Source organism: Glycine max, chromosome 14 (genome assembly GCF_000004515.6).
Source record: "Glycine max cultivar Williams 82 chromosome 14, Glycine_max_v4.0, whole genome shotgun sequence".
Lineage (NCBI taxonomy): Eukaryota > Viridiplantae > Streptophyta > Magnoliopsida > Fabales > Fabaceae > Glycine > Glycine max.
The window spans coordinates 39,187-111,275 of NC_038250.2; the positions used below are offsets into that span (position 1 = coordinate 39,187).

Here is a 72,089-nt window from a genome sequence, read left to right on the forward strand (position 1 = left end):
TAACTGTTACCTTTAGGCAATGATTAAGAAATCAAAAATTATTTTTTATTTTTATTTTCATTTATATTTAGAAGTGTATCACTTGGAACCAAAAGGCTTCCAAGTTTGTTATCTTAAGGTAAGGAAACTTACCTTTCTTTTTCTTATGTATTGGCAAAATGCTTTTGAGTGTAAATTGTTAGAATGTGATTAAAATAACTATCGATTAATTTTGATGCAAAGAAAAAGAGCATAGTAAGGTTTGCAGACAATATAGTTATTCAGGCTGAGGGTGTTCGGAATGTGTTAGTCACAAGTCAAGATGGAAGACAAGCAGGGATCTCATATGTGCTTTATGTTCTTGGAATGAAGAGCAACTTAATCAGTATGGTCAGCTCTTGGAGAAGGGATTCCCAATGAATATGATTAATGTTTTTTTGGAGATCTATGACACAACAAAGAGAATGATCATGAAAGCCCCTTTGGCCAGAAACAAGACCTTCAAGGTAAACCTAAACACCATTGAATCTCAATGCTTTTCTATTGCTACATTATCATATGACTCATGGTTATGGCACCTAAGGTTAGGCCACTTAAATTTCAAGGATTTAAGTCTATTGAGTTCAAAAGATATGGTATCTAGTCACCCTCAATTGTGATTCCAAAGAAAATATGTGACAACTGCTTGATTAGCAAGCAACCCACAACCTCTTTCAGTTCAAACACTATGTCTAAAGCTAGTGATGTTCTACATGTTGTCTACTCATATGTTTGTGGGCCATTTGATGCTCCATTAGTAGGGGAAATAGATAATTTGTATCATTTGTGGATGATCTTAGTAGAAAAATTATGGCTACATTTGATTAAGGCTAAGAGTGAAGTGTTCAACATCTTTAAAGGATTCAAGGCTCTAGTAGAAAAGTAGTCCGGGAAGTTATTAAGATTCTGAGGACAAATGGAGGAGGAGAATTCACGTCTGGTGAGCTAGAAGGCTTCTGCAAGGAGCATGGAATAATACATGAAATAACTGCTCCCTACACTCCCCAACACAATGAGATTGCAGAAAGAAGAAACAGGACCATATTAAATATGTTAAGAAGCATGCTCAAGCAAAAAAAAGTCTTCCTCATAGCTTTTGGGGTGAAGCAGCCATGATTGCTGCTCATGTCCTGAATAGATGCCCTACCAAAAGGCTTGACTCAATAGTCCTAGAAGAAGCATGGTCTGGTAGCAAGCCTTCTGTCAAGCATTTTAAAATCTTAGGTTCATTATGCTATAGACATATTCCAGATCAAAGGAGAAAAAAGCTTGATGACAAAAGTGAACCAATGATCTTTATAGGTTACAACTCTACATGTTCCTACAAGTTGTATAATCCCAAGACAAAACAAGTTCTCTTCAGTAGAGATGTTTATTTTGATGAATCTAATTCATGGGGTGAGACACAAACTATAACTGAAATAGTTCCAAAATTGCAGTTTGATTGGAAGAAAACAACTCAGTAGGAGAAACCACTCAAGAGACAATGAATGTTGAGTCTTAGGTAGTGAATAACAGACCTACAAGAAATAAAAGTCTTCCATCAAGACTTTCTGATTATCAAGTTTATCCTAATAATGCTATCTTAGATGATGGTGATCTAGTTCAGCACCTATCACTTATGGATGATGTGGAACCCATTAGTCTTGATGAAGCCATCACAAGCAAAGTATGGAAATTAGCTATGGAAGAAGAATTGAGGAGCATTGAGAAGAATCATACCTGAGAAATGGTAGAATTACCTTGGAACAAGATTCCTATTGATGTCAAATGGGTTTTTAAAGCTAAACTTAAACCAGATGGCTTAGTTGCTAAGCATAAGGCTAGACTGGTAGCTAAAGGTTTCATACAGAGAAAGGGATAAATTACTTAGAGGTGTTTGCTCCTGTAGTTAGATTGGAAACTGTGAGGCTGATTGTTGCTTTGGCTAATTGGAGGAATTGGAAGTTATGACAGCTGGATGTTAAATCAGCTTTTCTCAATGGACCACTTGATGAGAAAGTGTTCACTATACAACGTCCTGGTTTCATAAGTAAAGGGAATGAATAGAAGGTTTTGAAGTTAAGGAAGGCTTTATATGGCCTGAAACAAGCACCTAGGGATTGGAACAAAAGCATTGATACTTTCCTTCATAGTGTTGGTTTTCAGAAATGTTCAGTAGATCATGGAGTCTAAGGCTGTAAGTTCCACTGATATTCTTCTTATTTGCTTATATGTGGATAACCTATCGATTACTGGTAGTAGTTCAGCTAGTATTGAGTCACTCAAGCAAAGCTTAAAGAAGGAATTTGAAATGATAGACTTGGGAATCCTATCGTATTTTTTGAGATTAAAGTTTGCTTATACTGAAAAGTGAATCTTTATGCACCAGAAGAAGTATATTTCAGAGGTACTAAAGAAGTTCAATAAGATGGAGTGTAATCCTGCAGAAACTCCAACTGAGTTAAATGTGAAGCTTGTAAGAAGTGAGAATGAGACTTTAGTTTATGGAACCTTGTTCAAGCAGATTGTTGGTAGCCTGAGGTTTATTTGTCACGACCCACCCTTGGGACATGACCGGCACACAGACTATAGCTTTCCTAGTCTGGCCAGCCTATCCTGTACACAACAATCTATAACAGAACACACACACATACACACACACACACACACTATATATATATATATATATATATATATATATATATATATATATATATATATAGACAAATCCATATACATATATCTCATTCCATCCACTTAATAACAAAGTTGATTATAATTACTAATCATCAAGTGTCTCCAAACATCACAAGCACATCTTCATCATGTCTATAAGAGAGAATCATTTAAATTTCAAAATACAATAATTCTCTCTAAATCTCTTACTACCCTGACCCCTATAGCTGCATTATACACTGGAGTTACAATCAACAATATCCATCAGACACAATGGGGACCTACCAAAAAGATAATCAAATTCCTAGGTGTGTCAGCAAATCCCAGGAAATCGGTTACTCCACTACTGAGTATCTGAGAAAAGAAATAAAAGAAGGAGTAAGTCACAAGGACTTAGTGAGAGCATAATATACAAAACGGACAAGAAGGAGAGTACCATTTAACATGAATCTTTCCATTCCAAAAGATATTAAAATGACATTTAAATAAATAATGAACAAAAATACACTTGCTTTTAGAAATCCATGTACGCAGAGAATATACATTTCAGAACTTCTCATAACCTGGTATCCAAAATGATTACTTTAAAATCGAGCATTTATTCTATTATGTGCACATAGACCGCATTATCTCTTCGTTGTGATGAACGGTAATTATATAACTACGACATTTAGCTCGTAGGCTGCATTATCTCTTCGTTGCAGCGAACAGAACATATAAATATACTATGAGTAATTGACCCATAGGCTACATTATCTCTTCGTTGTAGCAAACGACATATATAATTATACTATGAGAATTTAACTCATAGGCTACATTATCTCTTCGTTGTAGCAAATGGAAATATCATTATACTATGAGAATTCAACTCATAGGCTACATTATCTCTTCGTTATAGCAAATGACATATATAATTATACTATGAGAATTTAACTCATAGGTTACATTATCTCTTCGTTGTAGCAAAAGGAAATGTCATTCGTGAACTCATCATAAATAAAAATTAAACAAAGAGTTCAACATTCATCCTCATATATATATATATATATATATATATATATATATATATATATATATATATATATATATATATATTCTGACGTAAACTTGCTTCTCCAAGATGAACTTTAAAAACATCGTTAAGTACTAGGACCTAAACATTTCAATAATCTCTAAACATTTAAATAATAGAACAAGGGATCGGACAAAATCCTCAATTTTAGCAAACCTAGGGTTTTGAGAAAATCACAATAATATCTAATACTTAGTTTCTAACTCTTTTTCTCACAGTCCATGACTAATCAGTGCTATAACATACTCATCTAACATAATGGGTCATAAACATTTACCTTAAAGAGATCAAATAGAAAAACCAAGGAAATGCGTAGGGTTTTCCGTTTTCTCCAGCCACCTCCTTGTGTGCGGAAAGACACAAGGATAAAAAAAACTTGAAAATTTGGGAATAATGGAATGAGATGAGTGAAAGATTGAGAGATGAGATGTGGGGGGAAAAGAGATAGGGTTGAAAGGGGTGGTTGCTGCAAGAAGAAGAAGTTTCGGGAAAGGGGGAGAAAGGTCTTAGGAGTTTTAGTTGAGGGGGGGGGGGGTGGGGGGGTGGGTTTTGTTATTTAATATTATATTATTATCTAAGTGAAACGGTGCGTTTCATTATTTGTCATAGTAGACCAAAAATTGCCTTCCGTGTTGGACTTGTGAGTAGGTTCACGAGTGATCCTAGACAACAACATTTGTTAGCTACTAAGACAATCTTGAGATATCTAAAGGGAACTCTTGGATATGGAATCATTTTTTCCGATTAAATCACGGAGGATGAGAGTCTACATCTTGAAGCCTATTCTGATTCTGATTGGTCTGACGATTTGGTTGATAGGAGAAGCACTATAGGACAAATCTTCTTGTTGTCTGGATCTCCTATATCTTGGAGCTTAAAGAAGCAAACGGTAGTGACACTATCAACTGGCAAAGCAGAATACATTGCAATGTGTTCAACTGCTTGTCAGGCACTATGGTTAACTTCCTTGCTTAATGAATTGAAGGTGTCTGTTGGTAATGTTGTTGACTTGCTTGTGGACAATAAATCAACTATAGCCTTGGCCAAGAATCCAGTATCTCACGGTAGAAGCAAGCACATAGACACCAAGTTTCATTTCCTTAGGGATCAAGTGAACAAGGGCAAGGTCAAATTGAAGCATTGCAAGATAGAAGTGCAATTGGCGGATATAATGACTAAGTCATTGAAGATTGAAAGGTTTAAGAAGTTGAGAGGGTCCTTGAATATAGTTTGTTTCTAAGCTTTTGAATCAAAGGGGGTGTTAGAATGTGATTAAAATAGCTAGCGATTAGAAAGTGAATTATGGGTTGTTATTAGAAAGTGAATAAGCTAGTTTTAATAGATATACCGTATAAATAGCCTTTGACTCTTTCATCATTGAGTATTGATTTTGAATAATAGAATTTCAATTCTTTCATTTTTTTTTCATATCTCGTGTGTGAATATGTTATTGTTCTAACATAAACATGTATATTTGGTCTTTTTAATGATTTAAAAATTCTTGAACTCATATATTATTGATAATGACTTATATTTATGTGCATTATGACGATTTAAAATGTTTTCTTTTACGTTGGTGATTTAAAATGTTTAAGAATAAAAATCACTAAAATTTCTTACATTTAATGAATTTTATTTGCGTTAATACTTTGATGACTCTTATACTACTCATGAGTGATTAAGTTTATAACTTTTAAAATTTTAATAAAAAAATTGTGACATTTTTAAATTAATTATTTTAAAATAAGTCCTATCCTATCTTAATGATCAAAATATATTCATTCATGAACATAAAGGAGGAAAGCGTGATCGGATGCTTCATTCATGTTAGTCAAATTCTTTTTCCATTTTACAATTATAATTTGTGTAATTTTTTTTTATAGATCACAGATATTGAATTCTTTTTTCGATTTCAAAGTGTTAATTTTTTTTTCAATTATTATAATAATAGGTAATAACAAATATTTAAAATTATGTGAATAAAGAATTAAAATAGTAAAATACGTACCTATCAAACAACCGTAAGTATAAATAAAAAAAACTTCAAAGAGGAGGGGATCTAGCATTTAAATTCCATTATCACTTGTCAATATTTGAATGATATGATTTTTTATAAGAAAAAAAAATTGGTTAAATATCTTTATGTTTTGTTTTGAGAGGAGAGCAATATGTCTATGGTGAGAGAGAAAAATATGAACATTTCCTCATCCTGCAGTTTGGTTTGAGGAGTTGTATAATTTCTTGGTTGTCAGGCGCGGACTTCTTACTGTCACTCGACCTCGACGACTGTCAGTTGTTTTCTTTTCCATATCTCGTGGCTTTGCTTTCGTTTCGTTGTAGTGTATATCCTGAATCCTGATCGCAGAAATAGTATTAGTATTTGGGATATAAATAAATTAGTGATGGATAACGAGGTGGAGGTGCTAGAATTTGATATTGGGCTGGGAGGAGGAGAGGGAGAATATGACGATGACGACGGAGGAGGAATTGATGAGGAGGAATTGGGTGTAGCCACTGGAGGTGGGGAAATATATCTTCCTGAGGGGGACCTCTTAGATCTTGAACCTTGCGAGGGCATGGAATTCGAATCTGAAGAGGCTGCCAAGGCCTTCTACAATTCCTATGCCCGTCGTGTTGGTTTTAGTACTCGCGTCAGCTCATCCCGTCGTTCCAGGCGCGATGGAGCTATAATACAGAGGCAATTTGTTTGCGCAAAGGAGGGTTTCCGAAATTTGAATGAGAAACGCACAAAGGATAGAGAGATCAAGCGCCCTCGAACAATTACCCGAGTCGGTTGTAAAGCCTCTCTTTCTGTCAAAATGCAAGACTCTGGCAAGTGGATCGTCTCTGGCTTTGTTAGAGAACATAATCACGAACTCGTTCCACCAGACCAGGTGCATTGCCTTCGCTCTCACAGGCAAATTTCAGGAGCTGCCAAGACGCTCATCGATACTTTACAGGCTGCTGGGATGGGTCCTCGTAGAATTATGTCTGCACTAATTAAAGAGTATGGTGGGATTAGCAAAGTCGGCTTCACAGAGGTGGACTGTAGGAATTACATGAGGAATAATAGGCTAAGAAGTTTAGAAGGTGACATTCAACTTGTTCTTGATTATTTGAGACAGATGCATGCCGAAAACCCTAATTTCTTCTATGCTGTGCAAGGAGATGAGGATCAGTCCATAACCAATGTTTTCTGGGCTGATCCCAAGGCTAGGATGAATTATACATTTTTTGGTGATACTGTAACCTTTGACACCACATACCGATCTAATAGGTATCGGTTACCATTTGCTCCCTTTACTGGTGTAAACCATCATGGGCAACCTGTTCTCTTTGGTTGTGCTTTCCTAATTAACGAATCTGAAGCATCATTTGTGTGGCTTTTCAAGACATGGCTTATGGCCATGTCTGGACGTCCCCCAGTGTCAATAACAACTGATCATGATTCTGTAATTCGGTCAGCCATAATACAAGTTTTCCCTGAGACCCGCCACCGTTTCTGCAAGTGGCACATCTTTAAAAAATGTCAGGAAAAGTTATCTCATATTTTCCTCCAATATCCAAATTTTGAAGCAGAATTTCACAAATGTGTTAACTTGACTGAGTCGACTGAGGAATTTGAGTCTTGCTGGTCAACACTTGTAGATAAATATGATCTCAGGGACCATGAATGGCTTCAAGCAATATATTCTTCTTGTAGGCAGTGGGTACCTGTATATTTGCGAGACACATTCTTTGCAGAAATGTCCATCACTCAGCGAAGTGATAGCATGAACTCTTACTTCGATGGGTATATAAATGCTTCCACCAATTTAAGTCAGTTCTTTAAGCTCTATGAGAAAGCACTTGAAAGTCGCAATGAGAAAGAAGTGAGAGCTGATTATGACACAATGAATACTTTGCCGGTATTGAGAACCCCATCTCCAATGGAGAAGCAAGCATCTGAGCTTTACACGAGAAAAATTTTCATGAGGTTCCAGGAGGAGTTAGTTGGGACACTTACATTAATGGCATCCAAAGCTGATGATGATGGGGAGGTCATTACATATCATGTAGCTAAGTATGGAGAGGACCATAAAGGGTATTGTGTTAAATTCAATGTTCTGGAGATGAAAGCGACTTGCAGTTGCCAAATGTTTGAGTTTTCAGGCCTTCTTTGTAGGCACGTTTTGGCAGTCTTTAGAGTTACCAATGTGCTTACTCTCCCATCTCATTATATTCTGAAACGTTGGACAAGAAATGCCAAAAGCAATGTAATATTAGAAGAACATGCTTGTGATGTATATACTTACTATTTGGAATCTCATATAGTTAGATATAACACCCTCCGGCATGAGGCTTTTAAATTTGTTGATGAAGGTGCGCGGTCTGCTGAAACTTATGATGTTGCAATGGATGCTTTACAAGAAGCTGCAAAAAGAGTTTCTCAGGGAATGCAAAATGAGGGAAAAATTCCTATCAATAATGGAAAGGTAAGGAGTCACGTGCTGAATGATGAAAGTCATGCTAATTACACAAGTGGGTGCCAGGAAGAAAGCTTGAGCCAGCATATGTCTAAGGTCTGATTTCCGTTTGAAAAATGTTTTTAACCTCATTTATGATATCTGTTTGAGTGCATTTTACTCTTTCATCCACCGTTATATGAAACCAATCCTGAACCTTCACCTAATAGCTTAAGGCATTATGATATTTTTTTTTTTATCAGCAAAGATAAAATATATATATTAATGAGTACCAGAGGTACTGGATAAAATACACTTTACAGATCAGATTGGTTTCTTGATAGACCTAATTCTGACCATAGATAGAGTGTGAATACAGAAATAAGACACATATCATGGTATATTTAAAAATCCTGCACTAAGATTGGTAGACCAATGATTATAGTGTGTGTTGAAGTCCTTCTCCAAATTTGTTAGCCATGACCCTAGTAAGAAGACTGCATCGTCCATCAATTTGTTTGCATTAAATGTACCATTTGCAAAGATGATGTCATTTCTGTGCTTCCAAGTGGTCCATGTCAATGCTAGCCACCACCATTTCCATCTATTAGCTCTCATTCCCCGTGTCACCCCATGAATGTGTTGGAGAAAATGTTGTCTAGGATGGAGTGGGAAAACTCCCACCAAGTTCACCCAAGACAACGATTCCCACCAAAGCTGGATTATCTTGCTGCAATGAAAAAATAGGTGACCTGCACTCTCCTCCACCAAACTACAAATGGACAGCTGGATTCTGCCACCTCTATTTGTCGCTTTCGCAGATTTATTCTGGTTGGTAGCCTGTCTTTGAGTAGCCTCCATGCAAATGCAGCAATTTTTTATGGAACCTTGAGTTTCCGTAGCTCCTCGAAAGCCCCATCCTGATTCTCCTGTGAGATGTCCTCCCTAAGCATTTGGTATGCAGTTTTAGCCGAATATTGACCACTTGGAGCTGCCTTCCACACCCATTGATCGCTAATCTGCGGCTGGATTCTGTGAAACTCAACATCTTTTAGGAATGCTACCGCCATATCTATTTCACTATCGAACAATGATCTCCTCCACCTGAAATCCCACTCCCAGCTTGTGTCTTTGAAAGCCCCCATATGCTGTATATTTTTGTCTTGTTGAACGGAGATACTGTACATCCTAGAGTATTTTGCTAATAGCGAATCCTCTTCCCCTATCCACTTATCCTTCCTAAATCTAAATTTATCCCCACACCCTACCTTCCATAATGTTGTGTTCTTCATTACGGCCTCATGTTGCGGATGTTGAGCTACCTTCTTTAGGTCCCTCCACCATATAGATCTGGTATTGTCTCTAGTTGCTTCATTTAACGCCCTCCAGCCACCATACTTTGATTCAAGTACACTAGCCCACAATTCCCCCTGCTGCTGGAATAAGTCCCACTTCCATTTGCCCAACAATGATAAATTAAATGAGTTGCTATCTTTGACTCCCAAGCCGCCATCATCTTTTGGAAGGCATACTGTCTCCCATTTAATCCAGACTATTTTGTTTTGTTCATAATCTCCACCCCATAGAAACCTTCTCTGTAAACTCACAAGTTTGTCCTCCACCTTCTTAGGAACCCTGAAAAAAGAGAAAAAATAGATAGGAATGGATGTTAGCACTGTCTTAATGAGAGTCACTCGCCCCCCTAATGATAAGTGTCTTTGCTTCCATTTCTCTAATTTTCTCTCACACTTTCTAATAATAGGGTCCCATGTCTGATATCTTCTCGGATCTGCTCCGATAGGAACGTCGAGGTATACGAACGGGAAGGACAGTAAGCTACAATTGAGGTAATCTGCTGCTTCAGTTTTTCACCGTACCGACACCCGAAAAGCACCAAAACCACTTTTAGCAAAATTAATTTTGAGTCCCGATACCATCTCGAAGACTCTCAGGATTGTCTTGATTGCTCTTACATTCTCCATAGTTGCCTCACCAAAGAAGATTGTATCATCCGCATACTGGAGGATGCTAACTTCCACCTTGTCTGAACCAATTAAGAATCCCCGGAATAGCCCCTTCGTCGTAGCTTGCGACATAATTTCATTAAGTGCCTCAGCAACAATATTAAAAAGAAGGGGTGATAATGGATCCCTTTGCCAATTTGGACAATTTGGCAAAAGAGAAATAAGATCATCTTCACCAATGAATCCTTTGACAGCAACAAAATGATTGATGATGCTTCCTTTCTTTTGTGGACATGGTTATCAAATCTGGAGAAAGGCTTTGCAGTACACTTTAATCAGTGGTCTACTAATATCAGACAAGGCTTTTTGTATTAGCATTTTAATTCATGGCAGGGTGCCTTTTTGGTTCCTATCCAGACTCTATTTTAGTCTGATTTGGAACCAGATTATGGCCATCCAATTATATGTATCTCAAGTACCTCTGGTACTTTTCTCATATATATGAATATAATTATCTTTGTTGATCAAAAAATAAAAAATGGATCCCTTTGCCTCAGTCCCTTCTGAGGAATGAACTTATCTGTAGGACTACTGTTTACCATAACTGATACAGATGCTGATCTTAGACAACCCTTTATCCATTGAATCCATTTAAAACAGAAACCCATCCTTCTGAGCATATAGATAAGAAAATCCCAGGATACAGAATCATACGCCTTTTCATAGTCAACCTTGAAGACAACACATGGCTTTTGGCATCTTTTGGCTTCTTCAACTGCCTTATTTGCAACCACCACACTATGTAACATGTGTCTTCCTTCTATAAATGCGGATTGTGTTTCATGGATGATATGGGGCATGACCTTCTTCAGCCTGTTAGCCAGGATCTTCGCAACTATCTTGTACGTGCACCTTATCAATGAGATAGGTCTATAATCATTCAGCACCTTAGGGATTAAGGCTATGAAAGATGCATTAGAGCCTCGAGGAAAAATTCCATTCACATAGAATTCATCCAGGAATCTCAGGAAATCAGGTTTGATAGTTTGCCAGAATTGCTTGATGAATTTGAAATTAATGCCTTCTAGACCCGGACTTTTATCACTCCCACAATTCCACACAGCCCTTTTTACCTCGTCTTCCTGAAAGCGCCCCACAAGCATCTCATTTTGGTGACTTTCAATAGTCTGAAAGCACAGCCCATCCAATCTCTAATCCCAATAGTTTCCTGGAACCGTTGGGAGAAGAATGCCCTGACTGCCTCCTTAACTGTTGCCGGCTCTTCAATCCATGCTCCGTTAATCATCAGTCCTTTCAAACAATTATTTTTGCGAGTGGCATTAATCATCAGATGGAAATATCTGGAATTGCAGTCACCTTCTTTGATCCACCTAGACCTCGCCTTCTGTCTTAATAGTGACTCGTGTGATTGTTTTGCTACCCATAGATCCTCCTGAAGGCGCTTCCTGGTCATCACCTCATGCTGGTTTAGTTGTCTGTCAGCTGTATCCTCTTCTAACTTATTCAATTCTTCCTCGATCTTCTGATACTTCTTGAAGGTATCCCCAAATTGCTCTCTGTTCCACAACCTGAGCTTGCCTTTGAGTGCTTTAATTTTTTCTTTTAGCACATATCCAAGGCATTATGATATAAACCTTCCCGACTTCACCTAAAACCAATCTTGAAAACGTACTCGAGCTGCTATGACCATGTAGTTAGAAGTTTGATCCCTGCCACTTTCATTCTTATAAATAAAGTTCAATTCTGTCACGATAGAGAAAACCTGTGCAATGGCCTTGTCTCAAGCCCTAAGGAATTGGTGTGAGGGGGTTAGAGATATATAACAAGTCTTTAACCTTCATCTAACCGCATAAGATTTTAAGAAAGTTGGTTGTTGGCACACCCTTTTTAGCCCTCAAGGTAAGGCTAGTTACTTTTTACTCAGAATCCTTCAATCACCTTTAGTTATTATGAGTGCTTTTGTAGATTTACTCTATTTAAGTCCTGATATATAGTCATTTGTGGTATTTTAAACAAAGCTCTGTTTCCTTTCCTTGATTCAAATATCAATTACAAGCCAAAGTAATAATGAAGACTGTACACTAATTTAGGAGTCTAAATTGGAAACAGCTAAACCTAACAATGAAATAATCTGAACAGATTAGAATCAGGAGGGATTTTATATACAAATAATCCCTTTAAGGAAGGTAGTTAGACTCTATTTTAATCAGTGGTCCAGTAATATCAGACAAGGCTTTTTGTATTAGCATTTTAATTCATGGCAGGGTGCAGCCTTTTTGGTTCCTATCCAGACTCTATTTTAGTCTGACTTGGAACCTGATTATGGCCATCCAATTATATGTATTTCAAGTACCTCTGGTACTTATTTCTCATATATATAAATATATTTATCTTTGCTGATAAAGAAAAAAAAGAGAACCTGGGGAAAAATAGAATCAGTCAATTATTTTTTTCGCACAGCAAAAATCAGATAGTATTATATATAAATCAGTACTAGGTGTACTGGAAATAGGATAATAATATACAAGGCATATTTGCCTAACCCATCCAACAGTTTCATGATCACATTAGCCAATACAAAATTGAAATAGCCCCCTAAGACAACTCCTCCTTCAAGTTAGTAGACCATTGGTTGAAGTGCGTATGAAAATCTTTGTCCATGCATTTTAGCCATGACCAAGTGTGGAATAAAGCTTCGTCCATGACTTTTTCGGGGCTGAAAATCTGGTTATTGAAAACCACTGAATTTCTATGCTTCCAAATAGTCATGGATAGAGCTATCCAAAGCACTTCCCATCTCTTGTCTAGATATCTTTTGCTATTCCAATGAGAGAATTGTATAAAATGATTTTTAGGGTCAATGGGGAAAGGGCCCACTCTACTAACCCAACTCAAAACCTCCCACCAAAGGCTCCTAGTTGATGTGCAGGAAAACATGATACGACCAACTGTTTCCTCCTCTACATCACATAAAGGGCATCTATAAGATAATAGAGCCACCTGCCTCCTTCTCAGGTTAGCCTTAGTTGGCAATCTGTTTTTGAAGAGTCTCCAAGAGAATGCACTTGCTCTTGGAGGAATTTTCAGCTTCCACATACTCCTGGAAACAGTGTCTTCAGCAGCAGAGGTGCTATCAACCATCAAAAGATTGTATGCTGACTTTGTGGAATAAGACCCGGTATTATCAGCCCTCCAATTAAGACAGTCCATTGTAGATGGATGGATCTGAACATCAGCAATGTACTCCATGAAAGTTGTCATCATATCGATCTCATGGTCAAAGAAATTTCTCCTCCATTGGAATCTCCATTCCCACCTGTTATCAGCAACTTGGCCCATTAGATTGATAGTAGAGTCGTGGTGGAGACTAATTTGATACATAGCTGGATACTTGCCTTTGAGGTTGAAGTCATCCCCCCTCCACTTGTCCAACCAAAACTTAACCTTGGCCCCATTACCCACCTTCCACCTCAAGTTACTGGTTAAAATATTATGGTGTTGCTGCTGGGATACAGATTTTAAGTCCCTCCACCAAGGAGAGATGTGTGCACTGTTTCTACCATATAGTAAGGAGTGCCATCCTCCGTATTTGGACAATAAGATTCTTGCCCAAAGCTGATGCTGATTATTCGCCAAGTTCCAGCCCCATTTACCAAGCAAGGCTACATTAAACTTGTTCAAATCTTTAATTCCTAACCCCCCTCTGCTCTTAGGGAGGCAGACTATGTCCCATTTGACCCATGGTATCTTGGTTGTATCATTATCACCTCCCCAAAGAAAGTTTCTCTGAATAGAAACAATCTTATGAACTACATTTTTGGGGATTCTGTAAAAAGACAGCAAGTAGATAGGCAGTGCTGTCAAAACAGAATTGATTAGAGTTATTCTGCCCCCCATCGATAGACACTTGTGCTTCCAAGAGGCTAGTTTGGACTCAAACTTGTTGATGATTGGTTGTCAAACACTCCTGCTTTTAGGACTTGACCCCACTGGAATCCCCAGGTAGGAGAAAGGAATGCCCATCTGACTGCAGTTAAGAAAGTGAGCTGCATCTCTACACCATGCCTCTGATTTATCCAAGCAACCAAACTGACTTTTAGTGTAGTTGATCTTGAGACCTGAAGCCAGCTCATAGCATCTCAGAACAGACTTTAAGACTCTAACATTGGCTGAATTTGCAGCTCCAAAAAACAAAGTGTCATCTGCATACTGCAGAATATTGACATCCTCCTTCATGCTTCCCACTTGATAACTGGTGAATAAATTCTTAGATATAGCTGTCCTCATTAGTCCTGTGAGGCCTTCTGCTACCAAATTGAAGAGTAAAGGGGCAAGGGGATCCCCCTGCCTTAGTCCTCTCTCGGGGACAAACTCCCTAGTGGGACTGCCATTGATTAAAATGGATACTGATGCACTAGAGAGACAGCCATGGATCCACTTTCTCCACCTTTCACAGAAACCCATCCTCATCATCATATAATTAAGAAAACCCCAAGAGACCGAGTCATAAGCTTTTTCAAAGTCGACCTTGAAGAACATGCAGGGTTTATTTTTTGTTTTAGCTTCAGCTATGACCTCATTAGCTGTCATCACTCCATGCAGAATATGTCTTCCTTTGATGAAGGCTGTTTGTCTTTAATCAATGAGATGAGGTAGAACGAGGGTCAACCTATTAGCCAAAAGCTTGGATACAACTTTATAGACACAACCTATGAGAGAGATTGGTCTATAATCATTGAGAGATTGGGGATCATTTCGCTTGGGGATAAGAGCTATAAAGGAGGCATTGCTTCCTTTTGGGAAAGAACCATTGATATAAAACTCATCTAGGAACCGCATAAAATCAGGCTTCAAGATCTTCCAAAAGTGCTTGATAAAGTTGAAGTTAAGGCCATCCGGGCCAGGACTTTTGTCTCCACCACAATCCCACACAGCTGCTGTAATTTCTGCTTTTGTGAATCTGGCCACAAGGGTTTCTCTCTCTCCTTGAGCAAGAGAAGGTAGCTGGACACCATCCAAGGTTGGCCTGTTAAAATTCTGCTCAGCAAATCTTTCTTTAAAATGATTAAAAGCTTCATTTTTAACACTACTAGGCTCTTGGACCCACATCCCATCTATGGTCAGTCCTTGGATAGCATTGTGTCTCCTTCTGTGGTTGATCATTTTATGAAAATAAGCAGAATTTCTATCCCCTTCTTTTAACCATTTCACTCTAGCCTTTTGCCTCAACATGGATTTGTAGGCATTAGTTGCATACCACAGCTGCTCCTGAAGGGATTTCTTAAGTTCCACTTCAGCTGGAGACAGAATTCTATCATTAATAGCAGCCTCCAAGGCATTCAGCTCTTTCTTTAGATCCAGAATCTTCTTAGCAGTGATAACTCCATTGGAATAACTCCACTATCGAATGCAGTCTTTAATGAATTTCACCTTTTGCTTGAGTGCATATCCTCCCCAGCCATTAGGATGATAATTATTCCACTTGAGAGCCACCATATCCTGGAATCCCTTGTCCTGTATCCACCAGTCCATAATCTTGAAAGGCTTGGGCCCCCAATCAATGATTTTGGATCTCAAGAGGATAGGGCAATGATCTGAAAAATCTCTATCCAGCACAAACTGAGTGGTATCAGGCCATTGATCCAGCCAATTGTCAGATAAGAAAAACCTGTCCAGCTTGCTCATAGCACTCCCATTAGGTCTGTACCAGGTGAAGTTTCTGCCAATAGATCTGACCTCCTCTAAGGCCATGTCTGAAATCCAAGAGTTGAATTCAACCATGCTAGAAGAGTTGCCCTCTGTCTGAGATGAGCTCACTCTCTCATGATGGTATCTTATCGAATTGAAGTCACCTAGGATGCACCACAATTCATCATGATAAGAGGATTTCAACTGCAGAAGTTCTTCCCATTGATTTCTCTTCCTTTGTATATCACAGGGGGCATAGACATTGGTGATTATAACCTTCATATTTTCCTTTATCCACCTACCTTCCAACAAAATAAAACCATTTCCCACAACCCTTTTATCCACCTCATAGGATTCATTATTCCAAATACATAAAAGGTCACCAACTGCATTACTAGAGGGGAGACATTCCCAATTGGCATGACTATCCCCCCACAGGTATTGGCAAAGCTTTTTATCAACAGAGTACTTTTTAGTTTCTTGAATACAGAGAATATCAACTTTGTTGGCCAGAGTGAACTTCCGAATGGCTGACCTCTTGGCTCCACTACCTAAACCTCTCGAGTGAATGGACAAAATATTCATGGTTCATGGTGATGCTTTCCATCTCTGCTGCTACTGCAGATGTGTTACAACTGCTATCTACTTCCCTCTTCTTCTGGACCATATTTGTATTGTTCTCCGCAAAGGATAATCCCAAGTCTCTAGCTATCTCCCAGTGGGCATCATCCTCCACTCCATAATAATCATTGTTGAAGCTACTTGGTGAGATGGGGCTATGAGAAGGCCGCTCCTGAGTAGGGGTCAATGGGGCTGTATCTAAAACCCGAGAAATGCCTCCTTCGTTGTTAAGTTTGGTCTTACTAATTGTACCCAACTTCTCTGATTCACCCCCTTCTCCAGTCTTATTAAAAACTGGGTTCAGATTTAGTTGGGCCGTGGATTTTGCTGTTCCACACTCCTTTTTTCTTCTATACACTTTGAAGACAAAGCTTGTTTTACCACCATTTGTACCTGGGCCACTGTTTTCCAAGCCCAATAACTTCTTTACCCCCTCCCCCTGCAAGTCTTGGGAACTATTGTCCGTTTCAGTCAATCCCGGCAATTTTGAATCGTGGTTGACTGCTGGATATTCCTCGGAATTCATGACCACAGGATATTCCTCCAAAACCCGATGGATACTTCCCTCCTCTGAAACGTCTTTGACCTTTTCAGCAGCTACAATTTCCGCAAATGGCATCTGATTTTGGCTAGTGCAGGAAAGCCTAAGGTCTGGCATTCCTTTACCATGTAAATCCACAGGGAAATGGCCGTTGCAATGCTGTTGGTCCTCTCTCCTAGGTGTCAGCTTCACAGGACCATGAGCTGACTTGTACCATCTGCATGTCGACACATCATCACCAGTCTTGGGGTCACCGTGATTCCGCCACCGACGGGAACCATGGTCCCAGCATCTCCGACCCGTTTCCACCATACCAGGCGAGGGCCACTGGGTGGGGGAGTCTCCGAAGTAGTCACCGGAACTACGTTCGGGAGGAACTCCACAAGGGACCAGGTTGTTTGGCTCTGCATCCGAGGCATCCATTTCCGTAGAGAAAGGAGACGGCGGAAAGCCCTCCTCAGGTTTGAAACGTGCCGTCCGACTCCACCCAGAGGCCATGTCCTCACGAATCTCCAGACAGTGCCGACTTCTGTCCACTACAACGTTCACCGAAAGAGCTATCGATGGTTTCTCCTTCGTGCGTACCAGGACCCGCGCGATGTCCATCCTCACCTTATCCTCCGTTGCCGCATCTAGCTCCACAAGTTCCCCACATGTCTCCACTATGGTTGCGAAGTGTTCTGTTTCCCAAGCTTGCAGAGGAACGCCCCAAATGAGAAGCCAGGTTAGGCGATATGACGGCATCAACTCCGGCGTCCACTTCTGAATAGAAGAGAAAGGAGTCCCTCCTTTACCGAGTTCCTGTTGGTTGATTTTGTCAGCCGTGTCGTCATCCATTTCATGGAAGATGACCATATCTTCTCCCCAATATGCGGGTTTCACGTCCATTCCAAACATCCCCTGCATCTCCTCCTCCACCTTTTCGAACATTCCTTTGTTTTTTAAACGACCCACCCAAACATTGTCAAGCCATTTTGTTTTCTCCTTTTTCGTTTGGATAATAATGGACTCTGCAACGTTCCCCGTCGTGAGCCCCTGTAGCTCGTTTCCTTCCGGCGTGCCATGTAGCTCCTTTCCTTCCTGCGTGCGATTGTGTCTCACCACTTCCGCATATGATTTTAGCTTTGGCGGTAAAATGTTATGGTGTTTCGTCTGCTCATTTACTACATACTCCATGAGTTTAACTCCTGCTCTACCTTGAGTCCCCGGTTGAGTGTTGTCTACCCTGTGGCCTCCTCTCTGAAATTTTGGTTTATTGACGAACAGCTTCATCCCCTTTATATATAAATTGTATCGAGTATTCTCTCCAGTCGATCTCCGTCTTCTACCCCCTTGAACCTTACGAAACCATACCTATGGCCTTGTTTATTCCTCTTCGTAGGTATAAACACCTCCCATACTTTTCCCCACTCCTGAAAAATCTTCCAGAGATCTTTTTCGCGGACATAATCAGGAAAATGGGAGAAATAGAAAGAGGTGATGTCTGGTCTGTCCCTCCACGATGATGATGATCCCCTTCCACGTGTGGTTGTCTGGTAATAGTCGTGTTGACCAGCTATATCTTTTCCATGTGCCGATTGGGGTTTCGTTTGAGCCTTTCTCCTACCCTTCACTTGAGTCCATGAGCCCTGGTGTTGGTTGGTTTGAATCCCGCGCTGCTCTTCTTCTAATTTGTAGGTAGTATTTGCTTCGAAATCTTCTCTCCTTGTTCCATATTCGCGCCATCTTTGTGAGTGTGGACTGTTTACTTTCACTCTTTGGTTGTCTCTTTCCCTACTACGGCCTCTCTCCCTCGTTGTCTCCTTTCGTCTATCTCTTCCTCTCTCTCTCCCACTCTCTCTTCCTCTCTCTCTCCCTCTCGCTCGCTAGCTCTGACTGTCTCTCTTGTTCTCTTTCTCTCTCTCGCCCTCTCTCTCTCGCGTGTAGCTAGGTATCTAATCTTATAACCTTCAATTATGACTGATTACTATTTTCAAATCTGTCAACATTAAACATTCCCCCTTCAGCTGGGTGATAGATGCCAACCATACTCAGTTTGGATCTTAGGTTGTGTAGAAACTCTAAAGAAGAGAAAAGGGATTTGTATATTGCATTTAGAAAATATTACAAAGCCACTGAGATCTCTTACAAGAGCAGTATTTATACTGCTGAGATTCAGTTGTAACTGAAATCTAACTAGAGCTAACTGTCAACTGACTACAGTTATAAAACTAACCAGAGTTAGTTACTCATATACACTTACATTGTCATAGTTTGATCTTGGAAGAGCTTTAATAAAGGCATCTTCTGTTTGGTGGTATTAATGAACATGACAGGCCATATAGAGCCTGTTATGTTCTTTATTCAGCGTGGTCCTCATACATCATTTTGGATTAGTGATATTACAGTATACTTACTCAGTGTCTTTTCTTTTGCTTTTTAGATAGGGGACAGCTGTCACACTGAGAGTTAGTTAGGTTTTCTGTTTTGTATTGCACAGCTATAAATAGCTATCTTCTCCTTTGTTGTAAACCAACAATTCTCAGAATTTCAATAGTACAAATTACAGTTCTGTTCATAAATTCTAATATGGTATCCAGAGCACAGTTAGATTCTTAACCTAGATCTATGGCTTCTGATCAAAATCCTCCTCCACCTCTGACACTTCCGTTCAATGTGGAACCTATTTCTACCTTTCTGCTGCTGTCATTTGGTGGCTGCTGTTACTTTCTCACTCTATTTCAGAGAAATTATATACGAAAAACTATCTCTTCTGGTGTCAACATCCTGTGATTAAATGCCACCACCGATTGCAAATTTTTCTTGTCAATCCTCAAATTCCTCACTGTTGAAGATCATGACACTGGCTGAGTCTCTGCTTCTTATCTTGCTTGGGAGCAGCAAGACCAACTTCTCTTATCATGGCTTCAATCGTCTATTTCATGCTAAATGCTTGGCTGTGTTATTGGTTGCAAATCTTTGTGGCAACTTTGGGAGAAGATTCACATTTTCATTTGCACACTAATGCGATCGCACTGAGCTACGCAGCACTACACTTGAGAATAGCAACATATCTGAATTCTTGTTTCGTATTCGGGCCTTAGTTGGTACTCTAATGGCGATTGGAGACTTTGTTTCTTCTAAAGAACAAATTGATATTATTCTGGAAGGGGTGCTGGAGCGAATATAGTAGCAAGTTCTACTCTCTTATCAGTAGCAAATATGAACAAATTGATCTACTTCTAATGCCTCACCACAACTTCCTCTGCAGAATCTGACTGAGCAAGGTTTATCTCAGTTCTTTGACTCTAATGGTGGTAATCGCTGTGTTGCTTGTCCCACTGGCAGAGGTGGCTGCAGACCTGCAGTGGCCGTAATGGTGGTCATGGAGGCCATGGCAGATATTCAAGTGTTCAATGTCAAGTTTGTCGCAAATTTGGACATGATGCTTCTGTTTGCTATCATCATTTTGATGAAAACTGTGCCTACTATGTCTCTGAATCCTTCTTCAGTCAATCCTCCACTACATCAAGGTATCCTCCACCTAGGGTTCCCTCTCAATTTCCTTTTTCTGGTTCCTATTTATTCATGCCTCAAGGACATGTTTCTGTTGCGCTTCATGCTATACCACCGCAGGCTCCCTTCATAAACCCTAATTTCTCAAATAATTTTTTGCACCCCACTCCTCAAGCTATGCTTACCAGCACTAACCTCAAGGTTCAGCAAGTTGGTACCCTAACTCAGGTGCCTCCCATCATGTGACTAATGTTTCCCAGAATATTCAACAACTCCTATAGGGAAGTTAACTACTTATGGTAGATTTTCTGCACTAAACTGCCTATTTTCTCCCTGAATAAATGATTTTGGACAAATTTACTTTCCATAGAATATTTACATCACTTGGCTATAAGTACATCAATTATGACTTATTGAGTCAATTATGGACTTATCTTTTGAAGATCAAATTCTGGTAACTTATCTTTTAAAAAGCAAATTGGTAGTTTAATAATTAATATATTTAGAGAGGAAAAGGAATATCTTAATAACGAATCACGATTGAACAAAGTTGGCCCTTCAACAGATAAATCCCTTGAGTGTTTTCCTTATTTGGCCTCTTGTCTAACCAAGCTCTTTATGTTTTGTTTGGTGATTTCATCCTTGCAATTCTGAGTTCACATATGAATATAATGATCAGTTTTCCTTGTTCCTCTTGGATTGGTATTTTGCCAGTCTGATTAATGCACTCGGTTGTCTGATGTGCATTTTTCACCCTTATTTAAGAGAATTGTCTTAATTATGACTGGGTTAATCAAGTATGCATATTGTGCTGAACCTAGTTTTCCTCTGTAATGTTTTTTTTATCCTCAATGCTAATTTTAAAAATACTTGCACCACATATCATCTCATAATTAAAATCTTTAATTAAGATATGGTGTATGATCTTAGTTGTGGGTTTTAAGAAACTAATGTTAATGACATTGGCCTGTAGATGATGTACATTGTGAATGTTAGTATTATGAGGTTATGTTTGGTGGTATTATGATGATAGAGTATTCCTTCTTCAGGATGCATTTACTTAGATATCATAATTACCAACCTATTGACTGGATATTGTCTGATATCCACTTTAGCTTAAGATTTTGTTAACTTACCTGTCTAGCTTCTGCTATTTGATGGAACAGAAGCATGTGCATATTTGTGTCCTTGTGAAATTTGTCAAAAGTGCTTTCAGGTCCATAAATCCATTTTATTCTTGCATGCATGCATTTGGTTGGGGAAGGTTAAATATTAATGATGTGGAAAGATATATGAAAACTTCGTTACTGTTTTGCTTTGCGTGTCTTTTCATTTTCTTCTATTTAGGGGGATTTATATATTATTCTTCCCCTAGATGTACGTTCTCATTTCTTTCAAATATTATATTCTTTCTGAAGAAAGAAAACATTTATTGTGTAACAAATTTTTTAATATCATTGGTTTTAAATATATAATCATTCATGCTTAAGTATGCTTTTGTTTATTTTAGTTTCATTGCTTTATGTCCTGCAGGATGATTTGGATAAGAATATTAGAAAACTTATGAATGAGCTTGAGTGTGCAAATCGGAAGTGTGAAATTTATCGGTCCAACCTGCTTTCCGTTTTGAAAGCTGTTGAGGATCACAAGCTAGAGTTATCAGTTAAGGTGGAAAACATCAAGATAAGCATGAAAGATGGCATCTAAAGACTATGGAGAATTAACATTGAAACTGATAGGAAAACAAATTCTATTTTGGCAATCCAGTCGCGCATCAATAATGATCCCATGACAACCCGCCGCCCCACAATTGTCTTGTAGCCCTCTTGTGATGTATAAAGTTGGTTTGCACTGTATTATTTTTTTGTTCAGTACTAAATTTATTATATTGATGTCAACTTTTATAGTCCAAGTTTTCTTTAAGAAAATAATAATTTAGCACATATACGTCATCGTATTAATATTTTTCTGAGTTTAATAATTGCTTACATAGTTTTTTCTTTTTTAAGGAATTGCTTACATAGTTTTTAACTCACAAACTGAACTATTTGATTTGCCTAAAGTCCAAGTGTTTGAACAACTGTTTATGATTTTTTAATACCATATGAAGAAAATATTAAATGAAAAATAAACATATTTAATGTTTTGGAAATTAAAATGTATTCAATACTTTTTTTTTTACCTAGTAAGAAGATTAATAGAAATATTTTGCAAGAGAATATAGAATATTCTTTTCCATTAATCATCAAAGCTTGGGTGTATTTAGTCAATAAAAATCGATCTAGTTGGTATAGAATGAATTCATATATCACAAAGACTTAGATTTAATTTCTTTTGTTGATGCGAGAATTTTGTTGGTAGAAAATATGTAAGTATTTCTATCAACGTTAAGGTTTATTCTGACTTTGATTAATTTTTGAGATTCAAATTACAAAAATCAAGTTTAAATTTAAATTTATGATCACATAGCCAGTTAGATGGTGGTTGCCATGTCTAGTGAGAAAGTCACAGAAAAAAAAATCATTTTATATTGAAAATTGAAATTATATTGAAAATTGCAAAGTCATGGTGGTATTACTATTATATTGCAGTACCAAATTGATCACTGCAAATTAAATATCAGACAATACGTGCTATATCAAATTACAAGGGTTCTCTCTTGGGGAACTACATTTACTTTCATCGAACATAACTATACACATGAACTCCACTGAACCTTTTTTTACGTACACCCACGAAACCAACGTGACAGGATTTAACTTGACGTGTTAAAGGCAGATATTATAGTGCCAAGAAAGAGTCTTCAGCCTCCTAACGGTGATTAAGTCAGTGTGAAATATTAGCTGAGGGACTGTCTGGTGGCCAAAGCACTGCACTTGACAAAAACAAATAATTACGTAAAGGCATAACATACATACAAAAATGGAAGAGAATTAAGTAATATCCTTTTTTTTTTTGCACTGCAAAAATCTGATATTTGTATTAATAAAGCTTCAGTACTAGGTGTACTGAAAATAGTATATAATTACAAAGGCATAATCTGCCTACCCCAACTGCAAAAAATATCTCATAAGATGAGAACCCATACAACAAAGATCCCTAAGACATTTCTTCCTTAAGTCTAGTAGACCACTGATTAAAATGAAGATGGAAGTCTGTCTCCATTCCATTTAACCAAGACCAAGTGTGGAATAGAGCTTCATCCATGACTTTTTCGGAGCAGAAAATCTGGTTGTTGAATACCAAAGAGTTTCTATGCTTCCAAATAGTCATAGATAGAGCTACCCAAAGGACCTGCCATCTCTTGTCCACTGACCTTTTTAACCCCAAAATGATTGAAATGAAGAATGATTCCTATTCCTATTCCGTCCTTTAAGTTTCATCCCTGGCCATCCTAGATTTTCCTTTTAGATCCACTCATTTTAGTATATCTGGTTTTTTTATTAAGGAATTTGCATCTCTGCATTCCACATCTGAATTCGTGATTTTCCAGTCTGCATGCCACATTTTAGGACTATTCTGTCTGCCGTACATTTGCTTAGCATTCCATGTCAATGCCATGAAGCAAAGTTCAGCAAATGCAATGAAATTTACCCTTCAACCTCCCAAGATATTCAAAATTCAAATCACAAATTCCAAATGCACTCCTAATCATCAAACCTATGAGGAAAATTGATAGAATAGACCTAGAGAGGCCAAAATAGGTGACTTAAATACTAAATAATTTAAATATTATCTTTTTAATATTATTCGATTTTATTTTAAATTCTCTAAAATTAGATGAGGATACTTGTACGGTTGTTATTCACAACCATTTTAGGTTATAAATTGTATCCCTCATTTGGCTGAGTATCAATGAAGAAATATTTGAGTCTTTATTTTATTAGCTCTGTAACTTTTCTATAGTTTTAATGGTAGATTGATAGGAGTATAGTAGTAGCTCTTTCGAGCCTATCAAAAATCTAGTTGAATCTTCCTGTCTTGTGGCAACTGACATCTTTGTAAGAATCTGACTATTCTACATATTCCACTGACACTTCATGTTTAAACAAAACCCTGATATAACAAGGTGTATATGTCCATGTGTATTAGCATATTATCTTTCCTGTACTGTTTTAATTAATCCTTTCAAAATAAGAAATAAATATGAATTAAAATACACATTGTATATTTGAAAAAAGATTTGTGCTCCTGGAAGACAAAACAATTTATTAAAAAGGGATACAAATAAGTCATTGGAAAAAAAGGAATAGAACCTGCATGTTAGACTGATACTCTCTGGGTCTATAATGCCAACTGGATATGTTCTTTCATAGATATTCCTCACAACAGGAACATGATTGAATCTGCGCTCCTTCATAATCATTTGAGCATAATGAAGTTCCATATCAGGTGTAGCTGTCCATGGCACGCTGCATATTTCTCCATTTAAAAGGCAAAATTCAGAAACTAAAAGCTCCTGTAAGAGGAAGAACCAAATAATCAGATTTGTGAAGCAACAACGAAGTAGTTTAGTTCAGCAGTTGCTACCAAATATCTACAAATGAAACACAATAAATAGAAAAGGGGGGGGATATAATTATCTTCAAGAAAGTCATCTACAAGGCACTTTTTAAACTCGGACCTGTCAGGTTACATTCCAAATATATAGAACCTACATTTGTGTAATGACTGCTGGTTTTCAAACAATGTTTGGTTAAATGTGTTGTATCACCAATTATGTATAATGATAAGTGCCTACCAACTCCAATTGATGGTATAAAATTGCTAGCTCATAATTAAGATACAATTTCAATAGCATATCCATCACCTATTATCTTAGGATTTATAGATTCACATCCAATTAATACTAAACTTGGATTCTTGTACCTTATGTTTTGTGCTTCTTGCTTTTGCAAATTTACCATACTCTTGAATGTCTCTAAGCGTCAAAAAACCGATTAAAGTATCATCAGTATCAACAATTACTGCACAAGATTGTTTCTCTGCAAGCATGAGATCTATTACTTCTATAAGCGGTGTGCACATTGAAACCGCCACATATCTCGTCTTCATGGCTTCTGAAACAAATGTTCTCCTTACAAAATATGTTGTTTCAACATTATCATCCTCTACACAAAGTGAACTTTCCACTTGACACAAATCACTCAAATATGACACATCTTCAGCAAAGGTATTACCAGCAGATGACTCAATTGAACTACGAGAAGATGTTTCTGGAAGTAAAGGAGAATTTGAGTTTTCTAACTCAATTTTTTTTGCCCCTCCATCATCTCCTCTTTTTGTCTGTACAGATGAAATCCATGACGACAAGCCTACTGCTCCAAGAAGTGGTAGAACAATCCGATAGTCCTGTGTCAATTCAAACAGAAGCAAAACTGCAGTAAGTGGTACTTGACAAACTCCTGCAAGAGTCGCTGCCATTCCAACCTGCAAAAGGAACTTCAATATGGTCATCTATGCACTAAGCGTAGTTCGCAAATTTATGCATTATCAACATGAGACATTTGTAGGCAGTGAATAAATTCTTCAGTATCTGAAAGGAATCCCAAGAAGGCTGCTCTGGTCTGTTAAAGAAGAGAGAGACTCACTATGGAGTTATACACTAATGTAGATTATGCAAGGTCCATTATAGATAGAAGGTCCACTTCAGGATATTGTATGTTCTTGGGTGGAAACTTGCTACATGGAGAAGCAAGAAGCAAAGCGTAATTGCAAGGTCAAGCTCATTTTTGGGCTATAGCAGTTCTCATCCCTTCAATTATCCAAAAGCATATCTTCATTGTCTCATAAAAGGAATCATTTTCTTACACTATACGGTCCTTCAGAATTTCAAATTGATAGTTATTGCCTTCATTTTGTTTTAGAGTTTGAGATTAGGACAATAGGACCTAACTAAACCCCACAAAACCAACTTGTAAGGAGAAGACTGCCCATGGCTTATAAGGACTACATTGATTATATCTTTAGTCGATGTGGGATCTCATCACACCTTGTCAAGCCTAGGACTAGACATTTGGAGCATAGATAATGCAGGTGGCCCAATAACAACAACGCCTCATGCCTAGGAATAGACATCTAGAGCATACACAAATACAGGGAACCCAATAACAAATCTAGGATAGACTCTGATATCATCTTTAGAATTTGGGCTCAAGACTTCTAATCAACCCCACAAAACCAGCTTCTACAGGGAGGATTGTCCAAAGCTTATAAGGAATATATTGGTCATATCTCTAGTCAATGTGAGATCTCAACAATGTTAATAGATGACAGTTCTGAAACCAACAAACTGAAACCATATCATTATATACCATGACTATTGATAATTGGAAATGCAATGGATAATGCTATTTGTAAGAATTATGTAAATTCATTCCAGCTAATTGAACACAAAATAAGTTTTATGATTTCACCAGAGTAAAGTTTGAATAGACGGTACTGCTTTGTTTGGAAATCTAGAGGCTGTAAGGTTTGTTTTCCATTACACCATTTCCTTCACAAAATCTTGAAAATAGGAAACCAAATGAAAAGAAAGTAGCGTCTTTGAAATTGTTAGTGAAAACATATCAAGTGAAAATAAAACAGAGAATAAACCAAACACCCTTGAAATGTAAAAAATAAAATAAAATGCAATGAATATCAGCAAAAGAAAAAAAAAGAAATAAAAAGATACAAAAATTACTTTCCTTTCACTTGATTGGATGTTTACAAAGTAGCATTATTGAAACACAAGGAATGGACCTATCCTCCACTCTCAGGGAATTGAAAATTTGTTAGAGGTAGACTACTTATCTTTTATTTACTGAAAAAAACTCCCAAGCAAGAGAAGTACCTTTCATTTCTCTTCCTTCTTTCATTTTACTTAATACATTGATAAACTAAAATGCCAACCTATGCATTTGACATTTATTGTGCCCATGGCATCCTTCTTTTAATCAGATATTTAACAAAAGAATTTTACTTACAGAGAATGGAGAACTGGAGAATAGATTACAGGACAGATGTCTGAGAGATTCTCCTAAGATAACATGAAAAAACTGAAGAGACAGGGCTTTAACATCAAACTAGTTAGCAAACCTTATGGTCCCTATCTAGAATCAAAATTCTGAAATATTAAAAACTCATGATTAGGTACACACAGGAAAGAGAGTTCCTCTTGGAAATGGCTCTTTGTAGACCCATGATAGTCATCTTGGAAAGATATAATTGATCCCCCATCTCAGAGAAGAAAAACTGACCATGCCAATCATAAAATACAAAATGGTAAAAACCATATAGCCAAAATGGAAAGAATAGTACCAGGCCATAAGCTTGTGGTGATGCCACTTCCAACACAGAGAGGTTAATTGTGGGATTAGACTCAGCAACAGCCAAACTAATTAATTTTCCATAAGCCATCCCAGTTGCACCACCAATAAAGAGAGACGGGGCATAATACCCTCCCACTAATCCAGAAGCCCTGCATAGAGAAGTTGCAACTATCTTGACAGCTATTAGCTGAAGCAATAGGTCAGTGGAAAGGCCTTTAACAAATGGCCGAGATTCTAATAAAATGTCAACATTCTCAAAACCCCAGTAGAGGATTTCAGGATATATCAATGCTATCAACCCAACTGATAAGCCTCCCAATACAGGGAATGAAGATCGTGGAATGCCAGTGGCCTTGTGCAGATTGTCAACAATAGTAAACATATATGATGTACATCTAGATAGGGCCAATGACACCAGACCACATAAAATACCCAGCAATAGATACAGCGGGAGCTCTGAAATCAAGTTGAATACTCTCACTTTAAAACTTACCCATCAGATTGAGAATAGCAAGAAATGTTCAGAAAGAATTCAGCTTTTGTTTTCTTGAATTTCAAAATCAGCAGTTCAATATAATATATTACCCACCAGTTTCTGTTTCATAGAGACTAAAAAAACAATAGAGAATATACAATATCAAACCTGAATTTCTGAAAGCAGTATTTTACAAATGAAATCATATTAAACTACAGCAGAAGTTTTTTTTTTCATTTTGAAGTTTAAAATCTCGCAAAAGTATGATAATGCCATTAATTTATTGCTCTACTTCTGAAGTTCTGATGGTCAAACCAGGAGATTCATGAGGACTGATGCTGTGCACCTGTGACTCTTGTAGATTTAGAAGCACTCAAAGATTTTGAATGCCAGCAGTACAGACAATTCGCAAATCAATTAGAACAAAAATAGCAGCAGTTGCAGCAGCAATGTTGGTAATAAAGGAAAGTTTTCAGCAGTCAAAAAGGAGGAACTGTGAAAAAGCTTTAGTATTGGCTTGCCTAGCAGAAGAACTGTCAATAATGATGACCATAGTGACAAGATGAGCATAGTCAGAGACCACGTTGATGATGAACCGTTATGTATTGAAGCAGAAAGATAAAAGTAAAATGGCCATACAATGGAATTTATGCCCAAGTAGTTCAATATCCAATATGACACCCTAAAGGTATAATTTACTTGTATTTGGCTGCTTAAATCTTCATTGTAGGAGAAAAGGGACTAACTTACTAGAGGCTTCCATGTATTATTATACTTGACTAGATTTAACCAAGTTAGTAAGGAAATGTCCAGGTACAGCCATTCTGAGTTGTATGTTTGTAAGATAGGCACAGTCAGTTAGTCAAGTGCGTTGTTAAACCAATTCAGTACGCATATTAACACATATACATAAATGGCCACACTTCATGTATTGATATACTTTGCTGAAATTTGACAGGGAAGAAAGGAGCAAAGCAATGAACAAGAGCAAGAGAATGAAGTGGTGAAATCATAAATAATCTCAAAGAAAAATGTGTTGATGACTTACCACCGGGGGACCGGAAGTCATACTCAGGAACTTTAAAGGCAGGTTGAGAGCCAAGGCCAATCTCAGAAACTACAGATGCTATGACAGCACTAAGTATCACCATGGAAGTATTATTTGTAAGTGGTAAAGATGCATCTGCAGATGATGGCCACAAGACAGACTCGACAGCGAAAAAACAACCAGCAACGGCAGCATTGAAACCTGATAAGAAATGTAAATTAGAGAAAAAAATAATTGGATCCCAGGAAAGCGATAAAAGTAACGTGTAAGTGTAGATACCGGCAGAGAGGCCAGCAGCAGATCCAGCAGCGAGAAGGGAAAGCATTCTGCCGGAACTCTTTCCATTGTCAAAGAAAGGACGGAGGCCTTTGGCAATGGAAGTACCAATATCGACACTGGGACCCTCTGGACCCAAGGAATTGCCGGTGCCTAGAGTAACAGAAGCTGCCATGGCCTTTAAGAAAGGGCGGGAAGCAGACTTGAGGTTGGAAGATGGAGTTTGGAGGAAAGGATCTTCTAGGACAGCGGAATCAAAACGTTGACGAAGGAGGTTTAGCAGAGACACAATAACGCCTCCAAAAGCCGGAACTAGTACTACACGTGCCCATGTTGTCTGAATAGGCGCTTCTCTCAGCCATGAGGCGCCTCGATTGGGAATCCCATCCCAGAACAAATCACGAATTTCATGAACCTTAATACATGTCATGAAGTTAAATATTAGTATATTATGATAATAGAGAGTATCTATCTATCAATCTATGTATAGCATAATAATATTAATAACAACTTACAGCATAATTGAAGAGCACGACAGCGACGCCGGTGAGGAGACCGACCAAGCATGAAGATATTATTCCGGAATCGCCAATCCTTCTGGTGAGGAGCTTCCATTCTAACTCTAGTTGTTGTTCTTCTTCCGCTTCCTTTCCAGCCCCAGCTTCTCTATTATCAGGCACACAACGCGGACGCCTCGCCCTAATTCGACACAGATGAGTCTCGTGTGCAGAAGCAGAAGGAAACAACGACCACGACCACCACCTTTTTAGTGTTAGTTCTTCAGATTTAGAAGCAAGGATTCGAACTCGATCATGGTGCCAGCTGGGGTGAACTCCTACTCCTGCTATGCATCCTAAGCCAACCATTTCTCACGATATTCCAACTTCTTCCCACGCCACACTAACTTATTTTCCCCCCTCTAATTGAAAATAAATTTTAAAAGCTGGAATGGATAAACAATAGAGGAAAAAAATTTGAAGACTTATTAAATAATAATAATTTCTTATTTTTTTTCAAAATCCAAATTTTACACTTACCTTTTTTTATCATATTATTCATTATATCCATTACTTGTTTTTTCTCTATTATTTCTCTTTTTTTCACAAACAAAAAAAAAAATTATTCGATCCAATAAGTCCAAATTTAACTTATGCGTATATAAATAATTTTTTTATATTAATAATATTATTCATTTACATATTTATTCCTTTTATATTTATAAAATTATCTCATAACCTGTTCAAGAAATATATATTTACGTAAAGATAATTTTTGTAACTAATTAATTTATTTATAAGCTATCAAGTTGTTGTGTAAATTTATCTTTAATAGTACATATTTAAAGAGTTATACTACTATTAGTTATATATTGACTTATAAATAAGATATTATAATTTTTAATGTCTTTTATGTTTAATATTTATTTTATCATTTATTTAAGGCTTAATTACCAATTTATTTCCTAACTTATTTAAATGATTAAGTTTGATCCTTAAATTTTCAAATACTCCAATCAGATCCTCTAATTTTTTAAAATATCATTTCCATCAAATTAATACTAATACCATTAAGATGAGATTTTCAGATATTCCATTTACCAATAAAAAACGTCACTATCTTTAATTTTATTTTAAAAATAAAATATTTTTCCCTTTGATATCAAATCTAAAACCCACAAATTTGGAGTTGAATTTGAAACTCATAATTAACTAACCTAAGATCAAATATGAAACCTACAACAACTAAGAAGTGCATAAATCTGAAGTCAAATAAAAAAACCACAACAAGAAATGTAGGAAAATTATTGTAATTCATATCAACAGGATAAAAAATAAACCCAATACACAAGAACGATCACAAACTTATTGTATTCGGAGGTTAGAGAATTTATTGGCGGTGGCATGATAAGGGAGTCTATGATGGTGAGATGTGTCATACGGATGGATTTGATGCGGAGGGAACAACCAAAAGAGGTAGTGTTGCACAATTCGTCCTCCACAACATACATGTGTGCGTAGTTTTCAACGAACAACATTGATGTACGCAAAAAGAATAAGTGAGGCAAGCATGACGATAGAGAATGTGGTGAGGGCATTGAAGGACCACCTCACCATCCTCCATTTAGATTTGAACAAAAACAAAACACTTTTACTTCAAATATGTACAAAACCTCAACACTTCCTTCATATTTGAACAAAAACTGCACCATCCTCTGATATGAGCAGAGGAATAAAAGCTTCAAAATGCCTTGAATTTGAGGTCAAGGTAGCCTCCTAATAAAGATAAGTTTACTGAAATATTCATTGTCCATTATTATTGATATTCTCATGATTATATAGGCTGCGGAATTTTACAAGCACAACATCAATTTACTGATAATCAAATTTGTGCTCCATTACCGCACTACTAACCACTATTCCATTACTAACAAACTTTGCCCTGTAGCTAACAAACACACTAGCTATTCTGGAATTTGTTAAATGCCTATTACACGTAGTCTTTGAAATGTGCTGGTGTGTTTCTTGGGCCTGCTGCTAACTTAGGCCTCTGTGATGTCCTCTCTTGCAGGTATGTTGGTGTTGCTATCAATACCTCCCCCTGAAAAATTCACCTTGTCCTCAAGGTGTAGGCTGTAGGAAATGGACGACTGTGATTCCTAAGAAGTTTCCTTTGGTGGTAATCCCTGCCATTGCACCTGGACCATTGGGGTCGAAGGCGTGGTAGTCCTGTCGAGCCGGTGAGCTAGAATTGCCAAGGGCTCCAAAATTGGGTGATTGTTATAAGCAAGCAAAGGGAGGGATGATGCCTATGGAGGAGTTGGACCGTGGTAATTGCGTAGCATCAAACAATGAAACACTGGGTGGATTCGTGAAGTGGTTGACTAGCGAAGACGATAAGCAACGTGTCCCACACGCTCGATAATTTTGAAGGAGCCGAAGTAGTGTTTGGTGAACTTGTGATGAGTGGTACTCGAGACTGAAGATTGGCAATATGGCCGAAGTTTCACGTAGGCCCATTGTCCGACTTCGAAGTTGTCAAGCCGGCGCTTAACATCCGCAAACCTTTTCATGGTGGTCTAAGCTTTGGACAAGTTGGCTTTTAGCTTATCGTGAATTGTTGTCCTGGAGGTGAGAATGGAATCGACTGCTTCATTGGTGGAAGAGCCCATGATGTAGTGTGGAAGAGCTGGTGGGGGCTTGCCGTAAATCACTTCGAACGGCATGAGCCCGGTGCTTGAATGGAAGGAGGTGTTGTACGACCATTCTGCTAATGGCAAGAACTTGAACCAGTCCGTTGGGCGATGGTGCACAAACGAACGGAGGTACTGCTCAAGGACACGATTGATGACCTCTATCTGACCATCAGTTTGTGGATGGTAGGCGGTGCTCATTCACAATGAGGTGTCGCTCAGCCGGAATAATTCGCGTCAGAAATGGCTAAGAGAGATGGGGTCTCGGTCGGAGACCAAACTCCGAGGAAGGTCATGATGTTGCAAATTGTATCGAGAAATAGAGTGGCCACCTTGAATGCGGTAAACTAAGACCCCAGTGCGGCGAAATGGACACCCTTCAAAAATCGATCCACGACGACCATGATCACTGTGTAACCTTATGAGTTGGGTAGGCTTGTGATGAAATCGAGTGAGAGATCTTCCCAAATGCCTGATGGAAGTAGGAGAGGTTGGAGTAATCTTGCCAGCTTGCGAGTATCATACTTGACTTGTTGGCATGTTTGGCAGTTCTTGATGAAGGATTGGGCGTTTTGCCAGAGATGCTCCCAGGTGAAATTTTCTTGGAGGCGGTGTGTGGTTTTGGCAACGCTGAGGTGTCCGCCAAGGGGAGTCAAATGAAACTTCGTTAGGAGGGAATTGCGAAAAGGATTATCGTCATCAAGCCAAATGCTACCCTTGTGTAAAATCAACTGATCATGCAATTGGTAGTCAGGGTACACCTCTGGGTTAGAGGATATCGCTGACCATTTCTCCTAAAACATAGAGATAGCTTGCAGATGCTGGTGGAGTTGGTCCATGAATTCAAATTGAGGGACTGATAAAATAAACATTGAAGATTCTGGCGGATGTTTGATTCACGAAAGGGTGCCGGCGACAACATTCGAGGATCCACTTTTATACTTGATGGTATAATCGTACGCCAGAAGTTTTCCCAAGTAATATTGCTGCTCCGGCGTCTAAATTATTTGGTTCATCAATTCCTTCAAGCTTCGATGGTCTGTGAAAATAGTGAATTTATGGCCAAGAAGGTATAGTCGCCACTTGCGTGCCGCCGTAGTCACTGAGTGTAGTTCACGAATGTAAGTAGAGGCTCGTTGCAACTTTGGAGTGAACTGCTTACTGAAGAAAGCGATAGGTCTGTCCTGTTGCATCAACACTATGCCTATGGTTGTGCCGGATGCGTCAATCTCAATCTCAAAAGCTTGTGAGAAATCAGGTGGGATCAATACTGGTGCTTGTGTCATAGCGGACTTCAATGCGTCAAAGGCTAGCTGGGATTCAGGGGACAATTTGAATTGCTCATGGCACAGGAGAGCTGTGAAAGGGGTAGCCAAGGAGGCGTAGCTCTTTATGAAACGTTGGTAGAAGCTGGTGACCCCCAAGAAGGCCTGAATGTCCTTGGCGGATGTTGGTGTCGACCAAGTCACCATGGCTACTATTTTGGATTGCTCTGGTGCAGTACCGTCACCGAAAATGACGTGACCCAAGTATTCCAAGTGTCTCTCGGGAAAATAGCAATTGGAGCGCTTTAAATAAAATTTGCTCTACAACAAAGAATTGAGCACTGCGTTGAGGTGTTTAATGTGTCCTGGTAGGGAGTCACTGAAGATAAGGATATCATCAAAAAACACCGTGACGAATTGACGCAAAAATGGTTGAAGCACCGAGTTCATGGTAGCTTGAAAGATCGAGGGTGCGTTGCACAAGCTGAACAACCTGACACAATATTCATAAGTTGTGGCTAACTCAGATCATGTCAGACTTCAGAAGCTCTGCAATTTACTTTTCTATTTCGACCTTTTGAGAGTAGGGGTAGTGGTACGGTCTGACATTCACGAGGTTGGAGTTTGGTTGAAGTGAGATATGGTGGACGATTTGGCGAGGTGGTGGTAGGGAAGACGGGTTGAGGAAGATAGCGTCATATTTGGTAAGTAGGTGTTGGATTTCTGGGATGGGGTGTGGTGTTTTAGGGGTAAGGGTGAAGGAAGAAATGGGATGAATGGCGAGGTGGAACAAGGACGACGTGGATCCAGTGTGGATCAGGCGTCAAAGATGTTTAGGTGATGTAGGTAACGGCCCAACCGGGACATCCGTGCGAAGCTCGGCCGGTAAGCCCAAATGGTGGAACTTCATAGACAAGGTGGTGTAATCAATAACCACCGGGCCCAATTGTTTAAGCCAGACCACGCCCAAAACAACGTCAGCACCGCTAATTGGTAATAAGTGAAGAGTGAATGAGAACGCGTGGTTTTGGAGGGATAAGGAAATGGCGTCAGAACGTTGATGGCATTTCAGGATGGAGCTGTTGTCCACCATGATGCGTAACAGGGGGGTATCGTGTAGGGGTAGGGACAGGTATTTGGCCACCCATGGTTGGATGAAGTTGTGGGTGCTGCCACTGTCGATGAGGACGGTGAGGCGATTCGGGCCGATGAAGCCATATATACGAAAGGTGGCTGGTGCCGAGATACCCGAAGAGGCATGCAAGCTGATCGTAGGGGTGGGGTTGTCGGGGTCAGGAGGATCGGTAAGGTCAGGGTCCGTGAGGTGGGTTGTTGTTGTTTGGGTTTCCTTGGTGTCGGCGATGAGGAGGAGGATACAGCCGTGGCATCGGTGTGATGAATTCCATTTTTCATCACAATTATAGCAGAGCCCCTTTTCACGGCGAAGAGCCATTTCTTCGGGGGTGCGATGGACGAAGGGTTGTCGGGGATTAGGTAGGGGAAGGAGTGGGTGGGGTGGGTTTGGGTTTGGGTGGGGTGGTTTGAAAACTCGGCGTCTATCCTGGATTTTGTCCTCCTGGAGTTTGGCTAGGGCGGTGGCCTACGGGAGGGAGATGGGCTGCAGGGTGAGGACTTCGTGACGAATTTCCAGTGACAAGCCGAAGATGAAGCAGCTAAGGAGGACTTCGCGTTGCGTCAACTTAAATAGAGCACCTTTGGGGTCGTCATAGTACGTCGGCGCCAATTGTGTCTCCAGTGCCTGCAAGAATCCTGACCAGGTGGTGATGAAGCCATTTCAATAGGACCATTGGAACCAGCTGAGGGCAGGTCCGTCAAGGTAAAAGGACACTAGTGTGATGTGTTCCTCCTCTAATTTGATGTGAGGATGCGACAATGTTGGTACTGGTTGAGGAGGTGGTACCGAGGGTTCGTGATTAAAACGGTCGAGAAGCAGGGCAACTTTTGAGGAGAGGTCAAAGTGTTGATCCGCAAAGGACTCATGGTGGACGATCGTTGTTTTTCGAGTTCCATGCTCAGCCATAGTAGGTCGGACCAAAATGATATGAGTAGAGGAATAAAAGCTTCGAAAATGCCTTGAATTCGAGGTTAAGGTAGCCTCCTAACAAAGATAAGTTTACTAAAATATTTACTGATATTCTCATGATTATATAGGCTGCAAAATTTTACAAGCACAACATCAATTTACTGATAATCGAATTTGTGCTCCATTACCGCACTACTAACCACTATTCCATTACTAACAAACTTTGTCTTGTAGCTAACAAACACACTAGCTATTTTGGAATTTGCTAAATGCCTATTACATGTAGTCTTTGAAATGTGCTGGTGTGTCTCTTGGGCCTGCTGCTAACTTGGGCCTTTATGATGTCCTCTCTTGCAGGTATGTTGGTGTTGCTATCATCCTCCCTTTAGATTTGAACAAAAAAACACATAACACTCTCTTCATATTTGAACAAAAAATGTGCAACCTTTCCTTGGCCACTGTAAAACTACCACAACCCATGTTGTTACCATGGATGAGGACGACGTGAATGACAATGGTGTTGAAGGGGACTAGTTCACAAAGGTGGAGATCATAGGGTTTCTAAAGAGGCAATAGAGGAGAAGAATGATACAAAATTGTGGAGTTGAAAGAGGAGAAAAAGGAAAAAGAAAAAAAAATGTAGTGACAGTAGTTAACTACCACAATTTGTAAAGGAAAATTGTCCTTCCTCATTTCCTAACCTTAATTTAATTGGCCAAAAATTACCTAAGACATTTTTAAAATTAAAAGACTTGATTAGAGCATTTAAAAATTTAGAAACCAAATCAAGTTGTGTTAAATAATTTAGGAACCAAATTAGTAATTATTTAATATAATCTACTCCAGGAACACTACTAAATATAACATTGAGTATTAACACACTCTTTCTAAGATAAATAATTCTTAATTAAAATTTGTTAAAAATTACAAAATCATAAAAAATACTCGGTGAATAACAAATGACTCTTAAGAAAATTGATTTCCAAAAATTTAGTCAATAGTTGAGCGTGTATTCAAAAGAATATGTCAAAAAGGATATTACTAACATTTCTCTTATCCCTTGAAAAAAACATTTCTCTTATCCCTTGAAAAAAGCATTTCTCGTATAATATTTCTTACGCGGCAAAGTACTCACTTCATAAAAAGCATTGTCCTCGGCCCTCACTTTGAAATCAGTTCACATGCACAAGAACCTCTCAAATTTGCAAAGGTTCGATCAACAAAGTCACATCGCTTAAACTATAGGTTTTGCCCCCTTTTTAGAACTTAAAAAATTTAGGATGGGGCGTGGGAAGGTGATTCAATTGCTAGGTCAGGGCAACATCCTTAACTACAACAAGAGCTTCTAGTCGAATTTACATCTCACGCATCAAGAAGCATAATGTAGACAATCGAACCTAAGCCTGGTTCTATCCTTGTTGAATGTTGAGATACACACACTATTACAGTGAACTAATATGTATTCGTTTGCTCAAGGCTAAACAACAATGAATAAAAAAATCCAGTATAGGAAAAACAGAAGACAGAAGCCATAGTTATCTTTGTATCTTCCCAGCAGAGTGCAGATAAATTGCAACAGAGACAACACTGTAAACATAATTTAACAAACTTTTATTCAAGAAAAAAAATGGGTATAAAGCAATTTACGAGAGACTACAAAATGAAGCATTAAAAGCTATTGCCCCAAGGCATGCACATCAAAATGAAGCATTTCAAAATTTAACACAAGTTATCATTAAGAGCCAAAGCCATAAAAGTACTAAAAAAAATCAACATTTTAATTTCAGTTGCTGGTATAGTATGATGTATTCATGTATGTGCACTACTTGGGTCATGGAAAGAAAAATACAATATAGGACATGGCAAGCACATTCATGATATAATAAGCAGCAACTTACACTGTGCCCAGGAAGAAGGCAAGGGAGAGATGGAAGCCAAAAAGGAACACAGAAACAACTGCCGTAAGAAGCATTGCAACTGAAGTAGAATACACCTGCGTCAATTGGAAAGTTAATCACAAATTTGAAATCCACTTCAAAGGTTTTTGCTTGAGCTAGTAAGGCTGTAAGAGTGCTGTAACGTTTGAATAAACTAAGAAAAACAGAAGCACACATATAGATCACATTTGATGAAAGCATTCATCAATCATCATAATGCAGCTCTACTTCTAAACACTAGATACAGAATAAAACTTGTGTGCAGTTCATTAAGCGAGCTCAAATTCTACAATCAATATATGATAATGTGTTCAGATTTCCAACTCATCTAACCTCCGATTGTATCCCATTAATAATTAATATTAATTTTGTTTTATAAAATCTTTCTGAATAGAGAATGTGATCAAATAGTATAGAGATAGATAGGTCATAGGAGAAATGAGAGAGCCCAAAACTCCAATAAAGATGCTTTCAAAGCAAGCAAAAGTTAGAGAGAAAAGGAAAAGATGGCCACAGTTTATAGCTCCATGTTTTTCTCTCTTACACTAATCCAGCAAGTTTTTAAGATCCCTGATTAGATGTTTTATTTTCAACCGCAATACTCACGTGGATAAAGAAACAAATTGTTGAAGGCTTCTAATATAAGCATGTTATTTTTGTTACAAACAATTGTAGAATTAGAAGACGAACTTCTGACAGAAGATGCTGGGGCAGCAGAATTGAGTTAGGCTTAACTCAACCCAAAAGTTAGTTTATGAGATGAAGATTGTCCAAGTGAGGCCTGATTCTTATTTTTTTTATATTGCCATTGGAAAATGAAGCTAGGGAGATTGTACTAGGAAAGTCGCAGGCCAAGTATATTTTTGGACAAGTGAGGCCTGAGGGTTGCCCAATATCAGATCTATAAGAAGTTTTGATAACATCTTGAATTTCAATCAGGCCTAATTCAATCCCGAAAGTTAGCTCATGAGATGAGGATTGTCCAAACATTTATTATCTCTATTTTGGCCATATGTATAATCCATGTGAGATTTCAACACAGAAGATATAAAAATAATTGTTAGAGAGCATCTTGTATTCAGGATAAATATCTCTTATTTAGGGGGTGTATTTTGCTGTTAATAATTCGGATTTGATATGTATATTTTCTGATTTATTTTCCTAGTTCCCTGAAATCAGAGATTGTAAATCACATTATATATACTCAAACACAGGATTTCCTCATGCAATTCAGAAATCGTTTCTCCCTTCTCAAGTATGATGATAAGAAAAGAAATAAAATCATATCGGACAGAGTAAAGTGATGGTAGAAATTTTAATATATTCTTCATTTAACTGTAGAACCAGAGAGCAAACATCTAACGAGCATCACTAAAGTTTTGTCCGTAAAGAATAGTGGGGGTCTACAGCAAAGTAACAATATCATACACTCTACCCAACAAGAGATACCCGCAAGGGCACATAACTCTAACCCCACAATTTTTTGCATAATTTTATATTTATATTCAGTATGTGTGACCATAAAATCCAGATACATACAACAAAAAGTGTATCATATGAACAAACAAATACTAAAAAGTTATTGTAGATTTAGCATGTTTAATCATATGAACAATTCCAATTATAAAAACAAAACCCATAATCTTAATTAAACTCATGAAAGTTTCAAATTCTATTAATGCAACTAAATGGTAGAAGTATCATAACACAGTCATAAACCCAAGTCTTACTTTCACAATGTTGTCAGCATACTTCATTACCATTGATACAGCAATTCCACTGCAAAAAGAAACAACCACGTAAACACATTACATTAACAAGAAAATCAAAACTGTAAAACAATAAAATAATAAAAATTTCTGCTAGTATTCACTTGAAAAGAGATTCACATTTTTTGTGTAGTAAAAGAGATAGAAACAGAAACACAGAAAGAGAGAGGACTTGATGAGTTAAAGGAAAATAGCTTAAAAATGACAACAGTTGAAAATAGAAATCACCAAAGATAAAGTTGAAATAAAGCCTGTTTCATGCAATTGGCACATGAACCTTCCCGAGATTTGCTTATTCACAGTTTCATCAACCATCAAAAGTTGTTTCATCTTTTTGTCACTCATACTCCACAGTCCACATCTCAAGTAACCTTTCATTTCAGGAAGAAACAGAAGAAGCATCCAAGCAAAGGAGGGGAAATGGTTGAATAATAGAACACCAAGAACAGAAGCCAGTGTACGACTCTTGGCCAATTCAAAAGAACTGAGCCTAAGCTCATACAGGGATGCAACCAGAGAATGGACTGCTGGGAGAAAGCTATTTTCTGGCCAAAATAAAAAAATTACCCCAGCATGCCTCGCACCCACTCCTCCTCCTTATATTCCCACTCTACTCCCAACTGATTTGTCAACTCAGCATAACAAATTCCCCTGCTGTCTTGAATTTGCTCTAAAGCCTAATTCAACCTCAAAAGCTAGCTCATGTGGTGAGAATTGTCCGAGCCTGTATAAGCTCTACTTTTGCCATATCTATAGTCGATGTTGGATCTCAATAGACTGCATCCCAACAACTAGTGGTGGAGGGAGGGGGTGACCCACAAGGGCCATGGTCACCCCCAAGCTTTTAAAGTGTATTTATATTGTTAAACAAAAATCTTTGGCCCTCCTAGCTATCTACCATAAAATGAAAAAAAAAAATTATCTATACTGTTGTTCTATTTCTTCTCTGACACACTACTCTACTCTACCTCCACTTGGTTTTCTTCTTTGAGAATTTGAATTTTCATCAGTTCCTCCAGTTCTTCACTCTCGATCAAATCTCAATTCCTCTTTATTTCCCACAATTTAATCATTTGTTAGAATCATATTGAGTTTCTTTTCATTGAAGTGAATAAAATCCAAAATGAGCACCATACTTCTATCCTTTGAAGTTTTAAGGAAAGATTACAAGAAGACAAGTAAAACCCAAAATGAATAAAATCAAGAAACATATTCTGAACCCACATACAAATTGTACCAGTTGGGTTAAAAACCTTAACAAAGTAGAGAAAGAGGTAAACAATGTTAAGTAGGTAGTCCTCAATAAATTTAGGGAAAAACTTCCAGCCCTCAATAAATTTTATAAAGCTAGTCATTTACCTGAGTGCATGGTTGAAAATCATGAGAACTGTAATGAATGAATATCCATGGAAGAATCCCCTGAATAAAGACATAAGGCATATATTACTGACGTGACAATTTAGGCTTTATAACTACAATGGCAATAAACATGCTTGTTTATAATACTTGGCACTGACTTAAATGATCAAACAACATATATTATGTGTTATTGTTATGAACATTAGCGTAGGAACGAGTCACAGGCCTAGACACAAAAGACTTCTTTCGACCTATAGTGAAAGAAAGAAGCAGGCTCATCCTTGACTGAGCCCCTCCTAAACTAACACTTTTTAGTGAGAGAGAAGCTGACTCGTCCTTGACCAAGCCCCTCCTAAACTAACACAAGTTTTTCTGAATATTTCTCCTTGATTGAATTTCAATCAAGTCTGCCATTTAAATAGGCTACAAAAATATCCCTAACAATTAAATATGATAAAATAAAAATAAAGAGAATCCTAGTTGATAGGATCATAACTAACAATTATCCTAATTGATTAAATAAAAATAAAGAGAATCCTAACAAATAATTATCCTAAAGAATATAATAAAGATCTGATCTGAAATCAGGATTCTGATATCAAATCTTATTAAGATGGGAAAAGATAAATTAACAAGATAAAATAAATAATTCAAGATTTACATACAATAATCCTAATTTGTGGCCATATCAGTTATCCCATTTGATGAGAATATTTTCTTCACATATGAACACAAGAAAATAGAGAACAAAGATCAAAACAAACTGCAAAGTCAAAATCTGAAAGAAGAGATCGAATTACTTGTTCATCACCGCATCAAAATCTTGAACCAACATTGCAACAGCATTGAAACACATGCCGAAGACATATAACCAGAAGTTCTGAACATTTATGTTCCGTGAAGGACGCTTTTTTATAATAGCCTGCCAAAAATTAAGAAAACTACTAAGCCACAATTGATGGCTAACACATCTTACTCAATGCTATAGTAATAGAGTGCATAAACCTTATTTTAAGCAGACTGGCACATCTCCAATGATTAATCAAATTTAGCTCAAGCATTAATAAATTCAGATAGACTGATTAAATAATTTGAACTTAATACAAAAAGCGTTTGAATGTAAAACAATTTTTAAGCAGCATATTCCATCAGTCAATAGTAATCAACAGAACAGAGTATAATTTTGGCTGTAGATTGCAGTGGAGTGTCATTTCATGAAACCTCAAGGGGATTAATGTAACTGCTCCAAACTAAAATTACCTCAGTATATACTCCTGCAAAACCACTCAAGAGAGCCATGACCTAAAAAGGAAAAGTTCATCATGCTCAGTTTCAAGCCAAAAATTCAGCTTATATTACTTTATATTCCTAATGTGAAAGCACCACAAGCGTCAACAACTCACAATTGCCATCACCCAACCTTGAAAGGGAGTTTGAAGAACACGATCAGAACTGAAAACACAATACAAATTTTTCCAGAGAAATATTAAAAAAATTATCAATAAAATGTAAAACTTCTGCAATAGTTTTTGGGTGTAGATTGCAGGTATATCCCTACTATTTATGTATGATACAAGCAAGGAGAAGTTACTGTAATATCACACATTTTTCAGCAGTCACACTTGCTAAATTACTAACCTATCATTAATGGTTCATTTGTTTGTTACATCTATACATAAAAATTTCATTAACATGTTTATTACTAGAGAACATCTATACAACAGTCATGGGAACATACAAATACACAAGTGATGGCCACATGTCAGCCTTAAATTATTCTTACTTTGAATTCAACTGGGCTGTAGTGCACCCAGCAGCGAGTAGAACAAAAGCAGCCCACTGAATCTCACTTAACCTGAAATGTAACAAGAACACGATGCCAAGCAGCAAACCATGAATTTCAGTGATGTAATGAGTCCAACTAAATAACATTTCTCAGTCATTAAGCTTAAAATGATTAAATATCCAAAATAAAGAATAATAGCAGTTAATTATGTTCATACAACATTTCATAATAGAATGAGCTATAAAACAAGTGAAAGTAGGACGAAAGGAAGGAGCTTTTCCTGCTCGTTTTTGTCCACATAAAAGTTTTGCATACAGAGGACCCGACTTGCATTGATCCTTCACTACAGCTCTCATGACGAAAGGAGAATTGACAATTTTTTGTTTTTGCATTTAAGAAGAGAGAACAAAAGACTTACCTTTTCTTAAGTATAATTCTGTATAGGACACCCGTACTGATAATATTAAAGTTCTTTAATATTTGATAGCCTGGAGCATCTACATATGCAAAGATGTAATACTGCCATAAATTGAAAAGTAAATACAATCAGATTCAGAACGCATTAACATATTTGTTGCAATAAGTTGTAGAACAATCCCATTGCCACCATAACAAACAACCATCCATCACCAACCTGAAGCAAATTTTTGACAAGGTAAAGTGCTGCAGGAATAGGATACACTATAACTTCATCCAAGGTTGTAGTCAACCTATGTCCAAGGAACAATAGACATCAAGTTATCAAGTTATTTAAATTCATTCTATATAAAACACCAACAAGGGGGTCTAGCTCAATTGGTTGAGCAATGTGCGTGAGTTGTTGTAAACCCAGATTAAAAAACCACCAACAAGGGGAAAAAGTAAAGCTTCAATAAAAAAGATGAAGTTGCAAATACATAAACACCACCGGGAAAATTAAGTGAACCCATTGGCCTACTCAACACAATTAACAATATAGGTTCTAGCCTTGTGAACTCCTCTCCACCAAAAGAACACAGTTCAGACCCTCCCCCCAACACACATAAAATAAACACCATATAAAGGAATGTTTGTCGCCTTCCAAGAAAAAAAAAGGAATGTTTGTCTGTTTTTCAAAATTAAAATATCAAAATATAGTGGTGGAGTAGTCATGCGGAATACAGTTCAAAATCCCATTAAGACAGTTTTTGGTTTTATAAGTTACCTTGTAAGACCATATAACCAAATGTTTTGATTACCAAGTGCAACTGTGCTTAGTAGTATAGGATGAAGTATTAAATTTTCAATCAGATTCACAAAGTAAACAACTACTTTCTTCCTATGAATTAGCCATACACAGGTTATTTCTTCAGGGAATAAGGAAGCCCAAGAGTTTACAAATGCAATTAACAGTCAAATTAGTCCAGTTCCAAAACTGTCAAAAAGATCGGATTAAAGATGTTCACAACCATAAATAAAGGTAAAATGCACTGTTAAAATGTTAATATATTCCCTGACTTGCAGCTCCTCATTATTGCGGACATAGTAGTATTTAAGAAATCTAAACAAAACAAAAAATGGCATCACCTGTTGTCCTCATTGACACCGTCTTTTTTCCATATTCTTCCCAAGGCCACAAGGGATATAGCACATTTTAAAGTCTCCACCTATAACCAAAAGGGTAAGAAAGCAGGTTTAGGTTTGAAGTTATGAAAGATAATAAAAGTAGAAATAACAGAATGAGCGTATAGGATATGAGGATGTGATATATCTCACCATAAAGTTAGCAGTAGTGACACTATACTCATACTTGCCAGCTCTCTTGGACCAAACGATTAGAATGCCTTGCGAACTAGTAAGAACAGTCAATGCAAGTGTAACAACTGACCTATACCAACAGGCAACAGGGATAATAATTAAGAAATCAAACAAGTAAGTATTTCACTTATTATATGTGAATTGTTGTCATACTTGCGCTTCCACTTTACTTTCTCCCTGTGGCTGTCAATTTTGGTTTCTCCCTCGGAAGTCAAATCGTTATCTGGGACTGGAAGAGACACGAAACAGATGTTACATTAACACAACACAACTATCCATTATCCAGCCTGGAGGAGCGATAGCGATACCAGTACCTGACAGCAAAAATGATTTTCCAACGTCCTCAACGCCCGCATCCCTAACTTCATCCTACAACAACAATGCATCAAAATCGTACTATTAATTGAAGAAATATGCGAAAAAAGACTGACCTCGTCTTTGATTTTCCTGTATTCCATTATAACACAGAGATCTACGCTTTGTGCATTGGATAAACAGAGTTCAAACTCTAAACTCTTACTTTCCTTGATGCCACCGGCAACAGATCTCGGCTGCTCACCTATTATGATATGATAAAGCCACGCTTCCTTTCTGACCTCTCTTTGCTATGCATAAATAAAAGTTTACTATCCCTTTACCGACTTAACTATATTTTTCATTTCATTTTTTTAAATTTTATTCTTAATAAATTAATTTGACATATTTTATCAACTTTTTTTATTATAACTTTTGTTTTTAATTTTTTTTCCAAATTTTATCCCTAACTTTTAAGCTTAATAATAAATAAATGATTTAGATAAAATTTGTAATTTTCTTAAAAATTAGAGGTAGAAATAGCAACTAAGCCTTTGAATTATTTGTGTGATTAGATAAGTGTTGATTTTAAATAGAAGTGATTTTGTAAAATTAATTATGATTAAAATTAATTTTGAAATTATGTTTATGGTTGGATATTATTATTATAAAATTAAATGAGGAGTAAAATTTAGTATAAATCTTTTGATCTAATAAAAAATTATTTAAAATTGTTCAATTCATAATCAAATTTAAATTCAAAATTAATTTTAAATCTTTTTTCAACGTGAAACCAAAACTAAATTTGAACTCATAATTAATGCTGGAAGGTAAGATCAAATACAGACTAATGATTTTAGTATTATAAAATTACATAATTTTTTACTTTTTTTCTTTAAACATTTAAAATAACCCTCTTAGAGCACATAATGATGTAATGCATGAAGGGGTATCAATTTATATTTTTTAAACAATTAAAAGATCAGCGCTAGAGTAAAAGAAAAAAAGTAAGGAAAATTTATGTAGTTTTACAAAAGTATAAAAATATATGTATAATTTACTCTTATTTTAGTAATTATTGATCATTTTAGTTTTCCATGTTTTTCTACCACTATTCATCTATTTTATTTTATAGCACTTCACTTTATTCATTTAATAATTCATTGTCTATTTTATTTAATGTTTACGAACTAACTTTTTAACCACAACCAGAATTATGTTGTCTGGGCACGTTAAAGAATATACTTCATAATAGCATTTTTTTAATCCATTAAAAAATCACATTAATCTATCTTGTTAACCATTAACGTGCAAAGACGGTGGTGCCCGTTTCATTTCTTTCTAACTAGTTCTTACTATGAGCTATTTCTGCCTCTGAAAAATTCATTTTCCTTCTTCACATTTCTTCTCAATCTGGTGATTATCACTCAAATACTTTTTCTAAATAAATAACAACTAATTCATTTTTTTCTTGCAAATTTCTTCTTCTATGTATATTGTTGTGTGTATATATGCTTTGGCTTCATTTTCGTAGATTTTATTTGAGGTATAAAAAAAAACTCTTAGGAAGTATGTTTTATTGTAGATCCATTTTTCGTGGCTAATTGAGAGTAGGACATTTGCATGTATCTACTCCATTTTTTCGTGCTAATCATATTTTTTCTTAATATGTATATTATTTATCCATGTTTCTTGCATGTATTTTTTCCCACTAAAATCTTCGACCACATTTGATATTTAGTTAGGACATTTCTCTTGGTACACGGCCCTCCTTGCGTTTTTGTGGTAAAATTGTTAAAAGCTTGCTAATGGCTTATTTTTCTTTCTTGGAGACATTTACCAACTAATTAGTCTTTTCTTCTTTGTTCTTTTATATTTTATTAAAAAAATAGCAAGGGTAAAAATGAAAACATAGTCTTTACACGTACTCAACAACACTTAATATTATCTTTGCCATAATATATTAGATACATCATACACTTCAACACATATTTAATCTATTTTACATTGGCACGTATTAGATTTTTCCAACTTTTGCATGTTTTCCACAATGTTTGTACTATCATTTAAAACCACAAGAATTTATTACTATATAAAAGGACTTTAACATCAATTTTAGAGGAGTTTCAACATCAATTTTTTATAACGGCTAAATATGAGTTATTTTGATAATAAAAATATATTAAAAATATCTTTAAAAATATTTATTTAGTAGTTATCTTTGACTTAAATGATAAGAATTGATATTTTTGTTATTTATGACTTGCAGATATAAAAAGGATGAATTAAAAGAAAAAAAGATCGAGAAAATATCAAAAATATGGATAAGAAAGATTTTCAGCATCGACCCGTCCAAGAAGAAGCCAGAATAGACAACCCACACATTGGGTCTATCCCTTAGGGGAACATCATGGAAATCTCCTCTAATAGGGGTTTCATTTACTCATTTTCTTTCTTTCACCCCTCTTATCCCATAATTTCTTATACTCCATCCATTCTAAAGCCCTCAATGGCTATGAGTGGTTAAACCCCAAATTAGGGGTCTAAAAGCCAAAAGATATATTGTACACTTCATATTTATCAATGCAAACAGGTGTTTTTTATACCATTGTCTTTACTGCTTTTATCTTGCATTATTCATCTTTATATTCTTTTAGGGTTAGACGCTCGGGAGAGGGTAACTTCTAAATAAGATTTAAAGAAGGTATGCATGCATTGGTTTTAGGGGTTAGACTCTTGGAAGATGATAACTTCTAACAGAACAAAAAGAAAGGATTTCACAGGAAAGTCATTGCTAGACATAGAATGATTATTTTATGCCCATGCATTCTTGCAAACATCTAAAATTTATCCTGCATGCATTTTATTTGTTGAGTCTTTGCAAAAGAATTTGAAAGATAGATAAATAAAATAGGTTTGTCATCGTGAGGAATCAGGGACAAGTAATTGAACAGATGTATATAAAATGATAGCAATGGAATGCCAATCCTCGGGCTTTATTTGTAAAGTCTTGATTCCTTGGTAATCGAAACCCAATGATCTATGAATTCGTCCATGTTTGACTAGCCAAGAAGGCAAACGACCTTGCATTTTTTTGCTTCTCCTGAATTTTTTAATGAATTTGGTATTATTCTTTCCTATTTACATTACAATGAAATTAAAAAAAAGAAATCGTTATTTCTTATTGTACTTTAAAAAAAATGTGTCAGATGGTATCTCTAAAGTAGATGGCAGTTGATAGAATAATTATTGACCATAATTGCCAATATGAGTACTGTATCCAATATGAAACTTGTGGTTGATTGTAAAACATTTATTCTCTCGTTGAGAACTCATTTGATTTTCATATATTTCTTGGGATATTTTCTTACGAAGTTTCACCTAAATTGATAAAGAAAAATCATAAACTCATACATCTTAGGCAAACAAGGTAGGTCAGGTCCCAACATTATCACGTTCTGATTTTATTTCTTTTATCTTCTATTTTTATCTTTTATTTTTCTTATCTTGTCTTTTCTTATCTTTATCTTAATCTTTTATTTTCTCTTATCTTTTACTTTTCTTATCTTTAAATCTTTTAATTTAAATCTTTTATTTTTTTCCTTCTATTTTGATATTTAAATCTTTATCTTATCTACTATATTTTCTTATCTTTATTTTAAATTCTTTATCTATTGCTTTTAAATTGAGTTTGCATTAATCTAAATACAAACAAAGTCCACGTGGGTTCGACACTTACTACTTGTGACAATTTGGTACACTTGCCAACGAGTTAATAATTTTATAATCAATGTTGAAATTGTCGTCGTTGAAAGTAGACATTTTTCAACATTTGATTTTAAAATTGATATTGAAAATCATTATCTATATCAGTTCTAGCTGAAACCGATGTTGAAATATGGTCAAAATTGTGTATTCTAAAATGTTTTTACATCGATTCTAAAAAAAATCAATGTTAAAAATCGTATACAACATTTTTTAGCAAAATCGATGTTGAATGTGTTATATCACACTGATTTTGGCCAAAATCAATCTCGAATGTGTCTTTATAACATCAGTTTTAACCAAAACCAATATAGTATAACACACTTAACATTGGTTTTAGACCAACCGATGTGGTATACTTCAATGGTTAGCATCATGCATGATAGGATTGCCCTTGCACTTTCATTTATGTTCTGTTAACAACAAAGTTTTACATTGATTGAAAAGTACATTATATAAATAAATATCATAATAAAAAAAGTATCTTAAAAGAAAAAATTAAGTAAAATAATGTTGCACAAGAGATAATAAAACATTAAAACTCTTATAGAAAGCTAAGTAAATATAAATTACAACACAAATCTATTGAATTAGTATTGTCATTGCTTCTATAGGTTAATAACAATAAACATCAAGGTTGTAGAACCTCGAACAAAAAAAAATTGTTCTCAATTTAGAGACAAGACAACAACTTCCAAAAACCACTTAATGCGGGAAAGGAAGATGAAGAAAAAGCAAACATAAGATGAATAACCTACAACAAAAGGTGCATGTTGATGAACAATGTTAAGCCTAAAATAACATTGATTCAGTGGCAATGTCATGTTTGGTTAGAGTAGGTTGCACTACATATGAACAAGATGCACAACAAGTCAATTGTCAATGACAAACACAGGCAAAACATTTGACAATCCTTTAGTACTAAACTAGAGATTCACAACCAGTGTAGCAAGAAAATTACAAGGTAATAATCAGAGACTTCTTTCTTGATAGATTATGTCAATGGGAATAACCTAAAATAAATACCAAAATTTGAGCCACCGGTGTCACTGAGAGAAAGCTAAACCTTTACGTTTTCACATTGAATAACATGATAATAAATACCAATTTTTTTAATTAGAAATAAAAAAAATACCAAGAACAAAAATATGATTAATAAGGCAATGGTATAAGAATGATAGAGATACTAATATATCTGAGCTTTGCATATTAACATTCATAGCTTTAGGTAATATATAAGGCAAGTGCATATTTTTATCCAACTTATTTCACAAATATTTGCAGCATGCTAGAAAAAAAATACTATATAGCAATTAGCAAAGAGAAAATTTGGATGACCTTTTTCACACCTTAAATAAAACATTGACCTTGTTAAAACAATAAATGTGTGATTCATCAACATTTAAAGAGTTACAATAAAGGCTTTAACGAAAATTGTGTGGAAATTACGTAACAACTATTTTGCTTTTGATATGTACATACATGGATTTAATTGTAGGCATCCATTTGCCATGGCAATTTAACGAGCTTTGAATCCATTAGTGATCCTCAACCTTGTATAAGAAACGGGTAACTTTTACTGATCCATTATCAAGTTGATACTACTACCTAGGAAAATACATAAATGCATCTCTCAACAACTAGGCATAATAGCCCTTCGGTTTTAGATGAGACCTGCACATGCATATTATATTATGAATGCATGGCTTAACTCATTAGCGAACTGTTTCAAGGAGCAACTTCCTAATCTCTACACACCATGGTAAATTGTAGTTTACTTGGTAAAATTCAGCTTCAGTGTAATTAATTACTTAGCAATGACAAATATCATGAAGTCTTCATATTCAATTGATGGTCTATGCATAATATAAAGAACATGATCTGAAAGTTAGCTCCAATTACCATCTTAACTATTTAAGATATCTGGAGACCCTTATTGAAAGCTTCATTAAAGATAATCCTAGTTTGCATTGATTGAAATCCAGGTAACCATGATACAATTGCCATTAGAGGCATAACAATAACCCAAACAACAAATCATATATAACCCGACATCATTTTCTTGCATTTTTCAATTTAACATAGCAACCATAGGCTACTGTGGTTATTCTTTAACAAGAAAAGAAAAAAAAAACTCTCACTCCAAATTACATCTATGCAAAGGATAAGCTTATTACTTATCAAGTTATTATTATGATGTCACTTATAAGACAACATCCTAACTACATCAACAAAACTGCTTTGTACATGTTAGTTTCTATTCATGAGTTAGTTTGATGACGAATATTTGCAAGGAAATAACATTTTACCTCCAATTTATGGTTCTTTTTGTAGGAATTGTACATATTTTTTTGTTTAGTGTGATTTTATAGAGTATTATAGAGTAGATACTCCAATTTTGTGAATTAATGTTGAATCCAACTTTGTTTTAGGCCAAAGAAGAAAACGTTCAAGTAGCTAATGACTCGCTCAGCGAGGCAGATCCACTCAGCGAGTGGCATCCGCTTAGCGAGGCATACAGCTCACTTAGCGGATTGGGAAACCCTAGAAGAGAATAAGTTAGAGATGTGCTCACCTAACGCGCAGCCAGCCTGCCCAGCGAGGACGTTGTCTCTTCTCGCGCTCAATACGCCCAGTCTCACTAAGCCAAAATTCACTTACTCTCGCTTAGCGAGCCAGTCTCGCTAAGCAAGCCTTCGGAAGCCGAAAGGTCCAAGGGCCTTTAAAACACTGAAGTTGGCAGAAATAAATAGAGTTTTGGGAGATAACGCATATTTTGAAGAACACAAGATAGAAAGAGAGCAGTATATAGAGCTTAGGTTAGAAGGAGTGAAGTTTAGGGTTTAGAGGTTGAAGGAGACATCCTCCACCATCTTTTGCCATTTTCCCTCACTCAAAGCTATTTCTTCCTTGTATTGTGAGATTGCATTGCTTGTAATGGAAGGCTAAGCCTATTTGTTGGGGAGTTCTGCTAAAAAACCTTGATGTAACATTCTTTAACTATCTATTTAATGTTATTTCTATGTGTTCATTGCTTCTATCTATGCTTATTTTACATGCTTGTGGCTTGATCACCCATTTGTATGTATAGTTAGGATTTTTAGCATTGGGAAATGCTTTAAAGCCTTAGAACTTGGTAGAGCAAGCTAAAAATCTGTATGTCTAGGAATGGAGTGCAGTGATCTAGTCCATTTTATGTTGTAGGCTTAATGCAACTCTTTTAGACTAAGTTTGTTGAGGGATCAAGGATGAAGTTTAAAGAGAGTTAGGCTCATTCACTAGAGGAATCTTGGTTTAAGTCGTTTCTCAGCATAAGAATACTAAGATAAGTTAAATAGAGAAAAATACATATTAACATCAAGAGAAATTCAGTAAAACAACCCAACACTTTTTACTTGATAGTTTTCACCTTCATAATTTAGATATTTAGTTTATGCTCAAATAGATTTTAGTCCAGAATCCAACTTGATTTTTACTTTACTTTTAATCCATACAAATGTTTGCAGACTGTGCAATGTCTGAGTGAAACAAATTCCCTGAGGATACGATACTCGGTCTTACCATTTTATATTACTTGAATGAATCGCTACACTTGCTGACCTCTGAACAGTACATTACGACTTAAGACCATTATGGTGAATTGAACCCAAGCAAGTCAATCAAAACTATTTTGTACATCTAAACTCATCCAAAACATTTAACGACACACACGTGCGCACATACACAACTATATTTTCTCCAAGGTCAATGCTCATTAAACTTTAAAAAGTTCCAGCAGCCAAATTACACTTGCCCATAACATCTAACACTAGATCTGAAGTGTAAATTTCAGTTAATAACTTCAATATTCGAAGGCTCATTCAAATGTTAATCATTAAAGTGAAAATCACAAGCATCAATTTCCAATATCTTTAACCAAACACATTAATCAACCAACAACAGAAAAAGTTCCTCACCCCTTCAACCAAATCAGCAACATCAACACCAAACATCCCAACTATATAATCATAAGTCAGAAAAACATCATCGAGCAAGTCATGCAAGAGTCCCACCACCACAATAGTGGAATTGGCACCAATCAAAGCCAGCAACACAACAGTCTCCAAACAATGCTGCAAGTAAGGATCCGTACTAGCCCGCATCTATAAAAAAACAAAATACACACATCAAGATCACACCTTTGACCTTCCAAATCCAGAACAAACACGCACAAAATAAGGTTAGTTTCATAATTCCATCTACCTGCCCTTTGTGTGCTTTCTCAACTTCACAAAAGGACTCAATAACAAACTCCTCATAAAAGATCTTGTCCCTCATTTACGCCCCAGTAAGCAATTTTTTAGCATAAGGCTCAAAGTGAAACCCACCCTCCACGAAATCATCCTCCAAATTAAAGGTCAACTCATCAAACATAGCAAAAGAATCACCAACGTCTAAGTCAAAGTCCAAACATGAAGACCTCAACGCATTCCTCACAAACCCATCAAGCAAACCACTGGTCCCACCCCTGAAGCTTCTAATAGGGGTCAAAGAACCCATGAAACTTCTACCACTACTACTAGAAGAAACAAGACCATGAAACGCTAACACTGGACTTTGATCCCTCTTCCACGAAGAACCTACAAATTTGGTTGGAGAATACGAGAAGGAACTGCTAATTCCTTTATCTCATCCTCTTCACCGAAGAATTTCGACAACAATGACGACGCGTGCTTCACCACCAAGAAAAAAGAAGCCAAATATTCAGGGGACCACATAGGCACCAAACAAATGTCTCCCTTGTAAAAATATTGAATTCGAGTATAAACTTGAACCAAAGGTCAAAGCCAAGTTCTACGTTTTCAATAAATGATTCACATTTGATTTGGAACCAGTTACCCTAAAGAACAATTGGGAATCAAACCCTAAAGAAATGAAAAGCACCAGAGAAAAGAGCAAAGTGTAAGGAGCACTCACCAGAACTAGCACAAGAGAATGTCACATGCTCTAACAAAAGAGGCCCACGCGTTCACCGACATAAGAGGTCAACAAATACACCGACAGAGTGTGATAGGTCTTGGAGAACTGGTTCGGAGAATGGTGGAGAAACACATGCTTGTTGGGAAAAAGACAACATTTGTTTTTATAAAAATCATTGTTGACAATTGATCAAACAACATCGATTTTTATAAAAACCAATGTTAACATATACACACAACATTAGGTTTTAAAAACCAATGTTAGCAATTGCTCAAACAACATCTATTTTTATAAAAGTCGATGTTAATAGTGCATGCAAAAATTGATGTTGACGAACTCAACTTATTTATAATTATGTCACCATATTTTTTTAACATCAATCAACTACTATTATACAAACAAGGCCCTGACGTTGCTGACCTGGACCTTTTTGCTTATGTGTCGCCATTTCCTGCATTCCAATTCCCGCCCAAAAATGCCACTGTCAGTCTATATTTCTTTTTGTCATTTTGTAATTAATGTGCTGCACTTACTAATGCGTTTATATATTTATTTTTGTCATTTTGTAATTAATGTGTTGCACTTACCGATGTGTTTATTCTGTCCCCAAGATGTTTGCATTTCCAATCCGCTTCTGTAACCGAAGGGTTGTGGGGTTAGAGTGTCATTCCTATTTCCAACTCTGAACACTAATCCATTTTGATTCCCATCCTCTCCATATTCCTATTTCATTTCCCTATTGTGTCCACTAACCCTATTTGCATACGCCTTTTGTTTTTGGCAGGAAGAAGGAAGGTGACGAAAGAAGGAACGAGCTGAACAAGAAGAAGGTTCATTTTCTATCTATACCTATCTGCATACGCCTTTTGTTTATTGCGATTTTTATTTTCTGCCTTTTTTCTACCTCAGAGTTGTATGATTCCCTTATATAAATTTTATTTTATATGTGTTTCCGATACGTTTATGCTGGAAAAAATGTTTTTTCTCGGGGAAAGAAGAGAGAATGAAGTGCTTCCAAGGTGAAAGAAGTCACCACCAACCCAGAGTAGTGCTTCATTTTCTTGGAAGGGGAAAGAAGAGATTCCCTCCTCTATCGTTTCTCCTACTTCGTCCCACGTCCCTTCCCCTTTGTCACTACGATTTTAATTTTTGAGTTTTGTATTTTAGGAATCGAAACGGTTGGGAGGTGTGGGTAAGTTGCTTTTGGTGGGTTTCTTATTTCTATGTAAAAAAAATTACATTATTCTCAAGTTCCTTCCTCACATATATGTTGATATAGGAATCGAAACGATTGGGAGGTGTGGGTAAGTTATTTTTGGTGGGTTTCTTATTTCTCTGTAAAAAAAATTTTACACTATTCTCAAGTTCCTTCCTCACAGATATGTCGATATAGGATATCTCTCATGCATTGCAGATTTGTTACAACTATTTCATATTTATTTTTAATTTTCTTCATTTTTGTTTTTTGGGGTATAATGGATTTCTTGATGTTTTTCATTTAAGGAATCAAGATGTTTTCTACAAGCAGCAAGAAGCCGTGGGTAAGTGTCCATTCTCATCCCTCTTTTTTTATGATTAAAAATCTGCACATATTGTATGATACAAAAAAGGTCAAAAAATATTGATAATGTGTCTTTTGTTTGATTTAAGAAAAATAAAATTATTAGTGTACTCTAAACTTCTTACATGATTTATAGCTTTCTAAACTAATTAAAAACATACTGCTACTTGCAATTACTCTTTCTCAATGTTGTTGGTGCTCAACTGAGTCTATTATGAGGGGAAAATTTGAGTAGTGGTGGTGTTGATTTTATTTGCAATTTGACATTAAGTGTTTTTTAGTATTCAGTTTGTGTAGAAGTAGTTATTGTCTTATTTTGTTAGGACTAAAATGCTCAGCATAAAGTGACATTATAGTTACATATGTCAAATAAATTTAGGAACATGTGATTTTAAATTTGAAAGTGAACAATGTAGTTGTATGGAATAGAGACACTTTATACTAATTTATGAATTGTCAATCATACATATGAGTTTGCCAAGATTATACCAAATTATAAGTTACTTATCATAGATAGTACCTGATAATTGATTAACTATCAAATTTTGTTTCAATAAGCAAAAACTTTGAAGCGTCATTGGTCATCAAAGGAGGATGAAAAACTTGAGGCATATAACTAAGTATGTTCATCGATGGCTAAGCTCGATTCCTAAGCAAGTAGGTACTCCAACACTCTACCACTATTATTATTATTTTATATTAACTTTTTTCTCTACTGTTGCTATTAGGTTATTATATTAGTGGATATTAGATATTACTTTAGATATTGAAAGATATGTAATCATTAAAACGACTTGACTTGAATAGTTGTTTCCTAATACCCAATAATAATAATAATAATGATAATAAATGTATAAGAATGTCTACGGAGTCTAAAAGCCATGCAATGATTATAGTTATCGGGAATTATTATTAGATTGTTAGATTAAATTTTTAAAATAATTAATGAATTAATGAATATTTAATGTTAATTATATTAGATTAGACATCACTTCAGGAGCAGTTTCCCAATGTCCATTTACGATTGAGTAGTTACATCAAGTAATTGACCGGTAGTCTAAAAACCATGCATTTATACATATAATAAATAATAAATAATTAGTATAATAAGAACATGATTAAATAAATTGTGGGTAGTCTAAAAGCCATGCAATTATGATAGTTATCGGGAATGATTATTACGTTCTTACATTACAAGGGCAGTCCATGTATACATTTAAATCATAATTATTGATGCTGCATTTGTTGAATTATCGTACATTACATTAAAAAAATGTTAATGCATATTTAATGTTAATTATATTCTATTCTAATAACCACCATGTATAGTAGTTACATCAAGTAAATGAGTGACAATCTAAAAGTCATGCATTTAAACATATAATAAATAATAAGTATAATAATAACATAATTAAATAAATTATCGGTAGTCTAAAAGTCATGCAATTATTATAGTTATCGGAAATGATTATTAAGTTGTTAGACTACAAGGACAGTTCATGTATACATTTAAAGCATGATTATTGATGGTGAATTTATTGAATTATTGTACATTACATTTAATTTTTTAATGCATATTTAATGTTAATTATATTCTATTCTAAATAACAACCAGGTATAGTAGTTACATCAAGTAAACGAGCGGTAGTCTACAAGTCATGCATTTATACATATAATAAATATAATAAATAATTTGTATAATAAGAACATGATTAAATAAATTGTTAAGGAAGTGATGAAGAACAAGCAAGAACAGCAACAACAGATGCAAAAAGTTATGTCATACACACAAATTGCAGCAGAATTGAAAGAGAAAGAGATGAGAAAGAACACACACACAAAATTAGGTGGTTCACCTTGAGAAAGGCTACATCCACGGGAGGGAAAACATAAAGCTTTTATTATTATGGTTGCAATATACAAATGGAAGCTTATCCCTTTTAAAATACAAGGCATCCTTGCCTTATATAGGCAGAGGACAAAACAGAAAAAAAAAAATAACAGAATAAACTTCCTTATGGATTTAGGTCACAGTCCAACATAAATTATGGCTAGTCTAAAAGCCATGCAATTATGATAGTTATCGGGAATGATTATTACGTTCTTAGATTACAAGGGTCGTCCATGTATACATTTAAATCATAATTATTGATGATGCATTTGTTGAATTATCGTACATTACATTTAAAAAAATTTAATTCATAATTAATTTTGATTATATTTCTATTCAATTAACCTCCATGTATATATTTAAAGCATGACTAATTAACTATTTTTTTTCTCATCCGCCAATAAAAAAGTCAAACTAGACATTTAATTGGCTATTCTTTAATTTATAAGAGATTTACTGCTCTAAAGATATCACTCATATCTAATTATTAGATTAGACATGACTTGAAAAGACAATATCCAATGCCCAATAACTGCTGCATATTTCAACAAGATAATTATCGGGAATCTAAAAGCCATGTAATTATACATATGAATTATGGGGACTCTAAAAGGCATATAATTCACTTCAGGAGCAGTTTGTCAATGCTCATTTATGACTGAGTAGTTACATCAAGTAAATGATCAGCCATCTAAAAGTCATGCATTTATACATATAATAAATAATAAAAATAATAAATAATCAGTATAATAAGAATATGATTAAATAAATTATAGATAGTCTAAAAGCCATGCAATTATGATAATTATCGAAAATGATTATTACATTCTTAGATTACAAGGGCAGTCTATGTATACATTTAAAGCAAATTATTGATGGTGAATTTATTGAATTATTGTACATTACATTTAAATTTTCTTAATGCATATTTAATGTTAATTATATTTTATTCTAATAACCACCATGTATAGTAGTTACATCAAGTAAATGAGCGACACCCTAAAAGTCATGCATTTATACATATAATAAATAATAAGTATAATAATAACATAATTAAATAAATTATGGGTAATCTAAAAGTCATGCAATTATTATAGTTATCAAAAATGATTATTACGTTGTTAGATTACAAGGGCAGTCCATGTATACATTTAAAGCATGATTATTGATGGTGAATTTATTGAATTATTGTACATTACATTTAAAAAAATTTAATTCATATTTAATGTTAATTATATTTTATTCAAATAACCTTCATGTATACATTTAAAGCATGACTAATTAACTGTTTTTTTTTTCTCATCAGTCAATAAAAAAGTCAAACTAGACATTTAATTGACTATTCTTTAATTTATAAGACATTTACTGCTTTGAAAGTATGACTCATATCTAATTAATAGATTTGACGTGACTTGAAGGACAATTCTCAATGCCCAATAACTCTGCATATTTCAACAAGATAATTATCGGGAATCTAAAAGTCATGTAATTATATATATGAATTATAAATTTTGGGGACTCTAAAAGGCATATAGTTCACTTAAGGAGCAGTCCATGTATACAATTAAAACATATGTATTGATGGTGAATTTATTGAATTATTATACATTACATTTAATTTTTTTTACTGCATATTTAATGTTAATTTTATTCTATTCTAAAAACCACCATGTCAATGGTTACTACATATATAAATGTTATCCAAAAAGTTGTACAACTAATACATAAGAAGATTTTGCTATAAACAATGTTTATAAGACTTTGTATTTTCAAATCAAAAAGTTTTTTAATAATACTTTTTTTAACAAAAACAAGATAAGACTAATAAATTGAAAATATCTTTTTGTGAAATAACGAGGCTAGAGATACAAATATTTCACCATACTAGAGAGTCATCCGTGCCGATGCACAGACTAATACTAATATTTGAGTATTGATAAATGTAAATTATTCCTAGATGTATACAGTTTTGTAATTTTGTTTATTAGGATGATAATAATGTTAAACTATTGGTAGAAAAAAAAACATTAAATATAGTATGAATTTGAAACTAACCTCATTCTATTGTAAATAGTTTTGAATGGTACTGTTGTGATTATCGTTAGTAACACGTTGTTGCAGTGAATAAAAGATTGCACAATTAACAAAAATGAATGTATTGATTCATATATAGATAAGATTAGTGAACATTTAAAAATCCCAAGTAGGTTCCAAATGAATGTATTGATTGCATATATAGATAAGATTTCAACCAATCACAAATTCAATAAAATATATCAAATATTATGTATTTGTCTTTTGTCAAATCGCACAACACAATTAATGAGGAGTAGGTTCCAAATGACTGTAGCTTTCATAGAAAAACTGTCAACACAAATGATGAAGAGTACGTACGAAATTATTATAGCATTGATAGAAGTCTTAGCCTCATTCACAAAGATGTCTAATCATACACTTGGTGGGAAAATAAAAACACGAGGGAATGCAAAGTGACCCTTCTTTTTTTCTTTACTAGCTTCTAATGTATATTAATGTTGAAGAATATCAAAATCTTCACCCAACTTCTACAACATTAATTCTCATTCAACAATATTAATGCTGAAGAATATCAACATTAATTCACAAGATAAAAATCAAGTTGGGCACTCCCATCATACAATATTAATGTTTCCCAAATTCTTATTGTTACATATGCATTATCATTAATCAAATTCATTTTCTATCAAACTATACAATAACACATCCTATGTTTCCTACCTACAACATTATTAATTGACTTCATTTTCAACATATCAATTTATAATGAGAATTACAATACACTACATATTTAACTTTACCAGTACTTATACAACTTTCAACATGCACACTCTTTTGCAATTTGATTATGATCAAATCTCAAAATAATTTGATATAATAGCTTTATTTCTTTATGTTGTAGGGGAACAAAAACGACGGAAATGCTGCCAAATTAGTTATTAGGTCATAGCCACTCAAGCATTTTCACATCAATTTACTCCTTTTCAGGTTAGTATTGTATATATTAGCAACGTTCTATTTGGGATTTTTAAATGTTCAGTAATCTTATCTATATATGCAATCAATATATTTATTTTTGTTAATTGTGCAACCTCTCGTTGACTACAACATGTTACTAATGATAATCACTACAATACCATCTGAAACTATCTACAATTAGATGAGGTTAGTTTCATATTCATACTGTATTTAATGTTTTTTTCTACCGATACTTCAACATTATTATCATTCCAATTAACAAAATTATAAAACTGTATACATGTAGTAATAATTTATATTTATCAATACTCAAAGATTAGTATTAGCCCGTGCATCGGCACGGGCGACTCTCTAATTTTTATAAAATCGATGTTAAATTGGTGACATTAAAGACATATTTTCTTGTAATGATTCTATTATCATGTTGTAATGTCTAAGTTGGTTTCTTATATGCTCTGACAAATGATAATGATTTTTTTTCCTACATATAAATGTTATTTATCCATTTCTTTTTGCTTGTTAATCATGGTTTTTTCTACATATTTATGCATAATATTATAATTTTTCATGAGTTAAGGCATGAACAAATCATTATTATGTTTTAGGATAAACAGTCACTTTTATTCCTAAATGTCTAATTCACTGACAAATATGTCTCAGAAAGATGAAAATACAAAATTTAGTCCCCGAAAGTGTAAAAATTGCGACAAATATATTTGATCGTTAACTTTCGCCCATCATCATTAATAAAATAACCTACCTGGCATAGAAGGACGAATTTGTTACTGAAATGATTGTCAACATGGTCATACTGACTAGATTAGACAAAAATGTTAGTAAGATACATTTTTTGGATGCAAATATCAGTAATTTTTTATTGGACGAAAATATCAATATTTTTTTATTAGAGGAAAATGTCAGTATTTTTGTTGGACCTAAATATTAGTACATTCCATTGGACCAAACATGTTAATAAGTTATCATTATTAGACGAAAATCTCAGTAATTTATTATTGAACCTAAATATCAATATGTTTCTATTAGACTAATTTGTTAAACCCGAAATTTTATTTTATTTCAACCATAATTTATCTGTCATAATAGAAATTACCCAAAATAAACGTTGTACCATTTTACCAAAATAAAATATTGTAATAGTGTACCAATCATTACAAATTTTTCCAAATTATCCTAAAAGATAAATATATCTCATATTTCACTTATTTGAATATTGATTATTGTATTAACTATGACGGACAAAAGTTAACGACTAGATATATTTGTCGCACTTTTTACACTTTCGGGAACTAAATTTTATATTTTCATCTTTGAGGGATACATTTGTCAGCTAATTAGACATTCAAGGACAAAAGTGACTATTTACCCCTTCATATTCTCAAAGAGTGGAAACACGAACTATCAAGAAAATATTATATGACAAAGATGTCTCTATGTTGACAATTAGAAATGACCACGTTAGCAATTATTTCAGTGACAAATTCATCTCTCTGTGTCACGTAGGCTATTTTATTAACGGCGACAGAAACCACGTATATTTGTCGCACTTTTTACGCTTTCGGAAATAAATTTTTTATTTTCATCTTATAGGAACGCATTTGCCAAATTATACATTTAAGAATAAAAGTGACTATTTATTTCATATTTTACATGACGAACTGGTTCTTAAATAGTACATAGTATGATTTGATGTCAATTTTTTGCCCGTTAAGTTTTCAACTATATAGTTTTTACTTTTTTTAAAAAAAATATTTATGAATGGAGTCCAACAAACTTGTTATTTAGAAAATATACTTAATCTCGTTCAAATAGTGTATAAAGTCAAATTCATGGGAGAGATTAATGGCACAAGAGACTTGGAAGTTGGCAATAAGAATAAATAGTATTTGGTATATATGCGGAGAAATCTCATAATTCAGCACTGATGAAAATTAATATCATGGATGTGAAGTTAGTCTTATATTGCTTAAGTTCACCATCAAATGGAAGATAATTGTTTATTGAACTTAATTTGTTCACGAGGTAGGAAGATAAAATACAAGTTGGTGAAAAAATATGATGAAAGTGGTAGCCAATACTCAAGGAGGGTACGTAATACCTATATATTCTCTTGAATTTTGAAATTCATTGTAACAACAAACAATATAGGATTTCTAGGGATCCATTAATGTTGGTGTTCACGAGGGGAACAATCTTAAAAGAAATATAATCTTAGAATCTTGGAAAACAACAAATTGTTTTCAACGTTTTCTGTACAAACCTTTGAAAACAAATTAAAAATAAAGTAACAGTTTTGTAAATAAAGGTTGAAAATAAAAAAAATAAAAACAGAAAACAAAGCTGCAGGTAAGCGCCCCCTAAAATTCAGAGATTCAAAGAATATATTTTATAAAGAGTTGGTGAATATATAAAAAGACAAATGTGAATATCATGATAGGAATTTAATGATGAATTTTGTTTTTATTAGGAACAAATGTATCATTTTTTTTTGTTTAAGACCTTAGAATTTACAAGCAAGTAGACCTTGATCAGTTTAACTTTTTTCTTGGTACACAAGCTAATTAAAGTAAAATACTTATAAACATATACTTATTTTCTATTTTATTTTATTTCAAATTATTTTTAAAATTTTGTTTTTTTATTATATTCACTCATCACATTTATTATTTTTTATCACTATTTTTTTTCTTTTATACTCCAATCCACCAAAAAATAATATAAACTTTTATATTTTTTTCCTTTGAATTAAGTCAAATAAACTCACTTAATTAAGGAGGTAAAATTCTCTGAGCATTCATATTCTTAATCAAGAATATATGACTTAAAAAATTTAGAAAATGTTTTTGCAATATATAAAAACAAAAAGTAAAAAGTATTTGAATGGATCATTATTACAAAAAAAAAAAAAAAACACGTGAGAGAAGAGCCGACAATTACATTGCCAACCAATGAAGCATTTGGATCTACTATTGAATTTGGCACAAAAACACCTCACGAAAGCGTCATTGGATTCAATGCGAGAGCAGACAAGTCCAGAAAAGTAAAATTAAATAGCAACACATCACCGAACAGAAGGCAATGGGTGGAGAGAGAGAAATGGCGAATGGTGAATGGTGAATGGTGAATGACCCCACAGAAGGAATAAAACAGGCTGTGGTAGAGCTGTAAACGTTCCATTTCACCACTCTTTATGATATGATATATTTTCTCCGAAAGCATAGCTTTGAGCAAACAGCAGAGCATAATGTTTGGCAGTACAAAGGCATCATCGCTGCCAGTGTCGTCGCGTTCAGAGGAAGGAGGCCTTCGCAGACGTCTTTCTTCGCTGTCTCTGAAGATCCAAGACAGCCCAACATGGTCATTTTCCAGATCCAAGTCCCTCTCATCCATGGGTGACTATGTAAGGACATGCTGGGCCTGGATCCTCTCCAGGAAGCTCATCTTTGCCACAGATCTCGAAATGAACGACCAGAAAACTAAGCTCCTTGGCTCCCCCAACAGGGGCACTTGGAGCCATGTTTTCTATAAGCTGCGCTCTGAGATCAGAAGGTTCATCTCTACTTCTGATCACGCCACTCTTCCCAAAACCTACCACAGGTCCTCACCTCAAGTCTTCTCATAATTCCCTCCACATTTCTCAATGCTTCCTTCAAATAATTTACCTCTTTATTTCAGATCCACCGTGGAAATCATTACGTAAGCCAATTTTATGTACAATTCATTCTTCATGTTAATTTTGTTGCCCGTACGCAGTTAATTACGTGCATATTATATTAATTGTGGATTGTTATAATTAAATTTGTTGCCTAATGGAACAAATTAAACATCTTATTTTTAGGGTGCTTGTTGCATACTGTTATTATCTTGTAGTTGTATTGTATGGTGGATGTAGAACCTGCCAATTTTCTGTTTCTGAATCCCCTGCCCAAGTAATTCGTAAATAATGATAGCTGAATTCTAAACTTGTTGCCGTGAGATTGAAGTTTCCTCTCCCACGTCCTCCTATTTTCTCCTTTTTCATTACTCGTCGTCTGACGTCGTTTTACGTGGCGGTTATAGTATAATTAAGCTGCCATCCTTCCACGGTTATTATTGCTTTGTGTCGGTGCACTATTTCTTCTTTGTTTTCTGTTTTTTCTTTCTAAACAACAAATATAGCTTAATCCTAAATGCAATGCTTCGTTTGACAGTTGGCGGTAAGGAAGAAAATCACGTAGAGAAGAGAAATCGGTGAGAAACAAATAACGAGAAAACAAGTATGTAAGAAAATGAGTACATTTTTATATTGTTTTTGTAGGTACGATAAAAAAGAGAGAGAAATGCTTGATTTTATATATATATATATTTGATTAGAAGGTGAAAAGAAAGAAAATAACGTTTTTGTTTAACAGATTATTTTTTAAAAAAACATAAGATTAAATGACAAAAGTATCAAATTTAGTAAAAATATACATTTAATAAAAAAATTTATCAAGAATAATTTTTATCAATTTATATGTTGAATTTAAAGTTTTCATAAAGTATAAGCAAATAGATACTATTATTAGATTAAATATCAACAAATGTTCAGTTTTAAAAAGTTTTATATTGTGAGCTTATAAAAAATTATCATTGATATAATTATTTAAAATAATTATTATAAAAATTAATAAATTTATTATATTTATTTTTTACTTTGGACCTCAATGTCCCCCCCCACTCATGATTGTTCATAATCTTCTTCAATAGTCACCGGCACCAGTTAAAAAAACTGGAAAGTGCTCAATTTACAAATCTCATCACCATTTACACATTTTTTTTTAATATTTTATATTTCAAGTTTATCAAATATTAATAAAAGCTAAAGGTTAAGATTTCATGTAGTTACAACAATTTAGTTCATGGATCATGAATGGTTCCAATAAAATAATTTTTATTTAATAATAAAAGTGTGAGTAAATAGTATATAAAATTACAATATAAAAGGTTCCACACTATTATTTAATTATATAACAATATGTTAAATTTATTAATTTTAATAATAATTATCTTAAAAGTTATATCAATAATAATTTATAATTGATTGAAAATGTAAGTTTAGGTGAATGGGACATAGATATTAAACTAAAAAGTATTTTGTGACCTAAATTAATGATGGCAACCCATTGAACATTTGAACCGGCCGTGTTTCTCAATTTTGTGAAAATTGCAGGTTGGTCCTTTGAAAAATATAGGGTGGCGAAGAAATTGTGATTTGGGGTTTTTGTTGCTTCATTTGCAAAGCAACATGCTATGATCTGAGCATGCATATCAAAGCGATAAATCCTTATTGAAGGACCACTTGTGGAGCTCAACTGCATTGAATAGTGGCGGGTGATGGGTCGAGGTAGAAAAATAATTAATTTAATCGATGGTAATATATATTTTTTTCAATTCTATTATTGTTATTAATATTTTTTTCTTTATCTCTAGTTGTGCGTTATTATAAACTATTTTTTAATATAAAAAATAATTAATATAAGAAATATTATAAATTAAGTCTTGAAATAAAAAGAATCCCATATCACTTATAAACCTTATAAATAGAAAAAGGAAGCATAACCTCTGATCCTAGATATAGAAAACATATAACCAAATCATCAAAATAAGAGAAAGTGATTATATTCCTAAAAAAAATAAAAAATGATTATATTAGTTATCTTTAATTAATACTAACAAATTCAAATTGTATTTCAAAAATATCCTTAAATGATGGTTAGATATATTGATACTATTCATAATCCAACAAATATTTTTTCAACCAGTAAGAATAAGTTATATTATTAATATCTCATTAAATACATCCATTTCGCATCATTTATCAAGGATATAACATAAAATTAGCCACTAGTAATTTAAAATTGATTATATATTTCTTATAATTAGGAAAAAAAATATCACCATTTGTTTCTTTAGCCGGAGGTAATATTTGATCAAAAGTTCAAACAGTTTACATCAAATTAAATTACATAACAGCTAGTTTTTTCTTTTTATTGAAGTAATGTTTGGACCAAACTTTTTCTAACACATTGTTTGATACTAAATTTATTTATTTATTCCACATTAATTATTTCATGAGAAAGCGAAAGAGACTAAAAATAAGCAGTACAACTTATTTTTAAAAAACTAATTTACTTGACAATTTTTAAAAGCTAATTCCCCCCTCTTTCTTTAATTAAAAGAAGTCCTTAATTTTTTACTCTATTTTTAAAGCTTTTATTTTGAACTTTCTTTAAAGCAAGCTTTAGCTATAAAAAAGCAAGAATAATAAGTAGTTGTTTAGGGAAAAAAAAGCCAGCTGGGAAATAATATGCTTCAGCACTGTCGCTTTAACACAAAGCATCATACTCCACAAAGGCTTCTTAGTACGCCCAATACATCATGTCATGCGTGTGAAACTTTACATCCGTGAAATCAAGAACTTGAAAGATCAAAATCCTTCTACTTAAACTATAGACAGAATGCCCCTACATGAAAGCACAGAAAAATAGAAGACCAACTTGAAGTAGCTGTAACACCCAACACTAAGGTTTACAAAGCGAGAAACAATTTTTCCACTCATACAGCACATAAATGTAACACTAGATGAATCCTCATGCGAGAGCACCCACAATCCTGATTGTTCTTCAGGGATAGGACCGGTCAGCAAGATATGAACAATTTTTTGGAAAGATTTATACTTTATTTTTCTCTTTCTGGCTTTGCTGCATACAAACCTGCCAAAATTGCATTCCAGAATACAGGAAGAGTGACGTTAACAATGAGAGTAATAAAAAGTCAACAGTTATTCAGTTAATACTCGTTTTGGCAAACTGCAGGATATAAACTATCATGCAAGACACACCTTGTTGGAATTACTGCTTAAATCTAGATTCAACTCTAAATGCATTATTCAAGATGCAGAACCAAGATCTATGATTGGAACGATATATATTTACAAAGATGTGCTTAACGGGAGTCCCACCCCCACCCCAAGTTTGGTCTCGGGGTTACATCTTTTTATATAACTACTACTACTACTACTACTTCTGTATATAAAATTGCAAAAGGTTCATCAGCCAGTTGGCTCACGCACACCTCCAAATGTATGCAGATATGCTGCCTTCTTCAGTTTATACTTCCATAACTCAAGCTAACCTAAAACCTCAAAAATGATTTTTTTTTCATCAGAAAATCATACACCAACATATTACAAAGAATATGCTATAGACAAGGCAGCTCCATATCTGTGGGCTGATAGTACAACTCTAACATGCATTCTAAACTGTCATTACCCTCTGCTGGGGAGCAAGAATCCAATGAATGACTCATCTTATTCAATAGATTTGATGGGCCATCATTAGAAGAATAAAACCAAGTCTAGAAGTATCTGCTAAAGAACAAACAGATACAACAAAATCTGGAACACTTCAACTTCAATTCAACAGCCATCTGCACAGGATGCTTTACAACGACTGATGCTAAAATGTGAGCAGATCACAAGAAAATATTGGGTACATACGCAAATGGGACCTATATAAATTGGGAAATAAGGCTTGAAATATCATGAAGTGATAACTGAACTTCACTCAAATCATTTTGGGTTCTAAGGTTCATGATGACTTCTTGCGTATCAATGATTTGGAACTTTAACTTCCAAGAGTGAGAGACTAACATCTATTACCTATATGTCTATTCCAACCACTAGAGATGGCCTACCACATAATATTAGAAGTATGTTGGTGATTACAAGACATACCATTTGTGATGCCTTTTGACCTCTAACATCTTAAAAATTCATAAGAATATAAATTATAAAAGTGAGCAAATAGTATTTCATACAGGGGATAAAAGTTCTATTTTACCCAAAGCCAAAAGTACCTGTACATAATGAGCACAATCGTAAGCTATTGAGCACTTGGTGCATCTCTCATGCTTAAATTCAGACTGTTGCGCATAGTCCTCCTACCAATTCCAGCGTTGCCTTTTTGCATCATGGCAGCAAATTCACCATAATCAATCCTTCCATCCTAAAACAAAAGATATAAACATAATCATGAAGCATAACTACAAAAGAAGATGGTCCAGGAACTTAATTCAATTCATTATTGATAGGTGACAAAGAATCATGCTTGACAAATTATTAGAATTCAGGCATTTGATAATTAAAGTGTATTTAAGGCATGATATAGTTTTGATCAATGAATTGCTTTTCACAATCTGTGATCAGAAAACATTTAAAACAAAAGGCTTGAAGACCATGTGCTATCACAAGTGCTTTTAGTAACAGAGGAATACTAACAACACACTCTTTTTAGAACACTTATTATTATTGAATGAATTTCATGTAGGTCCCACTAAATAAAGAGTAGTCAAACTATTTAGTGGGTCTCACAAGAAATTCCCCCAATTATAGAAAGTATGTTGGAAAGAGTAAATTGCTAGAATTTCTCAGTAGTAATATTAGTTTTCACAAAAAATCATGTTTATGATAATTAACTGCATAGTTCTTGTAGCGAATAATGCAACAATTAGTACAACAGCAGAACAGCATAATTTTGTTTTGGGAGAAGAGGGGGGGGGGGGGGGAGAGGGAGTATCATTTTTTCATTTCTTTTTCTTGAAGATTTTAAGAAACTACAGCAATTATTATATTTTATCTAGGACATTGCATGTGCAGTTTGAAAAAAGACATACAAGCTTCCCTCAGTAAGCAAAAAAATTAAAATATATATTTTTTAATTGCTACCACCTACCAGAAAAATGTACATGATATGCTGATATTTTGATTAATCAGAACTCAGAAGTAGTTAGGGATCTTAACTCCTTGCAGAATTAACATGCTAGATAACAAAATTCTTGTAGCTTTGAAACGAAACTCCAGTTAATGCAGGATAAATGCAAATTAATATTGCTTACAACATGTAAGCATTCTTTAACCAAAGAACATTCTATATTTCAAACTAAAAACCATTTAGGTTATCGCAGTACATATTACAGAAAAATTGAAGACTAAAAGTGAAGTCTTTCAAGGAGGATATATATAATACTATACTGTAAGATCTTCTAACAGCCTACAAGGATTTCCTATGTGAATGTATAACACAGGTTAAACAACTTACATTATCTTGATCAACTTCTCTAATAATATCTTCAAGAAAAGCATCAGTCATGTTATGTTCTGCACAAGCTTGTTGAAGTTCATCAACTGTAATGTAGCCACTACCATCCTTGTCAAAATATTGGAATGCTGCAATAAGATGTTCTTCACGCTCTAGTTTGTTGAGATGAAATGTAGCAGCAATAAACTCCCCATAATCTATGGTTCCACTTTTGTCCACATCAGCCTGAAACAGCTCAAACATTTTAGCTGTGAATGAAACATGTTCAAAGATTATTTAACACGAATACAGGATGTGGCTCAAAAGAAAAATGGAGTAATGCTTGTAAAAGATGACTGAATAGTCCCTGGTTTTCACTAATTTGATGCCTAATGTCAAACCCTGGCTTTTGCATATAAGGAAATTTAAAACATTATATTTAAAAATAATAACTAAATAAAATACGAAGTACAAACACAAAATACAAAAAAGAAACTTTTCGCAGAACCAACAACCTACCGCTTCCATAAGATCACGTATTTCTATATCCTTAAGGGTAGACCCATATCTTCTTAGACCAGCTTTGAGTTCATCGAAAGTGATTGCACCACTGTTATCAGTATCCATAGCCTGAAACATTTCTCTCAAACCAGCAATCTCCTCTTCAGATAGACTTTCAGCAATCACCTAAAAAATTAGTATAATAAGCAATTATAACTAAGGTTACATAGTTTCGGACAAGCAAAAGGATAATAGATGAAGGAGAAGTGAAAACAAAGAGCAAGTGTGGAAGCTCAATAAAGTGAGGTTCATTTGGCATCCAAGAAGTGCTTGACTCCACAAAGACAACAATAGCATTTTGCATATCATGCATGGAATCCATTATCTTTTTCATAACAATGTATGAGCTACATTCATACATAATCTATATACATTCATCAATTAGCTTCACTTACTCGCAGAGCCATCTTCTTTAGCTTATTCATTGCAGAAAACTGTTTGAGACGAGAAAGAACAGCAGGGTCCAGTGATCTGTCAGGGGCAACTCCATTCTCACATATCCAAGGATGACCTAAACAGGCAAATGACACAAGTAACATGTCAGACAACACATTGAAACACAATATTTTGAATATTTACAAAATTTAATCCTTAAGGAAGTTAAGCTGGAATTTGCTTTTGAGGAAACATCAAATCCAGCTAACTATTAATTTAGATAGGACTATTTCTTCCTGGGTGAGTCTGCTATAGATGTGGCAACGGCCACAACGCCAGTGAGACTTTAATCACCTATTGCATCTTTAATAATGAAGATAACTTTGAATGTATGAGTAGCACAGGAAAAGTCAATTTCTAATGCTCAGTCCCTCAATTACATCTATAATAACATCCACTGAGTAACCACAACGACTTAGCTACTAGTCCAAAAGGGCAAAACAACTATTCTTTTGATATGAGGGTGGTCCTTGCTCATAGTAAGTATAGTAAAAAAAAAGGAAGAACATACATAACACTTGATGAGCAGTCAACCGTTCTGAAGGCTGAGAACACAGCATCTTTCTAATCAGATCTTTTCCACTGTCAGATATTAGAGGCCAAGGATCTGAGTCAAAATCTATATGTCCCTTCAATACTGCATCAAATATACCCTGCTGGGTCTCTGAACTCCAAAAGGACAAAACTTTCAGTGATGAAACAGATGAAAGACAGGAAATCAAAAGAGTGTAGGCAGTAAGATATACCTGCCCAAAATGGCGGCACGCCACTAAGCAATATGTACAGTATGACACCAGCTGTCCACACATCTGCTTCAGGCCCATAATGCTTGAGGAGAACCTCAGGAGCAACATAGTATGGGCTGCCGACTACATCAGTGAAAACTTGACCTGAGGCAAAAGGTTAAATGAAGATTTAAACAACACTAATTAGTATTAAATGGCGTTCCCTAAAATCCTAAAGGGAATACAAATGTATTTCAATCAAATATTGTAATGTTGTTCTTAAAAGAAGATATAAAGAGAAAATCAGAGTTGTTTGTTACCGACCGGGTTTGAAGAATACAGAGAGGCCAAAGTCAATTGCTTTAAGAGAGAAATCATCATCTTTGTTGACCAAGAGAAAGTTTTCAGGCTTGAGATCTCTATGCATGACCCCAAGGGAATGGCAAGCCTCAACAACCCCAACAATAATTTTGGTCAACTCCGCGGCCTTCCTCTCGGTATAGTGGCCCCTCTGGATGATGCGATCAAACAACTCACCCCCGGAACAAAGCTCCATGACAATATGAACATAGAGAGGATCCTCATAAGCACCCTTGATGGTGACAATGTTCTTGTGACCAGCTAAATGATGCATTATCTGAATTTCCCTCCTAACGTCCTCGACGTCCTCCTTGGAAATCAACTTCCTTTTGGAGATGGATTTGCAGGCATATTCAATGGAGGTAGAATTCTCGGTGCATAAATAAGTGGTGCCAAATTGGCCCTGTCCCAATTTACGACCAAGAGTGTATAGATCACGAATGTTGGGAGTCTTATGGCCTAGGACATAATAGGCTTGGTTGTCGAGGCCTCGGCGCATGATGGCTTCTCTCTTGGCGTTGAAGGGAAGATTGTTATTGTTGTTGTTGTTGTTGTTGTTGTTGTTGTTGTTGTTGTTGTTGTTGTCGTTGTCGTCTTGCTGCTTGGTTGAGGAGGGATCAGAATGGGTGGTGGAGCGCTTGGAATG

At 35.3% G+C, this 72,089-nt stretch overlaps 5 protein-coding genes across 8 annotated transcripts in view; 2 read left to right on the forward strand and 3 right to left on the reverse strand.

The window, feature by feature from the left end:
- The first annotated feature begins 5,815 nt into the window (after positions 1–5,815).
- On the forward strand, positions 5,816–22,461 carry LOC100793442 (protein FAR1-RELATED SEQUENCE 5). The gene is made up of 2 exons (XM_003545006.5): positions 5,816–8,310; positions 22,057–22,461. The coding sequence occupies exons 1-2, from the start codon at positions 6,151–6,153 to the stop codon at positions 22,228–22,230; spliced, it is 2,334 nt and encodes a 777-aa protein (XP_003545054.1). The 5' UTR covers positions 5,816–6,150; the 3' UTR covers positions 22,231–22,461.
- A 610-nt stretch (positions 22,462–23,071) lies between these two features.
- Positions 23,072–30,591, reverse strand: LOC100812959 (chloride channel protein CLC-e). Of its 2 annotated transcripts, none has more exons than XM_006595567.4 (7): positions 30,151–30,591; positions 29,639–30,050; positions 29,360–29,560; positions 27,826–28,004; positions 25,393–25,953; positions 24,780–24,982; positions 23,072–23,393 (listed from the first exon to the last, which is right to left on the reverse strand). In XM_006595567.4, exons 1-7 carry the CDS (start codon positions 30,499–30,501, stop codon positions 23,363–23,365), a joined length of 1,938 nt encoding a protein of 645 aa, XP_006595630.1. In that variant the 5' UTR covers positions 30,502–30,591; the 3' UTR covers positions 23,072–23,362. The 2 variants fall into 2 exon arrangements, with proteins under 2 accessions (XP_006595630.1, XP_003545359.1); XM_003545311.5 differs by having other exon boundaries at positions 27,826–28,292.
- Positions 30,592–37,518: 6,927 nt separating this feature from the next.
- LOC100808834 (CMP-sialic acid transporter 4) lies at positions 37,519–45,375 on the reverse strand. The gene is made up of 15 exons (XM_003545491.5): positions 45,193–45,375; positions 45,076–45,130; positions 44,915–44,990; positions 44,720–44,831; positions 44,531–44,610; positions 43,620–43,695; positions 43,404–43,504; positions 42,983–43,054; positions 42,603–42,651; positions 42,460–42,501; positions 42,000–42,121; positions 41,200–41,259; positions 39,802–39,850; positions 38,033–38,127; positions 37,519–37,721 (listed from the first exon to the last, which is right to left on the reverse strand). The coding sequence occupies exons 1-15, from the start codon at positions 45,217–45,219 to the stop codon at positions 37,670–37,672; spliced, it is 1,068 nt and encodes a 355-aa protein (XP_003545539.1). The 5' UTR covers positions 45,220–45,375; the 3' UTR covers positions 37,519–37,669.
- Positions 45,376–63,229: 17,854 nt separating this feature from the next.
- LOC100527577 (uncharacterized) lies at positions 63,230–64,226 on the forward strand. Its single transcript, XM_006595568.3, has one exon. It carries the CDS (start codon positions 63,509–63,511, stop codon positions 63,884–63,886), a length of 378 nt encoding a protein of 125 aa, XP_006595631.1. The 5' UTR covers positions 63,230–63,508; the 3' UTR covers positions 63,887–64,226.
- Positions 64,227–66,610: 2,384 nt separating this feature from the next.
- LOC100778173 (calcium-dependent protein kinase 26) overlaps positions 66,611–72,089 on the reverse strand; it is a 6,101-nt gene continuing 622 nt past the window's right edge. For all 3 annotated transcript variants that reach the window (XM_003544140.4, XM_006595570.4, XM_006595569.4), the window contains 8 exons: positions 71,408–72,089; positions 71,105–71,248; positions 70,870–71,022; positions 70,319–70,434; positions 69,882–70,049; positions 69,384–69,608; positions 68,143–68,291; positions 66,611–66,998 (listed from right to left, as the gene is read on the reverse strand). The exon at positions 71,408–72,089 is cut by the window's right edge. In XM_003544140.4, the coding sequence (XP_003544188.1) occupies positions 68,169–68,291; positions 69,384–69,608; positions 69,882–70,049; positions 70,319–70,434; positions 70,870–71,022; positions 71,105–71,248; positions 71,408–72,089 (1,611 nt within the window). In that variant the 3' untranslated portion in view covers positions 66,611–66,998; positions 68,143–68,168. The remainder of the gene's footprint in view (positions 66,999–68,142; positions 68,292–69,383; positions 69,609–69,881; positions 70,050–70,318; positions 70,435–70,869; positions 71,023–71,104; positions 71,249–71,407) is intronic.

Bases quoted from the DNA above. Each gene is read 5' to 3' on its own strand.
- LOC100527577 (XM_006595568.3), top strand. From the start codon at position 63,509: ATGTTTGGCAGTACAAAGGCATCATCGCTGCCAGTGTCGTCGCGTTCA.
- LOC100808834 (XM_003545491.5), bottom strand. From the start codon at position 45,219: ATGGAATACAGGAAAATCAAAGACGAG. The intron at 42,122-42,459 runs GTAATTTTAGTT...AATTTTTGGCAG, and splicing joins TTGCAGGAGTATATACTGAG to GCTATTATAAAAAAGCGTCC. The intron at 38,128-39,801 runs GTAAGACTTGGG...CAATTGACGCAG, and splicing joins ATGCTGACAACATTGTGAAA to GTGTATTCTACTTCAGTTGC.
- LOC100793442 (XM_003545006.5), top strand. From the start codon at position 6,151: ATGGATAACGAGGTGGAGGTGCTAGAATTTGATATTGGGCTGGGAGGA. The intron at 8,311-22,056 runs GTCTGATTTCCG...TATGTCCTGCAG, and splicing joins TGAGCCAGCATATGTCTAAG to GATGATTTGGATAAGAATAT.
- LOC100812959 (XM_003545311.5), bottom strand. From the start codon at position 30,501: ATGGTTGGCTTAGGATGCATAGCAGGAGTAGGAGTTCACCCCAGCTGG. The intron at 30,051-30,150 runs GTAAGTTGTTAT...ACATGTATTAAG, and splicing joins TCGTGCTCTTCAATTATGCT to GTTCATGAAATTCGTGATTT. The intron at 28,293-29,359 runs GTAAGTCATCAA...ACTTGATTTCAG, and splicing joins TGACTTCCGGTCCCCCGGTG to AGCTCCCGCTGTATCTATTG.